Below are 72,089 nucleotides of genomic sequence, written 5' to 3'. Positions count from 1 at the left end.
CATGCAAATGTGTTTGTGCGCGCGCGCGCTTTTATTATTGTCATAGCAGTGTCTTTCGGGGCGGTGCGCAGGGAAAGGGGAATTATATAATTTCCATTATTATAATACATATATATATATATATATGTACACACGTATACGAATGCTCGTGCGCGGCAAAGGGGTGCAAGGCACGTCCTCTCTGCTTCTGCAGCGGAGAAGCGACCGTGACGTGGCGGGCGGGTGATGCGCGACTGAGGTGGAGCGGGGACCCGTGAGACACGGGCCGGTGGATCTCACCCCCGCGGGTTTGAGAACCTCACCCCCGTGGGTTTGAGAACCTCACCCCCGCGGACGATGGCTCTAGCCGTGACGTGGTCTAATTAAACCCCGGAAACCGGCCGCGGCGCTCGGTGGAGGGTGCAATTAAAACGGACCCGCGCAGGGGTGAGGCGGGTTTTTTTTTTTGTTTGTTTCCGCCGGGTGGCGAGTATACGTATATATATATATTATAATGTTATAGGAATAAAAAAAAAAAAAATGAAAAATAAGAATGAATATAAACTCTGCTGTCGCAGCCGCACGGGTAGTTCTTCGCCGCTGCTGACGATGGGGTTGCGGCGGTATTGATTTTTTTCTTTTACCTCTCCCCCAAGCGCAAGAAAAGGGGTTGTGATGTGTATAAAAAAAAAATAAAATACAAAAAATCGCCCGTGCCAAAACGAGAGGGTTGAAGCACCGAACGTAGTAAAAAAAAAGGGTTCCCTTTCATATCGTAGTCGTTTTTTCCTCCCTATCGCTGTTAGTTTTTTTCATTACTCGCGCGTTTTCCTTCAAGATTGCCTCGTAATGCAGCCGAAATATCGATCCGACCGCCACCACTGCCACGCCATACACTGCCCCCCCAACCCTAAGAAAAAAATAAAACTCCCCGCACCGACATCGCGGTCTTACATCGCTCCTGTACCTCGCACTCATTATTTTTTAAGACAGTTTTCTCTTCTTTATACGTTTTCCGACATTCCATCAAGCCAAAAGACACGTAAGCATACCAAAACTAGTTCGTGATCTGCTATACCAGTGTCTCACATCATCATCATCGGCATTGTGTATTCGCGTACTTATATTATTATTAATAGGTATCTGGTATATATACCTAACCGTCTCAACCTATTACTCCTGTACATAAATATTATAAAAAAGCGGCCACCGAGTGCACATCAGTTCTAGCTTAGTGTCGCCTTATTAATATTTTAACCTGAATTAAATAATAATAAATAGATAAACGATACTATATTATTACGATAAAATATTATATGCTTTGGTCAACCATCAACCATAAATCACGGTTCTCTCGCGCGTATCATACTCACCAATGAATTAAAATAATCGTTGGTATATAGTTTTTCGTGGTTTCATAAAATATCGCGTTCCGGTCCAGTACGGTTCATAAACCGATTATAATTCTTCGTTGTATAAATCTCTTTATCCATCTTCTCGAACAGAATTTGTTATCTACAATGAAGCTAATATGATAAACTATAGCGCTCAGTTTATAAGTACATTTTTTTAAAGTAAATTCCGATAATGTTAGGGGTAGTACATTATATTTTTGCAGCGTTTATGAATTTTTAATGACCAATACAAACAAGTTTCAAAATTGATTAAGATTAATCGACGTTGATAGTCTAACGTCATAATAATTTAAGAGACGATCGTTATTATAATGGTTTGTCATCAGTGTCATATTCAACCTATGTATAGAGAGTGAATTCACTTGTTTTTTTTTTTTTTTACAATAAATTATATACCTACATACTTATGGTACGACTGAGTGAAACGAATGATTTCGCATTACTGTCGAAATATTTTAAATATTATTTATTTCATAATGTAAACGATGCTACTCGTACAATATCATAATTTCTGTATTATAAATGATAAATACAATTATTATACGCATTATACAATACAATATGACGATATCATTTAAAATGTAGACGCGTTTATTCTGAAAAATCACATTCTGATTAAAATTCGACACATATACTGAATACTAGATTTACAAAATGATGATTTCATCGGTGAATCAAACATGGATAATTATTAGAAAACAGTGAATTTTAATTACCATAATAGTATAATAGTCCTATTACCAGGCGATGAGATCCCCACTTGTACAGTTGTACATAATACAATAGTATAAATATATTCTATTGCTTAAATAAATGATATATATTTTAGTTTATGCATACTATACTATTTTTTTATAATGTGTGGCTGCGGTTATATTTAAGTTATAAAGTTCAGCGAGGGACGACAGCCCTTCAGAACGATAAACAATATGACAACGACGTAATATTTTAATCGAATAATTTGAATATGAATGAATTCACATATATACACATACTATTATTTATTTAATAATCTAAAATTCTAAAGCGTCAATACCCTTTTCGATGCGTTGTCATAGTCATGTATAAATATATAGTATTTGTTTTCGTTATTTTTTAAAAGACAAGAGTAACTACTTTACCTATAGAATCACGGCAAAATGCACGGAATCGCCATGTATAATATTATATCATAGTATTATATACAGATTTATATTAATTTGATAATAATATGTTATAAGCGATTTCAATATGTAGGCACAGAGTATAGTGCCAATCGTTTTAGAATTCATTAAAATATGAAAAATTAACTTATGTCACATCAATTGAATTCTATAATAATTAATAATAATATTTTCCTACTTCGTTCTAGTAAAACATAATATACCTATTTAATGTTTTGGTTTTCACATAGTAAATACATATAAACGAAGTCTTATTAAATCGTTTAAGTAAGTACAGATATAATATATCTAATTTTTGAGTTTTCTCGTAATTCCATTTTTAATGTGATTAAAAATATAAATATTCAACAAAAATGTTGTGGGTATGAGTAGAATGTGAAATATAAACATTTTAAATTATAAATGATTTACCGTTTAAATTTATAATTTATGGTACTCGAAAGTCGAACTACGGCTAATGCTTTGAATTTTTAACGAGTAATCCACCTGCAGAACGACCTATATCGTTTTTCTTACTACCGCAATTGGAGATTAAGTAGGTACCTCTATAATCTGCAGATGCTGAAATGAATGCTGATCTGTAAAAATTAGAATTTTCATAATAATTTTACTTATTAATAAGTGTACTGCGCAAACAATTTTCGAATAAATCGTCCGTCTCATATACTTATAAGTAATAAGAAAATATAGAATATAGAAAATAGAAAGACTGATTCCCTTATCGTAGAACACTCTCTACTAGGTTATTCTCTACTATACTAGCCTTTTTATTTAGGAGATGCAAACATTATTAAAAGATTATTTCTCCTCACATAACAGATAATAATAACAACTAATTTTTACGATAAAAATATTTTTCAGTAGAACTTATAAACTTGATAACTGTGTAGTAGTTATTAATAACAGATTCCATAGATTACGCGATAGATTATTACTGAAGCTGGCATTAACTAGATCATCAACTTATATTGACTGTTACGCGTAATCATCACTAAGCAAAAAAAAAAAAAATGATGTGATATTTATTTTTGGTAAGAAGGTAAAAATCCTACTTGTCTACGTTTAATTCGACAGTGCGTCCTGAAACTCTTCTGGTACTGTCCAAATGCTCTCTGCCATATCCTCAAGTATTCGTTAGTTAAAGTTAAGGTTAGATTATAGGCATTTCACAGTAAGCCAGGGTATCAAAGAGTATGTGTGTCCTGTGATAAAGTGATCAACCCGGTGTTCTAATAATATAGCCACTATTAACGACTCATTAATCATGTTTTGTTTTGAGAACAATAATATTATATTATTTAACGAGTACAACTTTACACGTAAGTGAAGGTGGTAAGTATTTTTGTGTTCATCAGTTTTCTATAACCATGCTTGTAGCTTTGTTGTGAAATGATACAGCAATAATGACAACGAATATCGTTTATCTAAAAGGGTTATTGGTGTAACTAGCCTGCACTAAAATACGCTCCACCGTGTCGGCATTTGGCATCATAATCCTCATACAATACGTAAAAATATGTGACTCATGAATACTGACTGCTGTACCTATATAACAGGCAACAACCATAATCATAATATGATATTAAATATTATATAATACTTGCTGGACAAATAAATATTCGAGTTCAATTTATTCAAATCCCATCGTAAAAGGGAATCACGAGATCAAACGATTATTGAAACGACCATCCGGAGTACATAGTAAAAGGAACGTTCAATAAACGGTACATTTTCTGATTGTTTTTATTTTTTTAACTTTTTGTTGTTTGAATCGTATTTTTGATGATACATTTTAAATTGATACCTAATGATATCATTATAAAATTACAACGATAATACTTTTATTCACTTGGCAGAATTGAGTTAATTATATAGTGTGTGTTACTATTTTATCCTAATTTGTTTATCACAGTAAGAATAATATCTTTGTTTTGATAGACGTCTCTAAAAAATAATTAGAATAGATAATCTTTAATCTAATAAATATAATACAAATTATATAATATTGACTAGAAATAATGAAAATAATAAAGATAATAATATTTAGTATAATGAGTGATGACCGAGTTAATTTTTTTCATAATATGTAATATAATCGTTTTATTATTTATATTTTATTTTTGGAGTTTGCTTGAAAAATGTCTAAATTTATATACATTTGTTTAGGTTTACAGTTTGCACAAATCCTTTTCAAATCATATTATTTTATGGATTGAGAGACAGCATACTATTATATATTATTTAACTAGTGGATATTTATAATTTATTTTGGCATAATATCATTAAATATGTATATAATTTATGTAATTCCATGTTAGCATCTGATTTATTACTATGAAAGTTCTACATAATATTAGGTATATTGTACCATTTCTGATTTATTAAGCGAGTGCAAAGAACGTAAGAGGATTTCTTTTAAAAAATAAGAGCTTACAGACCAGGTGCACAAATTATGAGAGTGCTAATTTCAAAACCAAAGGTGCTAAATACATTCAAGCCCCTCTCCAAAAAAAAAAAGCTGCCATCAACTGAACTCATTTACTAAAAATAAAATTCGATGTGTGATGATTTTATACTCCATCCCTATGGCCTGTACCCTGTAGTGTATAAACAAGTTGGATTTATGTAATAATATGCTGATATTGCAAGAAAAAACGTCTGCGAACAACGTCTCGTAAAATTTCGATCGAAATTTTTTCTTGGAAAATGTTTTATTTATGGACAGGATTTACTTGTACGTACATAGATTTTTCACGCGTTAGTAAGGAATAAGTAATAACACACTAGTCACAATACTCACAGAACACACGGCTAACCGGTAATACAATATCATAAATCATAATATATCAATATGAAATAAAAACACGTAGGTTAATCAATGGATATCACTGAGCCATTCATTCCTCATCGTATATTGTACATGTAATATGTACCTATACATAAAAAAAAAAAAAAACAATAACAATTATGATTGGAGTTATTATATTATGCAATTTTATTTTTAATTCAATTGTAGATTATAATACATTAGTATGTAAATGGTGCAAATAGTTATGAATAAAAAAACACACACACACATCATTGAAAAATCAATACCTACCGTAAAATCACTATAGATAAAAATATTTATTTGTTTTAATGTTTTTCTTGTATACACTTATTTCTATAGATTAGTTTTTAAATTCAACAATAATATTATATTATGATAATTCTCTTTTAACTGCATTCCTCCCCAAATTCTAAGCAATAATGCGAGATCATATAATTTTTGAATCTTAACTTATATTTTAAAGAATATGAAATTATGCGGGGTCGCGGGATCTTTCAAAATAGTATGGTCACTGACTTGGTGAGTCACGAATAGATGACTATAGTTACATTGATACTTAGATTTATTCAAAATATTGTTCAAAACTTGCTTTGAACGTATTTATTAATAACAAATTCAAAAACATTTTTGATATTTGACAAACTGATGTATTATCAATACAACCAAATATAAATACATAAATAATAATTTATTAAATATTCTATTTTATACATATATAGCTACAAATTAATGTCATTTTTGTGCAAGTTATTATATTTTATTTTCAGTTTTTAATGTCCAATGATTCTTAAATGTTGAACAAATAATAGTTACTAGTATAAGTAATAATTTAAAATCCATATAATTATAATATTTTATATTCTGTTTAAATAATATCCTATATAGCTAAAAAAAAATATAAAAAAAATTAAGGTACAACTCTACAACTGCAGTATATAATGCAGTTGCGTAGCGGCTACTCGCCCAACTATGTGCAATCCAGCGTTACACATTATTATTATTATTTTAAATCAGCTGATCAATCATCGCTTTCGTAAAAAAAATAACAATTCCGACATTCAAGCGGATAAAACTGGGTTTATTGTCATAAATTTCACTGTTTCGTAATCTTATAAAGCTTATATAGAATATGTTATTGTTGCGTATAAAATAAATAGGTACCTAATATTATGATTGATATTTACCATTAACATCATATATAGTTGTATCATCACTTTATAATACGCTCTACCTAGCACCGAGGTGAGCTAGTCGAGACGAATACCTAATAAAGGAATCGTTGACCGGACAGCTTTTAATTTTATCGCACTAACTAGGCGAATTTCAAACGATTTTGTTCATAAACACGTATAATACTATGTTATACAATTAAACGTTATTGTTATGTCATGATTTACGAATAAAAGTCATTCCAGTTAAGTTTTATAAATAGTTTATTGTATACACGTGCCAGCTTATTAAACTGAAAAGTCATAAGACGTACAAACGTCAAACCTATATGGTATCAGTAATGTGATGATAAAGTTTACTACTCTTTATACACTATAATATTACGTAAGCACTAATCAATGATTCCTAATGATGACGAGAGGATGGTGCAAACTCTACACCACTAAAAAAAAAAACAACAACAATAACAATTAAATAATTTTAGTTTCTCCTCTGTTAAGCTTTTTACGGTAATGATTAAAATACTGAGGATTAATATTAACCTACACAGTTCATTCGTGCAAAGACTACTAGGAACACAATTCGTTTATTTATAGCTAGAAACGAATTAACAATTTAATACTATAAAATAATTTAATAGAAACACTTATCTGGAAATGCAAAACACAAATATATATATAAAATAAACACTTCAAAATTTCAAATGTATATAGTCTTCAAAATGTTCAAAAAATATTTACTTATTCCAGTCAAAATTGTGGCAGTTAAACTTTTAACATCATTTAAGTAGAAAGTTACAAGAAACTGAATTATTTATTTAATCCAGACAAAATATGCACAAGAACCTGGACAATTTGATTTGTAACATATTTTATTGTACAAATATAATATACTAGTTATTTAAGTGTTTTAATTTTCAAAGTGGTTTAATAAGTAGGTACTTCCAAATGGTAAAATATTCACAGATTGCAAAAAAATTTAATCATATCATTCTATAATGATCATGTTCAGAATGTTTTTGGATAACCATTAATATGGATAAATTTGTTTTTACCTTTAATATAATAAACTGTACCTATTATAATTATTATTTTTATATATCATGTGGAATATTACGATTTACAATCAACATTTATAAAAAATAAAGTTCAATTAATAAAAGGTTTTTAGTTAATAGTTATTACTTATTCTTATTACTATTTACTGTAAGTATAATGTGAGTTTATATTCCTACCACATATTTCATTATTTAATTTAACATTTTAGTAACTAACAATTGTTTTTTTTTTTTTTTAATTTGGTAAAGCATTTTGTCGACTAAGTAGTGGTGTAACTAGGTACCCGTAATCCCTTCAGAGGAAGGACGTACATTCTAAGATTTAAAGGGGTACTAAAATCCGAAAATGTAATATCGTGATGGAATGAATAGTAATAATAATAATAATAATAATAATAACACCACTCGTTTGACATGTCGAACGAATACATCGTAATGTAATGCGTCGCAGCCAGTTTCTAAGTTCATTGATTAAGTACCGAAAAATAATAGATAAGGTATTTCCCCTTTATTTTAGCTTTGAGGTAAAGTTAAAAATAAAAAAAGTGACGATTCAAAGAATTTTTTACGGATCTTTGACGAATTAATTATCGTGGTTACTTATTGTTTATTCATATAATTAAATGACGATAAAAAGTTACAATAATAAGTAAGGAAATAAAAAAAAATTACTACAATAAAAGAATTAATAAATATATTGATTTGTGAGTTTGTGACAATTATACCAAACCATCCAGTTTTTGTGATCTTACAACTCTTTATAACTCGTCCCGTCAGCAGCGACAGAACGATCGCTTTCAAAATTAAAAATTATAAAATCGTGTATCAGAAGACTAAAAATGGTTTATCGGTTTTAAAATTTAAATATTTAATAGAAAACATAATTAAATATTAAAAATGGATTTTGATTTCCTTACAAATCAATTTGCTAAAACAACGGCTCGAAAATAACATTTTAATATTTATATACATTGTAGTATGTATTTTAAAAATTATAATGCTTATTTTAAATTAACCCATATATGTATTAAATAAAGAAGACATTACAAAAATATTTAAAAAAAAATACATTATTTTTAATTTAGTGATGAAATAATTATGTTTTGGGAGGGGGCATACATGCAGTTGGTAGTTACGTCAATGTGACGAGTATTGCAATAATAAAACAATGCGAAGGCAAGATTATTAAAAGGTTTTTACTGAAATGAAAATATTAGAAATTAAATGGTATACAAAATTAACCTTGAAAAAGAATATTAATACATGATAAGCATATAAATCATATAATTATACATATGTAATATTTTAATCTAAAATAACCCATAATTATGATTCATGAGTATAAAAGATGGGAATTAACCTATTGAAAGTTAATTTGTATTTTATAGCTGATATGTTCTAGCTTTTTAAATTATACACTGTGATAACCCAACTAATAATTTGAAAATAATTCTAATACCTATATATTTTCATTTATACACCTAGTATTGGCTTACATTAATTTATATCAACCAGTACTACCTACAGAAATGAAAAATTAAAATTAAAACATGAAACAGTTTTAAAGTTTTCAGGATAAACAATGTACACATAATATTATATACACTGGTACTTAAATAAAAATAAAGTAAAATAAATACAAGACCGTCCGACTCTATAGTGCACTATTATTCTATTACCATAGATTTTTAAATCCAATTTGTTGAATATTGTATTACTTTTTCGTTTCGAACTTTCGAACTCTTGAACATCAACTTCAAGAAATTCGAACAGTTTGAGTTCGCAGCGAATTAATACTTGAAATCGAATTCTTGAATTGATGGTTATTTCGAGCAGTCAGATATCGATTTTGCTTATAAATATAATTTTATCTCATAAAATAAACAAAGCCCTAGTATACCCTATCCCTCTAATTCCCTGGCATTATTTTGTATTTGAGGTATTCTCTGTGTAGACGTAAAGTGATATCAGCGGTTAGGAACACATTGTACGCTTTCGTTTAAAACCAAAACGGATCGATAAATTAATTTAAGATCAAAAGTTTAAAATGTTTGAAGAATTCGGAAAAATCATCGTCATAATACATAATATGGATTCAGGATCGATCCGAGCACAGCGATGGAATAGAGAAAAATCCAAATTCGAATCTCGACGCATCCTACAGTTTGTATTCGCGCATTCGTGTAGTAGCAAACTATTGCAAAACAACAACAAGCAACAACAAATAATAACAAATAATATGCAATAATTATAACACTGATTGTCGGCACTGTCACGGTATTACCGATAAAGACGTCCGGATCCAGTGCGCGATGGCCGGAATGGCCGAGTGCGCGCACGCAGTACGGGTTAAGCGTGTATGAATACCGGCGGCGAATGCGGTGTCAGTGCGCGTGAGCGGTGGCGCGCGCGCGATCGTGAATGGCGTGTAGCACGGTGAGCACGGCGCGCGAGCGCGTATGCGGTCGCACGTCCCGGCGGTGGACGCGTATGACGGAGCGCAGAGCGTCGTGTGTAGAGAGCACGCGGCGCGCCGCCGACTACTGACTGCCGAGACGACATCACGGAGCCTTACGTGACGTGCATATATATTGTAGATGTGATACACACACACACACATACATATTTATGTCGCATATGCATGTGCAAATGGCCGTACGTGTCGGTCGCGTGTTACTACGTCGTCGTCGGCGCGCGCGAATCCCGCGCTACGGTTTTGCGATGTCAGTGTCGTGTTTTGTGTGCGCGTGTGCCGGCCCTGGCGCGACGGCGAGCGTCAGCCGGCACGGCGTGGAGGGGCGCGCGCGCGGCCGGCTGGCCCGCTTCGTTCGTTCCTTGCGACCCACCGCGCACCCCACGGTCCGGCCAGCTAACGGGCGGCACGCGACGCGCCGCCCTTTACCGCGGATCAATGGGCACGGCTTTTTGACGTTCGTCCGCCGTACCGGCAGCAGCAACCAGCTAGGCGGCGGCATCATAGGGATCAGTCGACACTCGAGATGAGCGAATTCGATATTTTTGGCGATGATGGTGGGGGGGGGGTGCCCGTACCAATGTGTTTCGATTAACGTTTTGAATATTTGTGATGCAAAGAAAAAGGCTATTTCGCCGCATAATGTGTCTCCTGGGAGGGGGGACGTGCGTCTAGTCGACAAGTACGCGTGTTGTCCGCGAAACGAATCGCACGAGAAACGTGTCCGCGGAAAAATTATCCAGTCGGTTTAGCATTTGAACAAGAGTTTAAAGGAAGCGATGAGGAACATCGAGGAACACATTAACGTGGACGCGTGTTATTTTTCAGGTTTATAGTTATTTATTATTCCGATTTTCTAAACAGTTCTAAAGGTATCTACAAAGATAATAACTGTAAAATCTATTAAATATCAATATCTATTTTTTGATAGTCGATTTTGATTTTTTGCGCAAAATAGCGAGTATAGAAAATGAATTGGTATGATAGTGGTTGTAAATACAATCTACATGACGTGTTTTATTTTATTGTTAATACGTGTCGTTAGGAATTTTGTATTTTTCGAGTATCAAATAACTAAATCCGAAATCGCATTTTCGATTATCGACATGACGTGTTAATGGTTAATTAATTCAAATACGTATCGGCCAGGCTATTCGGTTGACAGTGTTGACACGATATACTCTTTGAATTGATTTTTAACTTTGCTTCAACGAGTATTTATTTTTTTGATATTTTACTATATCATATCACATAACTTGGTCAGTTCAATCGGCCCTTAACATATTTTGTGTACCAAAGACTCGGGTTTTTAATATAGCGTCTTAAAAACTGATTAAAATTGTGTGTCTACCAAATGATAAATAGCTCCCAACAATTCCTGTAACATTTTTAATAAATATTATGACTTACGTGTATATTTTGTATTGTACAAAGATAGATGTGATTCCACAGAGATTAATTTTCTTACGAATTCGTAACATATTCGCCTTTTCCATCCCCCCCCCATAAGTACCGCACAGTCCACACAACGTCTACGTCAAGTCAAAACGCACAAACAAATTTCAACACTGTTATATTATTTACGATATATTTTAGGTTTGGTTGTAATGCAGTCCCACTGCCGCCTCGGTGTGTTCAATATTCAATATTTGATTCGTAATAGAAGTCGATTTCAAACGTTTCTGCGACGGTGAGAGTGTACGATAGGCAACCAACCACGCATCGATTATTGCTGCAAGCCACGAACGACACGTTTCTCCCTTTGTAGTCCGTAGGTATTACTGATTTCATATTTCGGACCGCCTAATATCACACTCGCAAGTCACAGTTTATACACAATATTTATTTCGATTTCGTATACCTACTCCCGTGCAATCTACGGTCTAAAATTATTCATTATAAATTTTATTATTATAAAATACTTATTTGATAAATTAGTAGCATAATATAATATCATTTGAAATGTTGACATCGAGAACGTAAAATCGAATATATTTAATTTGAAATATTATAATTTTCGCGTATCGGTACAATTTCATTTGTTCCTCTACCATACTCATATAAACGTCAACATGACATTACCGCGAAGGAACATATTATAATAATTATTATGATCAAGGTACTTAAATATGGCGTTTTCCGTTCGTCGTTGTACGTGACTCGTATTATTGGTGCTTAATGCCTAGATTAATTTTGTCTTGCGACAGAACTACAAACAGTTATAAGTCTAAGTAAATCTGTATAGAAAATGCCACCTAGGGCGATTGCTCCATCATTAACACTCCCCTAAGTACGCGTCTCTGCAATCCCGTGTTTGAATCGCATTTTGCAAGATGGTTTTGATATTTTCTTATACAACCGACACGTTTTTTTTTTTTTTTATCGTAACCCGTCATAACCACGAATCCAAAAAAGCGAATGTCAAAATAGCGACGACAAAATAGCTAAGTATAAAATAGCTAAAAACCATAATAGCGAATGTTCAAAATAGCTAAAGTATATTATTTTAAAATTATTACTCTTATTATTTATCTGTAGTAATAGCATTACGTTATAAAGATACAGATAATGACAATCAGTTTTATAGCTAGGTTATCCAATTGTCCGACCGTACCAGATATAATAATAAAACAGGTAGATTAGATATGAGCACAATATTCGACAGCGACAATGTATATTTAACCGCTCAATATCGCAGTTGCATACTTCGTATATTATATAGTTTCACATATTATTATTATGTCGTTTAAAAATATCGAATATTTAATTTCACAAAAAAATAAACCACTCGTAAGATACGATGGGTTTTTGTATCGAAAGGATTGTGAAAACGACGAAGTTTCGTACTGGAGAATGTCGTGGTAGAATTAACATTAAAAATGATTTGGTTATTAAAGATTCTTCATTCAAACATGTACATGTCTCTAATCTAGCTAAAATCGAAGTTAAAATATTAATTGAAATAATGAAAAAAAGTTCTATTCAACACAATCCAAGCAAAATTGTTAGTGATATTGTAATAAATATTGTTAAAACGACGTCATCGAATGTAAATTATTTGATGTATGACTATGTTTGACGTATAATATTAATAACTTTGAAATAATATACTTTTTAAATACCTAATATATTTTGATTTTTCATATTAAATTATTTTAAAATAATATACTTTAGCTATTTTGACATTCGCTTTATTGGATTCGCGGTTATGACGGTGACTCTTTTTTAGTAAATATTTTTCATTTATAATGAACCTATACAGTGCGTGATAAGAAAATGTGACGACTATAAGATTGAGATTTTTATACACTTTACATTTTAATGGTACGCGATGGTCGTTCTAATACCAATCCGTTTAATGTTGAATGAATACTTTAGATTTTATTTTGCATTATTAAGACATTTGTCAGTTTTGAAAAGTAACTTTATGATATTCAGGGTATTTGTCCACGCGTTACTTACAAGTTCTATGTATAGAATTGTAGACAGCAGTTTTTCGTAGGCGCGGGAACGAACACAACCGCGGTCGACGGCCGGTTCCATTGATAACAGCGATCGCAAATACGCTCGATGGACACGTTTAATATCCACAGAATGCGTTACTTCAAATAACTAACTTGCGAACGATTAACCTAGAAGCAGATCTGAAGCTTATTTAAGGAGGGAGCGAATTAGAATCATAGGCTTTTAAGCACACGTCGCCACGTCGGGGTACATAATCATGACCGATACGTTTTAACCTTACCTAACGGAGAGCAACCTCCACTTTGCAGACAGTGAAAAAGACTTCGTGACGATCTGTACGACCACCATCGAACACTCGTGACACATCAACACCTACCCGAATCGGTAACCCCATACTTAAATATATTATTTAAATATCCATTATATATTATCTAAATATCCATTATATATTATCTATAATATCTTACTTACTTAATAATTTTACGATTATCTGTCATATTAATAATATACGTTGTATTTATGATTATGTGCTTTACTTAAATAAGGTATCACTGATTTACACACCGAGGTCGAGTCTCCGAGACCTCGTTAATATATTATAAACATAACTTGACCATTAGGGAACGCAAGTTTCCCGCACGCAACTGGTGAAGAGGGGACTTTTGAATTGTGTTGCCGTCCGCAAGTGCGTACATTATAATTTATCATTGTTTATAAACTGTATTTTAAATAGCATTGCGATTAAATATTTTATATTAACACATTTTTAAACAACACTAATATATTACAATAATATTTAAAATTAATGGTGTTGTGTAGTCACCAGTTAGCGCTGGTAAGAATTTAAGATGCAATACCTAGACACTTTCTAAAGAAAATTAATCTGTACCTAAGTTATAAAATATTGTGTATCTCATATCTCAATAGAAGTATTTAAGAGACTGTTTCAAGATAAAATTAAATACTTTATTAGTTTAGCAAACATATACTAATAATGTAAATTTCCCATTTGCCATTAAACGTATACCAATATTCATTTAGTGTGGCACATCTAGTTGAGACAGATATCGTGTAATCTATACTTACATTATTCACAGATTTTTTGTTAATACGTGACTTGTAAAATTCAATTAAAACTTTGTTAGAATCATTATGACGTTATGCGCGTACCTAATAATTTAAAATTAATATTAACTTAATTAATTTGATATAGTTGATTGATTAAATGTGAATTGGTTACGTATTTTAATGTAAAAATATTAATATTAATGTGGTATTATATAAAATATAACATTCAGTAATGCATTATATTTATGTAGGTTATCGTGGTAGGACATATTATTAAAATCTATAAGATTTTGATATTTGGCAGTTACTACTGACTACTGAGTGCTCTTCGGTTCTATTATTCTCGTCATTATATTTGCACATATAATCAATATTACTCGAGATATATATATTGTAATTATTTAATTTTTAAAAACGATGGTTTTTAAAAATATTATAATCCACGGACCTGCATTTGTGGCCTATATACTCAAACAACTATACATAATACAATACTATATACTCTACTCGATAAAACAATATTTTGTTTTCATCTTTTATACGCATTATTATAGCGAGTATACATAGTTATTTATAAATTTCGAATTCACAAATTCACAATTTTAAATAAACGATAACGATTAGTATTCACTCTTACTTCATAATATATACCGTAATAAGCGTGTATAAAAAAAAAAAAAAGTAAAATAAAATAAAATAAAACGGAAAAACGTATTCAACTCGAGACTGCTGATTACTTGCCGGGTTATTTATTTCTGTTACAATAATCAACTTCCTTTTTTCCGGAACACAGTATCAAATGTAAATTTCATACCGGCAGTGGTAATTTCAATATAAATGAATTTCAGCGCGTATACCACATGCAACGGGCGAATCGACTTTCATACTATAATTCCTTTGAGGTGTCCGACAGTCAAATTTAAATGTACATATATTATTGCATATTTACGAATATAGCAGCCACGCTCTGAGAGATTATATATCGTCCTATCCTGAGTGTGTATATTATACACGAAAATAAAATCTTGTAATCGTTTGGTTTTCCCATCCAAAAACGTAAATAAATGTTCCCTCGAAGGAATGACTATGAGTGTATAAATACTGTGTTATGTTGGAGTTATATTTTCAAACGATTTTTATGATTAAAATTATTATTAATTCCAGTGACGCCGTGACCTTACACATACGATTATGCAAGTAGTGAATACAAAAAAAATTATAAATTTTTACTTCTATAAATCAAAGAGCGAGCATGTATAATATTAAATCGCGGTGTAAACGTATAGATAATTGGGAAACGAAATCGAGTGAATGGCATGGATTGACATTTGCCCACATTCAAATACTAACTAATAGATTCAAATCATTTGACAAGGGAGTTAAGTTCATATTAGAGAAGTCGTTGCTTATTCGATAGTAGATTTTGAAGTCGCCTGGAAAAGCAAGAATATTTAACTTAAAATTATTTCTTTAATACCGTTAATAGATAGTGTAAAAATTCGAGATAAAATATGACCAACCTGGGGAACCCCAGATGAGATATGTGAAACATTAGATTTATAAACATTTATTTTCACCCATTGATGTCTTCCGAATAGATAAGATTTAAACCAAAATTTGCGGATCACTTTACAAAGAATATTGTGGTCGACATAATTGAAAATTTTACTGAAGTCCGTAAACATGACAATACCTTTGTATTTGTTTTCAAAAGCTTCAATTATGAAATTATTGAGAACCAACAAATTCATAACAGCTGATTAACCTGGTCTAGAACCATATTGCTCATCAATAAGAATCAAGTTGACTAAGGGAATAGGATAGATAATATAAAGTATCTATATGAGTTTCTCGAATAGTTTAGAAATATAAGTTGGATAAAGATAGACCTAAAGTTTTTGACAACAGTTTAGATAAATCACAGTGCTTAGTACAACATGACCTGTATTTTAGTGTACAAAGTAAATGGACATTACACACTGCGCTAAAACGTCCCGTGTCAATTTATACATTCATCAATAATTGCATATTACATACTAAATTGCCTATCTAAAACCCCTTAAAAATCGTGTGAACGACGTGAATTATCTAATTTTTTTTTTAAATAAAATGATGACCGTTTTTTAAAATTTATTTTTAGTATAGCAGTTAAATGTATATATATAAAAATTAGCCACCTTGCATATTGTTAAAATCAATAGTTATAATGATGTTTTTTTCGGCAACCCGCGGACGATGAAATCTTCCCTGACATCTTAAAAATTAGTTCGCTAACTCTTACCATTAATCTGGAAATGAATCCAAATTATTTATTACAGATCCATAGCTATATTTAACCTCAATTCTAAAATCTTAGAAGCAATAGTACTAAATATAATTTAAGTTTCTGTAAATAATTTGTTTAACCATTGATAAAACACACGGTTTTTGATAGGGACGTTAAACAAAAACATGGAATGTTTTTTTTCTGTAATTCAGCGCATTCGCTGTTGGTTTGTAAGTCAATATGATCTACAGACTTCCTCAAAACATTATCATTAATAACTACTTTGATTATTAACTACTCCTCAAAACTTCCCTCAATTGACATCATTCAGACTTAAATTGTATTTTTGTTCCTCTCATTGCGCTTCGTTCTTATATCAATCACATTATATGCAAAGCATGTATATTGAAAACCATAAATTAAAAATTACCTGTCCTCATACGAGTATAAAATATACTTAACCTAGCCCCACTATGTGACCGTGGTCGCTCCTGTAACTTAAGATTGACTTCAATGGTTCATCAAATCTTAAGTTGGTTTTCCTTCCCTTCTCATTAACTTTAAAGTACTCTCATGATCCACTTGTAAAAACACGTGATTTCTCATTTCATGTCGTTCAACTAACTATGTAGTAAACAAACCACTCAACCGTATAATAAAACTAGTAAGTGAAGCCCCTTTTGCTTTTCTCAAAAAAAACGCTTTTTTTTTAATAATATATTTAACATATCATATAATAATCTAAATTAATTAAAAATTATACGTTACATTGGGTTCAACTGCGTTATTACAAATGAAATACAAATATATATTTATTAACATTCACATTCAACTTGATAGTTAGCTATATTACCAATTATAAGTTTCAAATAATAACTACAGTTGCCACTTTTTTATGATATTTTTCTATCAAAAATGATGATTTTATTGGTTGCTATTATTTATTATCGTTTATTCGTTTCGTGTCTGTACCATATACTCGTAAGTATATAACTCACGAAATATATGAAAAGTTTTGTTTCAAATTATAGAATTTTGTTTACGTTAATTTTATTTTCGATAATCATCAAACTAATTAAAAGTTTTAAAACGAATCTGACATTTTCGGCGTTTACAAGTGAAAATTATTTTTTTTTTTAACGCATAGTTTTACATTAATTTTAGATTGAAAAATATTACATTCATAATTATTATTATAATGTGTATCACAAACATACGTCTACCTAGAAGGCTAGATAGGTAAGTTAGGAGGTCTAGGTGGGGAAAAGTTAAACCATACGTGATAGAATAAATATATTATAATGCATGATGATGTACAAGTATATTGATATGCAAATAAAAAATAACAAAACGACCATGGTGTTAAAAACTGTTTGATTCTTATCGTTTTACTAAAACGGAAACGTCGAGTAGTTTGTTTTTAATATCTTTTTAATATTATAGTTATATTTCGTGCTCACAGAAGGGGAATGAAAACACAACAATAGTTATCGCGAATAATAAACTAACGGATAATCGAAGGTTACCTAATTACATTTATATTATGCATAATATATATTATTGTTCATTTTGTCTGCGTATATATATTATATATATAAAAATACGAACGAACTAAAAACGTAAAATTATTCGATACGTTTAGATATGTTTACTTTCTGATACATAAAAAAAAAATTCAGTTTCATAAATATAAATATATTTTTTTTATTTTTTTGTTTTTACAGTAAAATTATATTAACATGTACAGTGTACGCCCCCGGGCAGCAGCAGTAACAATTTACAGCGGATTGAAAATTGCGTGTTGTCCGATGAATTTTATGCTCCATTCCATTCCGTATTCTTATTCTTACGTCAGCGATGATAGTTTTTATTTTATTTCATTTTTTTTATTTTTTATTTTTGATATTATTGCTGAATCAGCGTGTCTCATTGGTATGATTCGGGTTTCATTTTTTCACAAAATCGTTGATCGTCCTTAACGGATAAACTTGCGTGAACGGATTGTAGGGTTTGTAGAAGTTTTGCTTTATCAAGTTCTGTTGGACGTCCGCTTTCAATATGACAACACCTGTTAACAATTAAAGGAATATCAATGAAAATAAAAAAACCGAATCATTAATTCCGATCAATATATAATATATATTATAATAATTTGTCAGTGCTTTAACATTATATCGCAATATTGTATAAGAAAATATTTTAAATACTGAATTATAAAACGCAAGCACAGACTTTTGATAATTTTATTTTTTCATCTGACAACAAAACTGAGACAGCACATGTGGCTTTAATGTATTGGTATGGCTAGAGGGAAGTGAGGAGAAAGTGCGACCGCATGTGATCGTAAGGGGTGTGGACACATACGGAAAACCATCGTGTGGGAACTGTCGCATAAGTCCGTAAGTCATGGTCACACGATGTATGGAATTAAAAAAAATAAACACATTTTAGTAATTTATACGAACTCCAAATGAATTATTTGTACGTTTTATGTACGTTAAAACCCGCAGGACAAATGACCAAAATACGTACGACTAAAACTTAACTTTATTGTTATGATGAACTGCAAGATGTTTTGCTCTAAGTCGCCGTCGTTGTTACGGCCTGGTTCTATGTGTGCACCGTAACGCGTGCGTATCCTCGATATACGCATGCTTTAATCTTACTTGCGACAAACCGCGGCGATAACAATAAAGAGAGATATTTATTATTATTTTTCAAACAACGACGATGACTATCCGAATCCATTTTGGAACCGTCCCCAAAAGAGAAAACAATGTCATCAACAGAGACAGAGACAGCTTAAAGACAGATGCACGGATAGATGATGTGACGTCGTGGTGTACATACCTGCGTATACATAGATCGGCGATATGCGCCTAACGTGTTCCAGGAGGATACGCAATAATAACTGCGACGGTGCACGAGCGATTTGTATCGAAAACAATAGCAATTTCCGCGACCGCATTGGTCCGAGATGGTATACGGTTGATAACAGAAGAGATACTTCTAAATATTTATATATATATATATATTAAGTGACTAGAGAGAGAGAGAAAGAGACCGTTCCATAAGCTATCACGCGTTACAACAATTTTACGTGATTATTCGACGACGACCGCGATAATATCGTGTTTTATCATAATATATATATGTGTGTATGTATATACGGCTGGTAGTCGGTACAATAGAAGTTCGACTACAATATCCTCTGGATGATCTTTGTATGTATACGTAGGTGTTAAGTCCCGGTTTGATGGCTACAAATTGTTTGAAAATGTTGTTTATTTTCATTTTTGATTACCTTCTCCGAAATGTTAACAGTTTAAAACCGTTTAGTTTTCTATCTCTCTTTCTGTATATTCTATTCCGTGTTATATATATATAATATATATATATATAAATATACGTATAGCATGCTCTAGTACTTGCAGAATTTTATGATATTGATTTAGTTATTATGTATTATAGTATGGCAAGCGTATACGGTTTTAGTAACAGATTCATTTTGACTTGTCGAGTTTTATGGTTATATAAATCCGTGATAATTGGAATTTATAATGCGCAGTATAACGAAGTAATGCAAACAATAAATAATTTATTTTTGTGATTATTATTATTATTATTATATGTACACCATCCGTGTTAAAATTGCCAATCTATAGAGGAGGAGGCCATGAGCGAAACTCAAATCATACAATTTGGAAGCGGGTGATTAGGCGAAGATTAAAAAAATGCACGGTGAACCATATAGGATAAACTTATCTCATATTGTATAGTCGTTATTTTTATTTTTTTTTTTCTTCAAAATTTAGAACGTTTTATCGAATAGAAAATTGAATTGCATTTCGGTAACGTCATAAAATTTGATGTTATGGCACACCTACGTATTAAATATAGGTATCTAAATACATATCGTGTTTGGTTTTTCGTAACTTATTATTTTTTTTATTATGTATTCGGTATAAATATATTACACAATATGGGTTAAAAAAAATCGGCATTAAATCGGATACGATGTTTCGTGTCAAAAAGTAATAGGTACAATCATGTTTTTATGTCAATGGAAATCATAAAAAATATGGCACAGTTGTTTATTTTTAAAAGCTTACCGGTGGGATTCACTTTGACCTTGATCTTAGTCTGTGGAGACAGTACTCCGTAGTCGACATCTTCGTACAAATCCTGCGGACCACAAAAATATCGTGTAAAAATAAAAATAATAATAATAAGAGGGTTGTACAAATAATTTTGAAAGTGCGTTTTACTTGTATTCTGTATCCTGTGGGTGACAGCAGACCCATTTCATGCAACGCCACAGCCACGTCGGATGGCGTACCGTCAGTTCTGCGGTTGACGAAAGCGAGTGCATACGAGAAGTAGTTCTCGAAAATCGGAGTAACCGGCCGAGCCCATATTTCGATGCCTTTGTGCTGCAATAATAATCGCCGACATTGTTATTGATTTAAATAATTTTAACGTGTTGAAAAAAGTCGCGTTTATCCCCCCCCCCCAACCATAATACCCCCCGTCAATTTGATTTGTGTAGCATATTATGTATAAACGACAATAATTTTTAATAAGGTTTCGATGAGCTATCTATCATCCATTGTTTAATTCAATGATGTACAACAATAACTATACATCTACATATTATATTATATAATGTACTAAAAATTACGTTTTATGACGTTTAATTACGTAGGTACTCAAAACTATTCACTTCCGTCAAAATCAAAATCATATATGTGTCTCTATGCAATATTATCAAGTACTAATATTAATCAATTTTTGTAAATATGATTTTCTGACTAAATTTAAAATTACTACCTAAACTATATGTCTACAGTGTTTCGTGCAGTAAAAAAACATTCATCGGATAATCATTTGTAAAATTATAGTTTACAAAATAATTGAATTGTATGTATAGGTATGTAGTTTATATTTAATAATATGATTTTTTGAGTAGGTACCGTTATTGTAAATTATTGAACATTTGCCCAAGAATGTTTTTAAGTCGTTATTTTAATTTAATAATTAAAATTAAAACAAATACAATCGAATGCCTAATGGATATCTAGCAACAAATAGTAAACAATTTTCAATTTTTTTCCATGCTGAGAATAAGTTTATTTTTCTAATTATAACTTTTTTATACTGTTTATTTTGTTTCATAATTTATTAAAATTTTACAACCAATTAATGTTTTATTATTTATGCACACGGCCGGACTAAAGTAATTACTAATTTTACTTTATTGTATATTGTAATACATTAATAAATTATAAATCAAATTATTACTTAATCAAAAACTAAGTGAATATATATATATATATATATATATATATATATATATAATTATTTTTATTTAATAATAGATAAAAAAAAAATGCAACGTACATATTTTTAAAAATATTTAATTTAATAAAGTACCTACCTGTATAATCGCATTGGCGCATAATTTTGTTGTTTATTTAATTTTTAGGGAAGTGAAATTTAGAACATTTTATAGGCTTTCACCTTGTGGTCAAAGTATACAATTCCGTGAGAATAACTATTTTTTACTATGTATAACAAATACTCATGCATAACCATCTATCTACATATATATTATTATGCCACATATGTTTAATACGTGAACGTTATAAATGATTTTAATTATACGTGTTACGTGATCGCTGATGAGTTTATAAGTAAATAGTGTATAATAAGAACCGTACGAATAGGTAGGTATTTGTACAAAAACAAAAACAACGTTTTCCCTTTTAAACTAAATATCTGAATTGAAAGAATGTTTTAATGGATAAATAAATTGCGTAAGTATGAAAAACACCAGGTATGAACAAAATATTTGTATACTGACCTTGTAAATCCTGCGGCCCTGAATTCCCAATTTGTCTTGATCGATGGCTATAATTTTTTTGTTTTGTAAAATCGCTTTGTATTCGGGTCTAATGGTCCTTAAGTCGACTGACATGAGCAGCGGGGCGGCTAGTATGGCCCATATGGCCATCTGCACCTTGCTTTGTTCGTAGCTCAAACCAAAGTTTCCGATGATCAACTGCATAAAGACGGTGAAGATCATTTTAGTTTGTTTAATTTGTATACAATTTATTGCATAAAATATGTCTATTTGTATAATATTATGTACAAAGAGCACGAGGAAAAACACGACGATAAACTGTTTATAGGGGTGATTAATAATGATAGTCCCTCTATACCTCAATCAACTTTCAGTTCGACAAATAATAGTCAACTATGTATCAGTCTACGTATTCTATTCTTTTGCGTAAATCTACTGTTCCGAGTCTAAAAAAAAGAAGCGAATTTAAAAAATGAAATTTATTGATACGCGTTAATATATATAGCTATTTTACAATGGTAATGTTTTGTATGGGACTGTAGCCGCTCCATAAACAAATTCTATTTATGACTGCATAAGTTCGTTTTAAGCGAATAGTATCCTGTATGATATTTCAACTTCTTAATCTATGTGTATTACACATAAATCTATACAATTTAAAAGAAATATTACCATGTCTGGATCGTTCCAATGTCCAGGAGCTGCGTTGGCCGCAATGATATCTTGGTTGTCGCCGTAGTAGTCAATGATGCTCTCCACACTAGCCCACGAGTCTTGGATGTCGTCAAAGTTTCTCCACAAGTTACATCTCGATGTTATTGCCGAATAGTTGGGCTAAACACACGATAAGCAAATATTAATGACATTTATTTGAATATTTTGTTGTTGCAATGGTAATTATTATTCTAAAGACGCTGTCGAACAACACGAACGTAATCAAATATTTGCTATGGAATGAAGAACATTTACGTAATCTATTTAAATGCAAATCTGATCCACAATTATAAAGAATCACTTAGTAACCTTAAATATAATTTAATAAAATTACAAAATAAGTATATTATGATGAATGCGTTTATTATTAGACATAATAATCGTAATACGAATACAATAATACTTATAATTAATACGTTATTACTAATAACAATATAATAACTACTAATAATATTAGTTATTGATAATATTATCATTCCGATAAAATAATATTCTTATAAATGATTCATTGATCGAAAAAAAAATTAAAATAAAAGTTCTCAGAGATTTTTCTCAATCAATCCCTCTTTTAACTTCATTCTTGTATTTTCTTGTTACGGTTATCGAAAACCGAAGCGCTATCTACGAAAGACTTTCAACTTTTGGTTGATACCTTTTACATGTTTATAGAGGGCGGAAAACGCACCGAAAAATGATTCGAATTGTCACAAAATGCAACGAATTTACTATAAATAATTTATAATAAACAATATTGTATAATAATTATTATTATTATATAATATTGTTAGAAATATTAGTCATTACTTGTTCATTAGTAATAATTTAAAATTTAAATTAATAATAAATGTAGTTGCCGGAAATAGAATAATTAGGTAATGCAATAAAAATGTCTGTAAGAAGAACTTACTGCGAAAACACTATATAAATACGAATAAAATTAAGTTTATAATATATCATAAATATTTGATAATAATAATAATAATCATAATTAGATGAATACGGTTTAAAATTTCAAGATTTATCGTTAAAAAGAGTTATGTGACTGTGTGGCATCGTGAGAACATTCGATTGTATGCAAAATTCGAGTGCAACATTTAAATAACCGATTATAGGTATTATTTGAACGCACCTTTATGTAGTTGAGATTTGGAAAACGGTATGGATAATTGTTTTATTTCTCGTTATTTTTTAATGTTAAAACTTAATGCCTGTAGCTGCAGTTATCTGCTGGACATAATCAAAATATAGATTTTAAATTGAAGTGCATAATGTCTGTTTACAGTTCGTGTGGACAACTCGAACAATCGTGATATTTGAACACGATTCACGAAACGATAAAAATGTCAAAATACTATTGTAGATAAATTGATGTTTAATAACACACTTTAAATAGCATAGATACAACGTGGTGGTAAAGTCCGGAAGTAGGAATCAAATAATAATTGTAGATTGCTCGTATAAAGACCGCGGACGTGTGAAACGACTTGCATCTTTCCGATTTGAAAATCTTGCGGTATCTCACTCATGAAAAATTAATGATGTACGCCTTTATACTATTTGTGCAGAAACTAGGTTTCAAAATCGTTTCCAACCGTTTATCGGTGGCATTTATGCGGACACGGCACTGTCAGAACCTCGTATACGTGCGACTATTATTATACGTTTCAGTTGCAGATGAAGAACGAGTGCATAATGTGATACGCGATCTAGTTTGATTCCGCTTGGCTTTAGTGTCACATATAATAATTTCATGCGTTTAAATGTATATAAATAATAAAAATACATAGCTGATAATTTTAAGGTGTAGCGTAATAGGTATCTATGTACGAATGTACGTCATATATAGATATAATAACGCGGAATCGAACATGCAACTAGCAAACGAAATTACGTAAACACTCCATATTGTTATATATTTTATACACCACAACAGACTGCACGTTACATATTATTATAATTATAATGATAATAATGATTTTTGATCGTTTTGCTAAGACTGCTCTCGTTGTCCGGGGCTCTGTACCGCGATTTCAGACAATTTTCACGGTTATTCAACTACACGTATTTTTATATAATATATATAAACCTAGAAAATAAATAAATATGTAGGTATATAACACGACGACATGTTTCGAACACACTTTCTACGTAATATTTAGACAAGTATCGAGTATTAACCGCTCGGAGGCCGGGCGGTGGTCGTTATTCGTATATCGACCGTTGCCCCTTCCCCCCCCCCCCCCACCACAAACCATTTGCCGCAAGCGCGTATACCCTGAGGGATACGACAATTTAATAATAACGATAATATTGTGATCATTATAAATGCATGTGAGTTGCCGGAAAGAACAACTAAAAACTGCTAGTGTGATTACGAACTATTATGTAGTATTATATTTATATATGACACGCGGACGAGTCGCCCTATAGTATATCGTAATGAACCGCCGCCAGTCACACGAAATAGCCGTCTCCCTCTGTCAACCGACGAATAATAATAAATAATAATGATATGCGATCCATCCGTCCGTTATAATAAAATAATAAACTGTAATTTTATAACAAAATCATAGTAACTTTTCAAAAATATTATAACACTTGCAATCTCGGTATATGATCGTTGTATATTATCGTATCAACAATTATTTGTCACACACGTCCCTATACCCGAGTGAGCAGTAGGTGTGGACATATAAATACATGATATATATATAACGATATACCTATGTGCAACAACAGGTGTTGCCCATAAATATGATTAGGGTAGGCACACTAAATTTTTTCGGAAAAAAATCAATTTTTTGGCATTTTGCATAAAATCAAAATCTCAAAAAATAATGATACGCCATCGACATCTAAATTCTATAATTTATTTTTAATATTATTATTTATTATCCAATTTAATGTGACGTGCCGGTGAGGACTGATGAAACAAAACGAAAATATTTTCTTCGTATCCCTTCGAATACGGTTTGGCACTCTAATGATTATGAATGTTTAAATATTATCTATACGATATAACATGCTGTATGCCTGCTACTCACTTGTAATCCCGCGTAGGTCTGATAAACTGGCCAGCTGCACGAGTATACCATGGCTCTGCCGGTTTTGTTCAGGTGGTAACCGAATTCGCTGTAACCTGTACAGGACAAAAATATAAAAAGTGTGTAAAAAATAACATATATACCTAACCTAACTCACCACCCACGGTCGTATACCAGACGGTGGATTAACATACTTTAATATAACTCTTGATACGAAGGGTTTTCTTCTGTCTCAACACTCCACATTAATCATATTTTTATCTGATGTTAATTGGACATTTTTTTTATACAATAACAAATACATTAAAAAACAAGGCTCACTCTTTAAAATAGAATCCTTTCTCTCAAATATACCACGTCGTAAGACGAATCCTTATTCGATTAGCAATAACTATTTTTGTATAATTTTTTATCATTATGTTATATACCTTGGTCCATGTCTTTAGGTAGCGAGTAACAACCGTCCAGTTTGACGAAATCTACGTTCCACTCGGCGAACGTGAATGCGTCCACCTCGAGAGATCCCAATATTCCTGGATAGCCAGCACACGTGAAGTTACCGTAGTCTTCATAAATGCCAAACTTCAGTCCTCGTGAATGGATCTATATACAAACAAGAGCCGAAAAAATATTATTTTATTATGCATTGACGTACTGGTATTTAGAATCATGGCAGATTTGACGTCCTACCACGTTACTCCCCCCCCTCCTAACACACACACATGTTTATCGTACTGTTATACTATTGTGATTGAATTAGTATCTAATTTATCTATTATATTTTACTAAACTTAAGATAATATAGATATATACAATGTAATACTTGTAACATCGACTGAAATGCAATATATCGAAGGTATTAAAACGCTTTAATCTTTATGTTTTAAGTTTTACGGAAGTCGTTATTTTTCACTTTATTATTGTCATTTGATATAATATAGTGCAATTATGTGATACTCGAAGCGTTATTTTCAAAATAAATAAATCTATTTCGCTTGTTCGACACTACAAGGCACTGGCTTATTGTGTTAAGAATCATAATATATATTAGTATTAATTATACAATACTCTAATATCCTATTTCTGCACTAAGTATAATATCTTATTTATATTATTATGTGTAATCATAATAATGTATATATAATACAAAACAGTTTTCAAAGAAATTGAAAATATTGAGATGCGTAATATTATGACGTGTGTGAACTGTGCGGTAAACGGTGAACATTAAAATATCATTAAGTACTCGTATGACGAAACTTTCTCCGAAATCTTATTGTCATGAATATTATCTGTAATACAGACTTTTATTGATATTGCACATCTCGTATGAAATTTATAGGTGGAGGAAGGGGCTTCGTCGACCCAAAATAGAGCAATACATTATAAATAAACGAACTGTGTGTATTATATGTATAACATAGGTACATATAATGAGTCTAATGGCTACAAAAGACTTTCATTTTATTATTCACAATGGTACTGATAGAACTGTCCTGCTGTATGATATAATATACTTCATTACTGCCTATAAATATATAACTAGCACAAACACATAGCACTTAAATCCTAATATATATTATAATATGCAGGGTGTCTCAACACTCTCAACATATACGACCTCGTATGGCACCCTGCATCCACCCACTCACATACATATTTAATTTAAACTTACTCTTCTACTAGCTCCTTGTGCCATGCAGTCGAAACCTTACGATTTAGATCACTATTTGAATACTCGTTAGTTGATAGTTTAAACAATCAAACTTTTAGGACAATTGCATCAATTTTCATAAATTAGCTATCATAGATTTATCAGAAACAATTGAAAAAAAATGATCGAAATATTTTTATTTTGAGTTAAGGTAAATCATAAAATGTTACAATTATAATATCGAAACTATAATAAAATAATAATTTTCCAACATTTTATTTCAAAAGTATTAGTTATAGAAAACAGTTATTAACAGGGACAATGACGATTTGGTACATTTTTTTTTTTTATCATTTTGTCTTTTTATACTCAGTATATAATTATAATATTATATAAGTACTTTAAAATTTAGGTTGCTACTAATTTTGGACATAGGTCGTGATTATAATTATCCAAATTATAATACATTTAAAATTCACAAAATAGAATGATAGTTTGTGTGTAAGAAACAAACATATAATCGATGGAAATATTTAAATTTATATAAAACTTAGGACGAAGAACGTACTAATATTTATAATTATATTATAGAGTGCAGCGCAATAAAATATGAATCAAGTTGTGTTTTTGATATGGGTTATTTATACTTTGATGCAAATAATATGTTTACTATAGAAAATCAGTTTTAAAAATTAGAGGTTTAAAAATTATATTATGGTTCACTTCGGTGTACTATATAACTAGTTACTAGCATAGCATAATTTCTCTCTTATTTACATCTATAATTTATATGTATAACAAATAGAATATATAGATACCAGGTACCTAGTGTGCTACCGGAAAATGTAAATATTTAGGAATCAGTAATTTTTAAATCATGTTTTACATGCAAATTGTGCCATCAATTATTCATCATTTTAAATGTATACAATATTGAATTACTTTTATTTAAGTTAAAATAGTTTTAATAATAATAATATACATAATGACTGATCTCATATAAAATTGTTAACAATGCATTTAAAAACTATTTTAAACGCTTTTCGAACTAAGTTATTAAACTTGCGATAATTATTTGTTTTTTTCTTAACAGATAACCATTGTTAAGAGTTTAAAACGCATATTATGTACCTATATTTATAAACGCCTATTGACCTAGATGACCTAACAAAATAATGTAAGTGTTAAATCGTCTTCATCTATTATCTGTGTTCTGTTTAATTATCATAAGAATGCGCGTTGGTTTTAACGAATCAATAATGTTTTCATAACAGTCTGTAAATACGTATTATTAATAATAATAATTAATATTATTATCATTATTGCGCATTAATAAACAGCGCATGAGATAAGTCAATGCAGCGTCATAACGAGCGACAAAACGCTTTTAGAATATTAAAACTATAAAATAATAAATAAACATGGATTCAGTTATAATATATACTTAACAATAATAAAGTTTGATTAACTCTTGAAAATGTAATGACTTGTAAAAACAAAATTTGAAAATTAATCACTCTTACATAGATTGTAGATAAACCAAAAATGGAAGGTTAGGTTTAAATGTGAAGGCACTGCGTTAAACTTGTCAAATGTTAAAAGCTTCACGGCTAAAAGCCTTTCAAAAGTTGTACACGTAAGACACAAAGAAGAAAGGAAGTTCCTCGAGTAGGTGTTTTGAAAAGTGATTAAAATCAACGAATTTCAGTGTTGACTTTTAAATATTTTATTTGCTCAATTGTTATTCTGTGACAGTAGTGTAGTGCTGTCAACCGTGAAAACGCAACTTAAACGAACCACCTCTCTTGACTCCAGTCAAAATAAGACGTGTTATACATTATACAATTATTATTACATTATACGCGCGCAATGAAATCGAATACAGAAATATTTAAATAAATCAAGTTCGCGATCATGATTCATCGAGTATAAGTACAATAATTATTAATTAATAACATAGTTCTGTATTTGTATCGGAGAGAAAGATAATCGGCGCACGCAATCCATTTGTCTGCCATCATGAATATAATAACTCAAGCGCGTAATAATTATACAGATACGAGTATTTGTTTTTTTTCATATTTTTGTTACTGGAAAATAATGCGTGTACCGGAAACAAAAGATACTAAAAAATGATATTTTATTCTACTTATCTGTATTATAAATGGTTGTCACTTGTTCACACTATTGTCTATTAAAGTCTTAAGTGGTTTACTCATAACAAATACAGACCTGCGTGGCTGTGTTCATATTTTATATAACTTTAATTTAACCTCAAACGCGGGTACGCATCGCTGCGTCAGGAATGTCGTTCGGCGCTGTTATACCTACTGTTGCACCTGTCATCTGTTACTATTATTATCATTATTATTGTTGTTGTTGTTATTATTATTATTATTGTTGTTGTTGTTATTACGATAAATGAAGTACTATGATTAATATATAATAGTCGTTGAGCAATTCGGTGCGTAAAAAGATTAGGTACTATAACAACCGTGTTATATGAACGAAAATTTGTTATTACTTAAGTACTTTTCGTTTGCACAATTCAATAATTACTGAAAATGTAATAATTAATAAACGACATACGTGACTTGAAGTTCACCGGTTAAATGATCGATTTGCACGTGTTTAATTATCACTGTAGTGCCTATTACTATATGCATTAAACAGATAACTATATAATGTTTTTGAGATTGTGTTATTATGCATATCATAGTATATATTATAATATAGTATGAGACTGAGATAAATTGCTGTCGTTAATCGCTAAAAAATATTGCATAAAGAATGATGAAGAATATTCCGAATAAGATGTACCAACGTCCAACGCACATCACACGTCCTGTCATCGTAACAGTTTTTTTTTCAAATTATTCGCGTTATTGTCACGCCCTAGTTATAATCCTTTTATCCTCTTATTATTAATACTTTTTTCATTATTTTTTCGTTTAAAAATTGACATTACCTATTGTTTTATAACATATATTAAATATGTAGGTACACCATATGTTCGAGTAGCGTAATTTGGTTTTCCAAATTATATTAGGTATATGTGTACTTACGGTTGGTAATTACTGCACTACATATAATAACATTGTCTCGAGTAATTAATACCATATAACATATACATATATAAAGTATAAATAATAAACACCAGGGCTTGCAAACGTTATAATAACGTTATGTTTGACAAAAAACGATTGAAATTTATAAACGTAATTATAACGGAAAACGATAAACATAAATAATTAAATAATACAAAACAAAACATGAAGATTAACAAAATATATTACACCTATATCATCAAACAAAACATAACGCAAAACGTTATATATATATATATATCATTTTAAAAAAAAAATTAATTTCAATTATTTAATTAATAAATTATAAAATATAGTAAAAATTTTAATTTTGAATAATGATAAACGCAAAATTTGTAAAACGTTTTAATTATAAATAACGTATAATAAAATTTTTTTTCAAATGCAAGCCCTGATAAACACACAAAACTCAGCTGATTGGGAATAAGGGTGAACGCTAGTTAAATCGGTGCAGTTATATTATTGTTAATAATTCAACGTGGAAATTGAGAAATACAATAAAATATATGATAGAATTTTTTTTCATTCTATTCGTGCGTTAACATCTCAAATATTATGCAAGACAATATTTTATAATAATGTTAATATCTACATATAATTCATAAATAAAATAATATTAAAATCACCCGACGAAGGATTTTTTCAACTCATGAACCGTTAAACACGTTTTATTAAAGTGGTATAATTATTAAAGAAAAGTAATCGAGCCATAAATGAATCATAATTAATATACGCTTACACGTATAACAAACAAATCGTGAAATTAAAAATAATTAAAATGTATTATTACACGTCTTGTACTTATTATACGATTGGTCAAAAGTTATTCGATTTGTACAGATTGCACATTTGAAGATTACAAAAATAATAATAATAATAATAAACCACAAACATAATATTATTATCGTAACCTAAATTTTAATAATGTACAAAGACATTCGTTCATGAACGTATTTCATTCTTTAAAAAGTTCATTAAATGTATTTTATCAATAAATTAGGCGATCAGTGGCCACGAATATTGAATTTCAAATTATATGTATTATGTAATGTTCAAAAGCTTAACATAATAACTTTACATACGTATATCAATGTGTAATATTAAGTCTTATATTTTTACCCGCTCTCGCGTAAAAGTTTGAGTAATACAAACTTTATCTCCTTTCTATATATACATAATAATCAAACTTTGAGACTTTAATACTTTGTGTAATTATTTTTCATAAATGGTTTTTAATTTGAAAATTTTGTTCGAAACTGAGAACAATAAAAACACAACACTAGTATTATTGATTTTATTTTATTTTTTTTATTTTTTACTCAAAACAATATTAGATACTTTTATTATTACTAATCAAGTGCATGAGACCGATATTTGATACAAACCATGTACACAAAAACGTCGAATAGTTTAGTTTTATTGGAACCCGGAAGCAATTTTAAAATAACGTATAAAATACATATGTGACGATAAGTAATTTATAAGTTCACAAATTTTTAATATTTCAAAAACAATAGTAGAAATAGATACAATATAAGTAATTACCAATGTAATGAAATCTCGAAAAAAGACATTCGACCTACTTTTATACAACTTTTATGAATTTTTTTTTTCTGATTTTCAGTTTCTAAATTTTGTAACGCAATAGTTATATATTTATGTTCCTTTAATCTATATTAAAAGCATTTTGTTTCTATAAAACTGCTAACATTTAATAATTTTAATTTTTAATCAAATAAGGTGACACAATATATTACATCGTCATACTTATAGATTATAACGATGACGTTTTAATATTAAATTTCAAATTTTTAATTTTTAAAATCAATTAATCGATATTATATATTTTTATATAAGTACTCTCGTCATCTGAATTTGTAGGCGTATACCTAAGTATTATTATACAAAACCCTTTATAGCATTATTTTATCGTGCATAAACCGTAAATTAATACTATTTAATGTATTGTACGAGTATATATACTCACGTATTCGGATAGGTCAGCCATTCCTCTGGGGAACCGTTTGGCGTCAGGCTGTAATCTACCGTCGTACGACCTTGAAAAGTCCAACCAACAGTCGTCCACGTTTATGTACTCATAACCGACAGCTGCGTACCCTTCGGATATCACAAGGTCTGTCATGGTCCTGAAGAGTTTCTCGCTGTATACACAACACAAAACAGACAATGGCAATATAACACGTGACTCTGAATCATTATTATTATTTAATACTTATTATTTACTTTATTATTACTTAATAAACGGAAATATAATAGTATTATATTATAACGACAACACGCGTAATATAAGTTTTATAATTAACGGTAATATTTTTTAAACTATCAAGTTTTTCATATACTAACAGTATACATATTTTTCGAGAAAATCTCTTTTCGACATAATATATGGTACTCTAGGTGTATTTAAAATTTTCGAAAACTTCATACTATACGTCTCATCGTTTTTGCTATTATCAAGGTTTTCTTAACTTTTAAATACATTCTATACACAAACTTAACGAGCTCTAATCGTAATTGCCTTCAAGTAATTATTGAACGAATTAACTTTCAAACGTGTTAATATAATATTATAGATTGTCTAATAAGATTATTTTCTGGACAAGCATTAATTTTATCGGCACCAACGCATTATGTATACGTAAAATATATATCATAATATAGACAATGAAGTTTATCGTAATTTCTGATATATACCGAACTAGATATAATTATGTGGACAACCTTACTGTTATATACGTAATAACACTTTGTTCTCAGTTGTCTTGATGAAATTGACTTATAATTTTTTGTTGTGTTCACAGTCCAACAATTTGACTCTTTGGATAAAAACTGAATAACACGATATTTAAAAATGTCAACACTTAACCAACAAAATAATAAACACGTATAATATTATATACGTAGTGGATGTGCGTATATGTACTTTATATAGATCTTTGCGTTCCAACCGAGGCACTTGATTGACTTAAATGGCGTTATCTGTGCCGAATTCGTCCCATAAGATTATATACACTATAAATAAATGTAATTAATAATCTGTCGCCAATTTTGTACTGGGGTGGTAATCGTTTTCCATTAAACGGTAATAATATATCACATTTATTATATATATGTACCTATATTAAGCACGGTCGGAATTGATTATTCGTAATTTCGAATTACTTCCGTATGACCGTTTTCTGATCACCAAATCGGAAATTCCGTCGTATATTATTGGACCAATTTAAAATGTCAGAGTTGAAATTAACCATATTATTTATTAAACCTATGTTATATAATGTATCCATAAAACTAAATTTAATTTAGTTTATCGTAAAAATAATAGTTAATAGACAGTCTGGAGTATAACAAAAGAGCAAAACATTAGTGTAACTGTAAATTAATAATTATTGATTAAAAAACAATGTGCAATGTGCAATGTGCATTACTTGAACAAATTGTAAAAAAACTTTTAAATAATATTTTGATAAAAATTAAAGAACAAGAAGGTTCTTTTTTCATAATGATAATAACTTCATTCGAAAATATAAAGTAATAATTTTAAAAATATCATCATTTTTTTTATAAACGTCTTTTCGTCGTAACTGACCTAATGGAGTGTGAGAGCAAATGTTTATCACTATATTCTGCTCGATGTGTGTGGTGTTTCCGTAGTAAACGATATACAAAATTAATCTAGCGTGTATAGCGACCTAGAACTACCACAAAAACCCCAAAATAATAATAATAATAATAATAATAATAATAATAATAATAATTTGACTGTAACAATAATTTAAATAATATGTGCGCATACCATTTTCCTGTCATTGTAACAATCGATAAGGAGGACACTCGAGCGTTGTTGTGTTATTATTATTATTATAATTTTATAAAAAGAGAATTCGAACACTTTGTGTATGACGTCTATAATGTTATTATATATTTATCCAGTTCGGTTCAAGGTCTGAATTCGACCCTACAACGCGATTAAGTACGACATAATAGTCCGCCACGGTGCGTTCTTTTCATGCCCTCTTCGAATCAAAAAAAAAAAAAAAAAAACAATAAAAACTAGGTTTTCTAAGAATGTTTCTGGAATAGAGTTCAACCGGCCGCGGCGTGTGGTACCGAATCGTGACTGCAGAATATATATGCATTTTTTTTTTTGCCTAATTCCAATCGAAGAAGTCTCCGTCCAAAATGATCATTACGGCGGAACATGCGTAAAACCTGAACGTAAAATTAAAAAAAAAAAAAATACAAAAACAAAAGGAATACTATTCCATATCAAAGAGTTCTTCGACTGCATCATAATATAGGCAACTATACTATCTACTATACACGACTACGCAGGTAACAATGGGAATTTATATGTTTAAAATATTCTGATTTTTATGGTTGACTCAAAATTCAATGAAATCGGAAATAGTACGCATAATACTTAAGTATATCGAATATTAACCTTTAGATAATGAGATCAAGCTTTTATTTTGATTTTTTTTATTTACCTATAGTTAACCATAGTAAACAGTTTCAACTTGTTCACTAACTTAACACTCCATTATTACTCGTACCCTTAATAAAGGCCCTTAAAAATAGATAAAAATAAAATTACGATAACCGGTCGGGATTATCATCCACCTCGTCGGAAATGTGGCGGCTAATCCCACGAATATCGAGGACCCCTTTCTTGATTCCATCCAGTCATTATTCTTTTATTGAACGCATACATTTAAAAAAAAATATTTAAAAACTCATCAATGATATTGTTGAATTTTTTCATTTTTAAGCCGAATAATAAATATTGTGTAACGTCTCCACTCATAGTATACCTACTACTACGTCGCTTTCTGTTGACGTCAACACGACCACACGGTAACTTTTACCACATTCGCCATCAATTGTGTAAAACGGTTTATATCCTTATAAATGGAATGATTTTAAGGGGGCGAACTATAAAACACATTTACATCGTGTACAATATATATTATAAATCTATACATAGAATACATAGCAACCTACGCACGTTTTTGTCGTGATCTCTTTTTTTTTTTTTTTACTGAAAATCGTGACGTCGAGCCAATCGATGTGTTATTATTATTTGTTACGTACCTATACGAACGCAGAGATAAAAATAATTATAGATATTTTTGCTATCGGTAAGCCACAGGGAGATATATGTAGGTGCAAATATGCAATATATAGCTGCAATACCAGTTTTCTGGGCCAGATCGTACGGCAGAACAATCGATTCCATGTTTATGTCTTAAACATAATATATATATATATATATTATAACCTCCTGGTATCGGGCGTTGCGTAACCGAATAATATTTAGCAGATCGCGATTGTTTCCTTCATCAGTAATCGTTACACGACGATTTACGTACCTTGACAAATTTGGTAGATGGGAAAAAAATCTGATGACAAAATCTAGGCTAATTATTATAACAAAAAAACAAACGACACCATTTATTCTCAACTATGTATATTGTATATATATATATAATATATAGATAGGTTTATAGGTTGTAAAAAATTTCTAGATAATATACTTGAACTGCGGCATGCAGGCCGGACTATAGTTTCAAGTTTGGGCGCATCATTGTTTTTGAGTTGATTGCACTATGGCACTATACATATACTTTTTAACCTCCACGCGGTCGACGAGTATATTATGATTAAAAACGTGCTTTTGGCTCATCAATTCAAATTATCTTCAACCCATAATTATTAATTAACAGTTTTCACCGAATTTCCGAGGACGAATGTCATGAACGCATTGTTATCGTTGTTAAAATGTGTTCTTGTACTTGATACATTATTTGTACTTGGTTCATCCTCACTCGGATTTAATAACTACGGTAGGTATTATTATGCATTCATATATAACACAATATGTATCTGTCCTTGACTTTTGTTACGTCTGATTTTTAACTATTTTACAATTTTACGAGGTTGCGCATGGAGTATTTTGTTGTTCTGTAGGTGTTTTCGGCTACTGTCGTCTGCAATAGACGGGAGCCACCGTCAGCTCTATTATTGTTTTTGGAAATTGTGTATTATGTATAGTATAATGACTAATAATTTGTGGCCGGCATTTAACGAGCATATTATATTAATGCAATGGCGACTGATAGTCACTTCCCGTTGATTCCGTGGTTTGTTTCCGTCTAGTCGACGCGGATCACCACAATAAGTGCGTTATTGGTTTCTAATGAGAAATTTCTGTTTGGAAAGTATCAAAAATTATCATGTTTGCAAACCCGAAGTAGAAAAAAAAGAAATTTTAGGAAAAAAGCTAACAATAATATCATTATCAATGAAATCTGAACAAGCAGTTAAAAAAATAGATTGCCTATTAACGTCAATCAGGAAACGAAATATTAAATTACATTTTGTATAAGTTTACTATATAATAAATTATAGATACATAGTATTCAGCTAAAAAATATAATTTTAATAGCTCTTCAAATTATATTAAATTCTCTTGTCATAATTATAGTTAATATTCGGATAGAAATCTAGTATTTAAATTATTATAAAATATTGTTGATCTTATTTGGCCAGCAAAATAAACATAATTTGATTATTATAAGTAATAAGCAGATAAGTGTTTACATTACGATTTGGTCTACAAATATACCACTAACTTATTTGTGTCTTATAAATCTAAATAACATAGGTATATAGATTTTATTTATTTATATTTTGAATAACTATTAATATTACCTTATACAATTGTCAGGGTCATTTTTACAATCAGTATTGCATCTAAATCTTTCCCACGCTAACCATCCCATCGGAGGTGTCCTGGCTAAACCGTTTTCCAGACAAAAACTGCTTGTCAGCAATTGGAACACCGTTAAGGCTGTTATCCATTGAAAAGCTGCCATGTTATAATCTGCGAATATAAAAAAATTATGTTCTATTAATACAAGGTTTTTTTTTTATATATATATAGAAAATATTATATAATGTTGTCACGTCAAATGAGGATGATTTTAATATTTAAAATTTATTTTTAAATAATACTTACTCAAAAGTTTAAATTTTAGGGTGTTAAAACATTCTAAATAGTTTAATTATATAACATATTTAATAGCTGACCACATTGTGTATATTATTATAATGGCACTCCATTATGATAAACCAATTATTCATCATAGAAAATGTGTACTTAAACAACGATATCATTATGTTAAAATATGTGTATACTGTACACAATAAACTTATTTCATACCACTTGACATCTAACCATTTTTATTAGGCATTCTTAAGTTGTATCGTAGACTGCAATATATATGATGCGGGTTAAATGGTTATGAAATTTGAATAGAAAGCTTAATATGTTATATATACATAAATATAACATATATATATATATATATATATATACTTAGAAAGTTCGGAAAAAGATAAACAAAAGTATTTAAATTAATCATGTTATAATATTGTTTTCATAGATAAATACTTAATATTTTTAGTTGATTGATCTTGAATAGTAGTATTAGTATAGCTTAATTGTCTGTATATAATTAGTCACATACTGAAATAAATTAACTTATGAATTGTAACTAACTATTATATTATGTAAAAATTAACAATTAATTAATAATTACCAATGATGATGATAACTAATTCTATTAAGATATTTTTAAAAAGTCCGAGAATAATTTATGAAATTTTATTATAATTTATATTTAAATATATGTAAAAAGTTTGAAATTGAAAAAAAAAATTAATAAAAACCAATAATAATATTAATCTGATGTTAATTTTGTTATGTAATAAAATAAATACTAATGGAGTTATACATTATGTTCACTGGACCAATCGACCGCATTTAACCATTTTAACCGGTTATATTACATTTGAAGGTTACAAACTAATCATCAGTTAATCGTTCGATAACTTAAAATGATCTGAAAATATGTCATTTATAGTTTAGAAATACAAATACGATATATGATTACTTACAAATTAATAAATGTTAATTTTAAATATGTATGTGTAGAGTAAATATTTAAAAAAAATTAAATCGTACGATTATTATAATATGCTTCAGACTTAGCACTTACCTACTTAATAGATCACTAGATAAAGAAATTGACATTAATCATATACTTTGATAATTATTTGCTTCAAAGATAGATTTAATCTTTCAGAGTATGGGTAACAAATTTTGTATAGTTAATGGTATGGGAAATGTGAATTTTAGTAAAATTATAATACACGCTTTGTTATTCTACAGGTAAACAAAGCAACTGTAAACCATATTTTGGTGAAAATCGTTTTTTATTGTTCTTAAACCTAATCGACTAGCTGAGCATCTGGTGCGATGATATCCTTTGGAATAAAGACGACAATTAGACCTGGTTTACAGAAAAAGTTAAAATAACGTGAAAATCATTCTTCCCGTTGTGACAGGTGACATCGTTTATGGTCGCAGCTGACACATTTTTACTGAATATTTTTTGCATACTATTAAAATATAACTGAAGAAATAATGTAAAAATCTTTTTAAATAAACGTAGTATAAGGAATGTTTTTGTTAAATCGTAGTCATCGATCACAGGTTTTTTTTTTTTGAAAATCAATGGTTATATTAACGATACACCTGTATAAAGCGAATATAAATAAAACTGTATCCCTGGTGGTTAGAACGAATTTTGTATTTTTAATGCTTGTCAAAATTCCGAATAATGATAGTTTTTGGACCTGAAATTTTCTCTATTTATAATTTGAGTTCAGACAAATACCGAGTATCAAATTCTATTGAGAGCTATGCAATTAGTATAAAAAATATTATTTCGTTAGAATTTCGGTCATTTTCACACACATCATAGCGTATTAGTTTTACCATGTAGCGCTTGCATCGTATAAATTATAATATATAGTTACTATGTAGGTTTTTAGAATGCGAGCGTTAATATTCTAAAACTAATTCATTTACAGAGGATGGTTTTTTTTTTTAAATCTAAAATTATAATAGCAGTGTTATTCGTTGATTCGTGAAGATAAATGAAAAGACGTAAGGAATACTTTAAAGGACAATGCTCCTCCGATCACATAGTGGACATTTTAATGAAGTAGCCAATCCTAATTGGCTCAGCAAATTTCATAATTTTTATTCAATATGTAAAAATAAAAATATATCGACGGCTTTGCGCATTCCTTACTTCTGTTCGACACATAAAAAAATATGTTAATATTATATCAGTGAAGAGTAGAGGCAAAAGTTTTCTTGTCCAAAGGCGGAAAAGTCTTAACTGAGAAGGTTAAAGGAATCATATGATAATATAAAATAAAGCGTTGTAATATTTTCACTGACAATTTGACTTGTCGTCGACGACGAATTTCCGATATAGCATTATTTGGAGCAAATTAAAAAAAGGAAATAACTATACATAATATAGTGCATATTTACAATGGCATTACAAAGACGTATGGGTAATATAAGGTTTATACAGTATATAGGCTTATAGCTTATACTATTATCATCTAATATCAAATTAAATGTTACATAATATCAAAAAATATTATAAATATACCCACTTGCATTAAATGTTTACACTATTACGCGAGATTAAAATAGCGACAACGGCATTGATGGGCGTGGGGAATATATCGCTAATTAAGTAGATCCCTAATAATATTGATTGGACGTCGTTGTCGTAGCTATTAATTTATTTTAACGGGTAGATCGCGATCCGAGTTGCGCTCAGGTCGGTGGGATGGGTTGTCTGCAAGAGTAACGGTGTTAAAAGAAACGTCATGTTTCAAACGAAAGGATTGGGAATGGCCAATGGATATAAATCTACTATAACGAAAACGGTATACATAATATCTGTTCCGACGCAGTTTATGCGATACAATAATTTATCAATACAACGCCGACGTGTAAAATGTCGTCTGTAGCGCGCTCGTAAACAACGCAGACGATTTACACATGGCGTCGTACCTTTACATACAGGTACGGCTTTTACCTGACGCGCAATCGTGTGGAGATGTCGGCTGTCGCTGCTCCTCTTGCAGACGGGTGCGTGCGAATCGCGCGATCTGTTCGCGAGTGTACGGTGATGTCCGAGCTCAACTACTCATGTCCGCCAAAAGAAACGTTTTTGAATATTGTCTTCGGTGGTGGGCCAATATTCCGAGTTCCATATATCGAGCGGTAGATATTATTATGCCGTAACAATATCGATCACTGTAATCCGCCGATGATGTCCACGCACATCGTCTTCCGGCGCCGTCGAGCAGTGTCCACTCCGTATGCGCGTTTGCAGTGATTTGTGATGTGTTCCTTCTCCCCTCTCGACCGGTCAGGTAGGTAGGTATACGACGCCGTGCCGCGATATTAAAATTATATCGCCGCCGGTTTTTTACGCGATCGCGTAAAATATTCTACGATCGTGCTGTAACAATCGTTTTTATTACCTATACGCCCTATCAGGCTGCAGCAAAGACACGTCTGACGGCGTGTGTGCTTTCGCGACGACTGTCGTTTCGGTTCGCAACGAGCTATTAGTGTGATGCGTGCGTGCGGCGGCGGTGACTGTGGCGCGCGCGCGTTCGCCGGACTGGTTCGGGGACCCGCTCGGCTGCGCGCCGGTTCGTCTCCCCGCCGCCACCGCCACCGCGTCGTGGTTTAGATGAGTTTTCTGTGCGAAAACTCCAAAAAACCGAAGTCCTTGGACGATTCCATAATTCTTTTTTTTTTTCCTTTTTTTTTTTTTTTTGTCCCGCAGTCTCTAGCACGTACACATGTGGGGGTTTTTTTTTTTAACCTAGCTGTGTTTTTTTTTCCTCAAGCTTTTATTCGATATCGGTGCCGTTCACTGACGACCGGTTCTCCGCTTGTAATACCTTCGAGATGGGAAGGTATTATACTAATGTGTCGAAAATAAGAAAAAAATGGATTCCAATCCCGACGAACAATAATGAGTAATAACTTAATCGCATCTCTGGCACATATAATATACGTATACATACAACATACATGTATAATTAGACGTGTACGTAAAACGTATTACAGGTAAATACCTACCTAGGTATTTGATATTTGCGTGTACCACGCTGTGTGCATAAATATATATATATATATATATGTTTTACGCAAGGGTACCCGATCTATATGGGTAGAGTTACAAATAGTTGTCTATATTATATATTTTATACATACCTTTCTCTCAGACAAACGCATATCCTTGGATTTTAAATTTTAAATTACTACGATTGTACGTTTTTTATTTATTTTTTAATTTAATGCCCGTAAATTACTCATTGCTCTTGTATATGAACGTATAATATACATATTTACTGTGAATTTAACAGTCGTCGTCGTCGTCATTATCCGGAAAACAGCCATTTCGTTTCGCCAACCCCGAAGTAGCGAGAGAGATCGTGTGTTATACTTGTATTTATTTAATATAATACAATATCATCATGGACTCATCGTTAATGTTAGGTGTATAATATGTGTGAGTGTGTACTCTTTACTCTATACGTCTGCCTACACAGTACACATACAGCCCGAACCAATCGCGAGTACCTTGTAGGCATGATGAGTACTTTTTAAAATGTATAGTTTCGTTAAAAGTTGACTCTAATTATTATACCTACATGAATATAAGTTAATTTTACCAGTGATGTATGAATAATGCAAAAACAAAAATGACAATTTTCGCTATTTTTTTTTTTTTTTATCATTATTTGACAGTACACACACCTTAAAAATTTTAACTAAAAAATAATTAATACCGTTATGTAACGAAAAATATGCTAATTATTTCATCGCTTTGATTTGAATTTTTACTTAGTAACGATTGCCGCTAATCGTATACAAGAATTTTTTTTTCTCCGTTATAGAATTATGAACATAATTAGATATTATTTTTAATAAATTATCAAAGACACGAGGCGAGCAATGAAATACGAATTAATATGACATAACTTTTTAATGGCCCGAGTTAAAAATATGAATGCTACATAATTAAAAGTTAGAAAGTTCCGCGTTATGTATTCCGTGACGTTGTATGCATCACAATTAAAAGTAAAATGTTTCCTTATAACTGATTTAATATATAGTATAGTTACTTACAATAAAATATTGATATATTGATATTAATATATTTTCATAGATCCTTTTTGTTTGAATTTTAAAATAATATGTTCTTCGACTCTGTAATATTATATTACTACGTTTTATTCTTCAAAATTTCCTAATCACGGACCAAAAACGTTAGTCGCTTAATTTTTGTGTCTCTTTAACAATCTCGCTAAAATTCTAATTGACTTAGTCGTGAATGCTTATTGTTCAAATATAAAGAGAAGTATGTAAGTGCATCACTTTGTTTTCAAAACATAATTTACATAATATACGTGAGTGTGTACTTACGTTTGTAAACTCGAATTGTTGTAGTAGGTATGTCATTTTTATACACAATAAACTTTTAATTACTTTTAGTTTCAACAACATTTCTTTATAATTTCAATTTCCAAGTTATCGAACGTATCTATATCCCAAGTTATAAATACCAGGTAAATACATAATTTCATTGTAAACATATGATCATGAAATAGTATTTATAATGAAAATAATACATTATTAAATACAATTTAGTATAGTAAGATATTATGGAACGGCATAAACACAGTATATTAAAAGTTTATGCGGTAATACGAGCATTGTGTCGTGAAACATATTATAATACTTAAATAATGCATTATTAAAAGTTTATAAAATAACTGTTTATAATTGTTTTACGGCGTACCTACATCGTTTGACCTAACATAATTTGCTTTTCGTGCACTGCGTCTATACACAATATTATTATAATAAATAAACTATAATAGTTTAAACATATATGTATTGAGATTACAGTATATAATCCTAATGTGACGTATGGTGAATACATCTTGTAAAATAATAAATAGACATCTATAGCATTATTGGATGATAAGTTTCGTTTCTTCATATTTGTCTACTAATTAATCAGACTTTAATATACATATAATTAGAGTCATAAAAATTTAGGAAATAATAAAATACAAATCATTTTCGTGTATTTTATTTATAAATATTAAACAAAAAGGAGTTGTGCAATCACGATCTTTTTTAGTACTAGATCCGAATTGATATCGAGTGCGAAAACATTTTGCATTACTTTAGAGCAGCAGTTCCCAACCCATAGGCCGAGAGCCATAGGTATAATATTAAACATTATATATATTTAAAATAATATTATTATATTTCTGATCATAATAATATTTAATCAATTTTAACTATAGTATACAATAAGTGTACAAGTAACAAGTTTTAATCCAGATATTGACTTTCTCGTGAAGAATAAGCAATGTCAAAAATCACATTAAATTGTTTATCTTGTGATAAAGTTGAATTAAGTTTTTTTTTTTAATAAACAATTTTTTTTTTAAATTTTTTAAATTTGTTATTCCTAATAACTATATATATATAATATATAATATATGACATATGTTATGTTATATATTATAATTTTATGAAAACGTATATAGGTATGCTATGGATGAGCCTCAAATATTTTTTTTAAAAATTAATGGTCCGCGAAACTAAAAAGGTTGGGAAACGCTGCTTTAGAGTATTTAAGTAGGTATGCAACTATACTGCATGCGTTATAATTGTGTAAAAGAATCATACAAATCAAGCCTCTAGAAGAACATTTGCTATAAAGTCGAACAATAGAATATAGTGTTTTAATAACAAGGTTTATTAAAAATAAGTATATCTGCCTAATTTTTTTTAAAAAAATTAGAAAAGTGACCTCTTTATGTAATAAGTAGAATACGTCAATACGATAATGACAACTAATTAAGATCTGTTGTAATTTATATACATAAATATATATGAACCAAACGTGCAGTATCTTTTTTAAATGACCTAAATGAGATGAAAAAAAAACCGTCATTGTAAAACGAATATAACTATTTTTCAATATATTATGTATGATGTGCAAAATAATTAGAAGCGATGAATGAACGAACAGTGGGAAGAGGGTCAATCGGTAATATAGTCATCCTCATCTACCTAGATGAGAGATGATTATATTATATCTTAGCGTAGGTGATGATTTAAATTGTGTTACATTGTTACAAGCAAGTCGCTGTAAAAAAAAAACTGTCTTCCGGCGATGGTGCTACTCGAAAATTATCTCATTGGATTTCGCAAAAAAAAAAAAAAAACTCAACCAACGATTTAATGGTTATGCCGGAACAATATATTATTATTATTGCCGCGGTGTGGGACTATTTTAATGACCATATTATATTAAATACAAAAATATATACACTGTTATATGCCACCAACGACCGTAAACAAATATAGTATACAGCTGCATAATACCAGTTGTGGCGTATAGGTACGTTTACCCAACTAGGGGTCATTTGTCTCTTAAATTTACCTTGCACATATGTTACATATTACAAGTAACTAGACAGTCTCTTCGTTTTTTTTTTATTAACACGATTATTTTAAAGCTCGCGCGTAGAGTAAAATATTATATTATACGCATAATATTGATCATCGGTACATCGCCCGCGTTGTCGCGACCTTGGATCCCTCGCATTAGACTCGAAAACTCGTCGAAATTAACATAAACGCGCGGCACGAGAAGATGGGTAAAAAAAAATCTGTGTACACTATCGCTTCCACCCGTCGGTCATCGTTAAATCACATTCTCTTTTATCCGATTCATTTTTAAACTAGATTGGCATTATTCGCGTGTTTCAATAACGCTATAGCAAATAATAATGACGATAATAACAATAATAGTATTAATAACATATCGTTGTCTATCATTGTGAATCATGACGAATCGCACGTGAACGAAAAAAAAAAAAAATAATAAAATGAGCGTGTTAAACAATAATAACAATAATAAAGTATAATGGGTATATACACGAATCGGCGACTGTTTGTAAGGTACTCCGCGCGTATTGTTCGTCACCATTCGTATCAGTTATTATCATAATATTGACGATATAATATTACATATACCTAAATGTATTTATAAGGTTTCTCGACCATGGAGAGAGAACATAATAATAAGAATCAACTATTAAGAGTTATATATACGCGTACTTTCGTAGTTTCGTACATATTATTATACGTCGCGGGATGCAAGTGATGTATAAAGAATAAAAACTGTACTCAGTATACTCATGTCGTTCAAAATTAATAATAAATTATTATCATACTTTCGAGCACTGCGACCGTCAGTCCGTTAAGCATATTAACAATCCGACGGTCGCGGTTTTACAAACAAGCGAATATTTAATATCTACCATGCAGATATCCGTATGGGTGTCCACGTAATATGAGAGTTTCTTAAATGCTGCGGGTAAAGAAGACGCATGAGGCATGACGTATAATTCATTTGAAATAAAATTTACATTTTTCCATTTATTAAATTTAAAAATACCGACATTTTTTTACATGACGTTAAAGTAAGCCCATCGTTCAATTTCAGATTAATCCGCAAGTGCTTATCGTTGAACTTATTTCGTTAATATTACATCAGCTCAATCGCGTTCCAGATAAAATTCCGGCAATTTAAATACGAGTAAATTATTTATTAAACACTGTAAGAAATTCGAGGTACACAAGATTCTTCACTTACATAATATATCACACCCATTTAGGTCACTTTAATTATTATGTACAACAATAGTGTTCCAGGACACTTGTCTGCTTTAAATCTCAAATCAAAAATATCCTGCGAGAAATTATATACCTTCGCATTTGTGAAAAACCACGCTAAGACGCCGCGAAAAAGAACTTATACTACGTATTACTACAAAAACTCTAACACGACACGGACCAAATAGGTTCCTAAGCTATATTTACGTAACGTCCAACGAGATAAAAGCTTACATATCTTACTGCAGTGTTATGTAATTATATTGCTCGACTCAGTAATTCAATGTGTAAACGGGGACACGGGGACAACGATCAGATTTTTTTCTTCTACATACATTATAATAAAATTGTAGTTCAGTCAGCTAATCAATCGATATAGTATATAATATCAACTACCAAGGATATAGGTGAATTCGTCTGATTTTCATTTAATTTCACTCATCTATAAAACTCCTTTCCTTTACATTTATATGACGTTGTATGTTATAGCTATGTTACATATATTATACAACAACTTAAACGAGTTTTGTGATTTAAAATATTTTCCTCTTTAGCACGCTAACTTAAAAAACACGGATACTGTTAGGATTGTAATATTTATCCGAACGAGAGTAACTATTATTTTAATTCAGTATTCAAAACAAGACATTTTCTTAAAGTAAATAACGTAAACCGATTTTAATTAAATAAGGTGTTATATCGTAGACAGAAGTATGATGATAAATCATGAATATTATATTTTATATATTTATATATATATATATATATATATGCGTGTTTATTGATTTTAAGGTCTATACAAAATTAATATTGAACATAATTAATAGCATAAATTTTGAATAAATAAAAGACTGACCTCATGCATCATTCATTTTTATCTGATCAGTGACAGTTGATGAACAGAAGCGGCCATTAAAAAAATAATAACATAATGACTATCTATCCTATCACGTCAATAATGTTATACATTATGACAGGAACATGAAAAATGATTGAATTTATTTCAACACAGATAATTATTGCCTTACTTATAAGATTATTAATAAACCAGAAAAAAATATTCAATATGGCACTTTTCAATTCACAAAGAAGGTTCAATGACGATGTAAATTAATTGAGTACTTCTACCTGACATTTGTCCGTACAGTTATCGTATAAAATAATCCATTATTTTGTAAAATTGAAGTCACTTACAAATATTATTATAGATCACATTGCTTAATACATGTGACATTTAAAATTATCGTTTCAAGGTCTTTACTTTTATTATTGGTGTTTAAGAAAATGTATGATTTATACAAATTTAAAAAAAAAAAATCGTGATTACTAATAAAATACTTTATTGTATAATTGAATTTACATTTTAATATTGCAAACATCTCAAAATTGTCTGAAAAATATTTGTGATCATATATGTATATTTATGTATAAATTATATATATTATATTATATTAGTAATAATAATGGAGTAATATTATTAAGCATATTGTGTATATGATATTAATACATACATAATATATATAGTATATATTTATACGTATAACATGGGAAATATATAGCGTAACCAGCTGAGTTTGAAAAAGTAAAAACTGGTTTGTCTTTAATGTATATATGATATACATCGTTAAACGTGCCATCATAATATTAAACACGTTCACTACTTTAGCCTCGAATGTCAAGTGTTCGGCAACAAAAAGGCTATAATGACAAAATGTTATGGATTTTGGCGATTATCCAATATGGATTATTTTAGTCCAGCAGAAAAAAAAATAATATTTACAATGCAGTACAATTATTTGGAAATAAAATGTTTATGATTTATAAAAACATATTATGTATTAATATAATACACTGAGGGCTATTCATAATATATATCATCATTACATACCGCAGCATTCATAATGTGGAAAATAGAGACCCGGTTTTAGAGTTGAATAGAGAAATTAATCAACCAACTCCGCAAAAGTATTTATCTATGTGTGTCTTTATTTCTAAGACGATAGAAACAAATTATAATAAGTGAAAAAAAATTAATTTACATCTTTGCGTTAGTATTTGTGTTATATATTTTTACGTCATTATATTATCAAACAGACTCGTGGGACGGTTTTAAGACCACTTTCACTTTAGTCACCACGACCTGAATAAAATTGTCGTTTTTATTCTGCCTTCCTTCTGACCGGTTATGGTACGGACAAATTTGGAATTGTTATTCAGTAGAAAAAGAATCATAATTGTAGTGTGTGTTTGGGGCTGGTGTTTATTATGATACGAGTACATAGAAGAGTTGTATAAAACACAACGCATTGCCGACACTAACTCAAAATTGGCGGAAAAAATTATGCTCAATGATAAAATCACAAAAGTTTGTGAGCAGGAAAACGAGCAAAATGCAACTAACCGTGTTTACTGTTGCAGGATGGATTGTTATTTAATAGAATAATACATAGGTATAATGCCAATTATATTATAAGTAGCTAAGTGGCGACCCTGATCATAATTTTGCATAGAACACTATAATTAATAATCCTTGAATTTGTCTCCAACGCTGTCTCTTGAACTGACGTTGGTTTCCTTCCGCTAACCTGAGATTCTTCTTGGTTAAAAGTGCATGATAATAAAAATAAAATATGTCGTGAGTACTGATATTTTTATTTATTTTTTAAATTATAAAAAGTAATATTTTTTTGTCCGTACATTATTAATAATTATTATTATGTATATTGCATACAGACAATGATTGTAATAATACAAAAATTATTTTTAACTTTAAAAACAATATTATATTTAAATGTACAAACTGCTTAAATTAAAGTGATATTATAATTCACAAAAGTGAATAATATTGATATTGAGCTTTAAAATATTTAATAAAATATTACGCTTATAGTATTTTTTTTAAAGGAATTTAAATTAACATTTTATAAGTTATAAACTTATAGCTATAATATAATCTATATGTTTTAAGTGATAACAAATAGATAATGAACTAAAAAAAAATAACATACAATTTATGGAATTAGGTCACTTTCGTACTGCTGCGCAGGTAAACAAAATGTTTACATCGTGTCACAGTTCATGTAACTGAATAAACAAATAATAAATCAATAATTATTTTTTATACATTATTTAATATTGATTTTTTTTTTTTTTACTATTCCATATACATTATGCAGTATTTTCAAAATATTCTGAAGCACAAATAAATTCGAATTATATGTGAGGCAAAAATGCAAAATCATACAATGACAATAATGATCAGAATATATTTATCAGGTTTAATGAATACCATAAAATTCGTAGCTATATATGAAAACAACACAAGTGGACAGTTTCTTATTTTTATATAATTATACATATAATATTACCAACAAGTACTTTGTTTTTCGGTTATGTAAATGAATTAACATCGAAACCTGTATACTTGGTATAATAAACTGTGAAATTTTGTAATTATGTTATCACTACATGTGACTGTTATTGCCTATGATATGTATTTTCCATATATTATCTATGGATCATACCCACAATTGCTTAAAAAACAAAACAACAAATTACGCAACGATGCCAGTAAGCGATTATGTCGGAAGTAGCATAGTACATTTGTACGAGTAGGTATATAACAAATATAAATATTGAACAATAATTGTTTAATTTATTATATTATTTCGATATAGAAAAATACTATAGTTACTAATTATACGTTCTGTATAATAACAGACAACAGTATGCGATCAATGTAAACTATGTGAATATACATCATATACCCAGGTACCTACTTTATACGATGGGTAAAAACAGTCATAAAAGTTCAATTATTTCGAGTTATGTCTATTTTACATGAATACATTACAAGAATTACAAGCAATTTAGTATTGTTATAAATCTAGTTGTGTTTAATCACAAGCAGTTATTTTGAATTATTAACTAAAATTATAGAATTTATTATAAATTATAGTATATTATAATATTAAATAGTATTTAAACGAGTACTTTACTAATTTTTTTTTCATTGTTTATGAACCGAAATCAAAAATAAATAAATTGACAGCATCGCGATTGTTCTATAGAAGATTTCCCAAGGTACGTCAATCATGAACAATTCTTGATCGTTTTTACCAAACTTCGCTCTCAATACTCTCATTATAGTTTTATCATTGTTCGAATAAAATGATTTATCATTGAAAAAGAAAAAGACATAGACACAGACTATCACTCAATTCTGGCAGCTATTAGAACTTTTTTCTCCATTGTTTTTGTTGCGAATTATTATACACTGTAAAATAATATATAATAATTAAAAGAAGCATTAAAGTATAGTTATATTGGAAAACATTTAAACGCACAATATAAACAATTAATTGATAGGATTTTTATAAAACGATTTAATCACATCACATCCAATAGGCAAACTATGACATAGCTTTTTACAAGAATATATTTATCAGTGAGGTTTATGAATTTCAAGCAGCCTCTTCATACTAAACATTAGCGATGTTTGGTTTCTTTTCGTAATTCAATAAAAGGAAAAAATATCAAGTGTTATTTTAGAGGTTAACGGTCCGGTGATTTATGTTACGTATAAGCTTTCTGTGCTTGAACACAAGACGCTTGTAATATCAGTGGAGACCTCGCTCTGAATTTTTAAAATCCAACAATTACCTACTATACGATCAGTCATATTGTTAATGACCCAAGGACTTAATGTGATCTCTTAAAGCACCTTTATCATTATGTTTCCAAATTAATGATTTGTGCCGTACATAGGTGAAGTTATTCTGCAATTGGGTTCACAATATATTATTATATCAACTTAATTTAAAAAAATTATTCGTATCTTAAGTATTGGCAGGTGACTATTTAAAATTTAAGTATCATGATAAGCTATGCTTTAATGAAAAATACTTGTAAAATTTGCTACATTGAATATTTTATAGTTCTTATATATTTAAATTAGTTTCATCAATATTAGAATTGACTAATTGAAAAAAAAAATTACAAGATGAGAATTTTATGACATATATAGCACTCACGTTTTACTCAGAACTTAAAATGAATATAACCATCTTCTCCATTATTCATGGATTAAGTGATTAAATTAATTTTTTAATTTAATTTTCTATTATTTTATTCCTTGAATGAAAAAAAAAAAATACAAAAAATATTAACTTCAATTATAGTATATTTAAGACTCAGCATTGAAACGAGACTAAAATAAAAACGAAATATTTTACAACTTTTTTTCATTACAGACAATACTGTACAAGCTTAAATTTCTTATTTGTAATTGGACCATTTAGACCTTCGGATAAAATGCTCCAAATATTTTATAAATATAAAGAACATAATTGAGAAAATCATATTTTTAAATTCAAAAATCTAATATAGTTTTGGTAAATTTGATACGCAGTATTAGTTAAGGTAAATTTAATTTTAATGGTTTTAAGATTATCTTATAGTATACATAAAATAATCTTTTATTAAAAAAAATCTCGATTAATTATTTTCTCTTTTCTTTTTTGGTTAATAATTTACGATGTTGTAATTGCAAAAATAGAATTTTAAATTTCTTCTAGTAAAACTATAATTTTAATATTTTTCACGGAAAATGTATAATCAGTCAGTAGTTAGATAAACCACGTTATATAAACTCATAGTATTAGTGGATAATTAGAAAGAAAACTATTATTAAAAATGTTAATAATTTTTATACCTACCTATGTATAAAAATATAAACATCATTACAAATTCAACGAGTTGTAACAGTTATTAGTTTGATTAAAACATTAACATATAATTTAATAAAATTCGAAATGTTAATGCATAAGTATAAGTACCAGTATTATGTTTATTTCTATAAAAAATTACTTTGACCGTTTCTTAACTATGAAAATAGACTATTTAATATTTGAAAAATGTTTAAATTATTAATATTAAATATTTTAATTTTATACTATTTAAGTAATATGTTTTGTTTACTAACTTGCAATTTGATTGCATATAATTAATTTTCTTGAAGCCCTTTATTTAGTTTATATTAATACTATTGGTATTATAATTTGTGTTAAAAACTATAGTTAATTCTATATAATAATATGATTTAAATTATTTCAAACATACTTTTACGATAAATTACATAAAAATATGCTTTTATTTTAAAGATTCATTTATTATGATGACCACAAATAATTATTATAACATTAGTCACATATTTTTATTGCAATACCTTCTTATATGATACAACTATAGAAAAATTGATGAAATATCATGTCCTCGACATTTGAATTGTAATATAATTCTAGCGTAATGAGAGTCAAGATTCCGTAAATATTTTAGAATAAAAATATTAACAACACTGGACGATAATTCAGTATTAGTGAGAGGATAAAAAAGAGAATATAGGTACAAGCTAGGTATCGTATTGATATGTTTAAACTATTTAACTACGTAATAAATAATAATTAAATGTTTCTCTAACGGAAAATAGTCTTTCGTTACTAATTATCTTAATACTTCATTGTATGAGTAGTATGTATACAATACTTAAAATTATAAGCTCATGAGTCGTGAGAAATATGTTACTATTAAAATTTACAAGGGAAATAGAAATGAACAAACGTTACATTTTAAACTGTAAATATTTTTGATAATTATTTATTCTTAGTTTTAACATTGTAATACAACGATTACGTCTGATAAAATTTTCAGAAGTCATTGTCCTAGATTAATTATACCTAATAAATATTTTGTTTAATTTTACTAAAACATTTAGTATTAGAAAACCAAAATAATAAGGCCTACTTTATGAATAAAAAAAAATATAAATTAATTTAATGCACATAGCAGTACAATAAGTCAATAACCATTGTATATCTTAAAAACATTACTATAAAATGCACATAATCTATTATATCTAAACTATACACTAACAGAATTGTTAATAAGAGAATTCCAAAATTTTCGTAGTCTCTCTACACGTGTAACATATTAAAATTGCAGTTCGTAAAATAAAACCGTAGACTTTCTAACTTAATATTAGTGTTTATCAATCTTATATGGAATAATAAATGTTTTAAAACAATGTTTTTTTTTTTTGGTAAATATGGTAAATAATGAATTGGTCTTTTTATAGTGTATAATTTTTTATTTAAACTTAACGCCTCCGGTAAGATGTATACAATTTGAAATATTTAGTTATATTATTAACGAAACTCAATTACAGTGTAAGCATTATTTGAAATATCAATTTTAAAGTTGAAAAGTAAACCCACAATAGATCAATGACAATGATAAAGTGGTATAAAGGCGTGGGCGTTCTCTTAAATACTGATTAATATATGAAAACCTTATTTCAAGGTTAAAAATTATTTTTATTTTACATAGAAATAAAGTGTTATTATAGAGTCTATTAATGATTTGTTTCTTTGATTTAAATATTAAATTTATTAGATTTTGTTAAGAATTTCGAGGTCAAATATTTAAATTAATATTAAACAGAAATATAATTCGATTGCAATATATATTTTATGAAATATAATACGTCTATTCTGCGTCTAAGTATAAAACACAAATAATATTTTTTTTTAATTTTATCTAAAAAACAAAATATTAACATGTGTTTTGAAATTACATTGTAAATTTACATTAATTTTAAACCAGAAAATGAGTTTCGAACTCAATTGTTAATATCAACGGTCCCTATTTAATGAAAATGGTTATTTCGTATTCATTGAAAACATTTCCGAGAATGTTTTATAATTTGATATATGATTTACAACCAATGATCATGGGTGTATATAAATTTGTAACTACATATTTGCATTGGATAATTTTTCAGGAATGATCAAATGTCATGTTTGTGTTTTTATTTTAACTAGATACTATTTTAACATGTACAGTGTACACTTGTTTCTAATTTTTTACATATAAATGAGTGATATTTTATAGATGTATGTGTGTATAGTTTTTTTTTTTTCAAAATTATTGAATTTTTATGAATATTAGGTATTTGCATTATCTTGCCATTATTAGGTAATTACTTTTATCAGACCTAAGATGCGGTATAGTGACATGTTTCTTTCTACAAAAAAGTGTCTAGCAAATTATAATACAACTATATTAGGTAAACTTAATTTCATCGCTTAACAATTTTCGTCAATCATTTGAATCGATATACGCCCCGGTGTGAAATAGTATCAAACGCAGTAAGTTTTCGAAATAATAATAAATGGGCTCCGAAATAAGGCTTACCTAAGTTTTTAATTCGCAATGAGACGTGTTAGAAAAAAGTTTAAATATGTATGTGTATTATATTTATGTATATAATGTATCAGTGGCAACTGTGTAAAGGTGTGGACATTCGATCAATCAATCGCATCTTTATAGGTACCTACATCAACATGCAAAGCTATAATGATTGAACTTAGGTCTTATATCAATGACACTGACACTGTGGTAAAACCCAAATTGGGTAATTGTAAGTATCATTATAAGTGCAGATTATGGCAATACATCACAAAAGATGATAAGAATAATATACATATTATTTTCAATACCTACAACATTCCCGCAGGTGTTATCACATCCATAACATCATATTACCTAGATAAAATACTAAAATAATTTAGGTACGTGTGGAAATCTAAATGTATTCTTAAAAAGTGCACCCTCCTATAGGCCATCAGATTATAAGAAATTATAACACCCTACTCTAGTACACAGAAAAAAATCTTTGGAATATGTTTGTCAGATGTTATCGTATGTAGTGTTATTATAAGTAGTTATTTATTTTTTGTTTAAGATCTTTTTTGAGATTACTGGGTCTCGCTGAAACAAACTCGTGCTTATATTATTTATATTATCTTCGGGTCGTTCGTGGCCAATTCGACGTGCAGTATAAATACGCGCGAAAACGACCAAGAAAAAAAATAAATTATAATATGATTTATAGCATTATAGCCTATTGGTTATTATATAGGTAAAATGAATTTTCATTATACCTTATAATATCTGTATTCTATATACTGCATACATATAAGTACTACATAATACACGTATCGTGTTAAATGGTCGGTCAATCCGAGTACACACGTGAAATTGTGGTTTCATTTGAAACCGACGGCAACAATAAATGCAATTATCTCTCGGTGCTCGGTATACAGTCGCGAACCATGAAAATCGGTCAAGGCCGCTCTTTTTTTTGTAAATACGCCTTCCTACCTACTTACCTGCCTGTCCGCTTAACTACACCACTGACCACTGACCACACCATAGAAGAACTCACCATACTCGTTTTTTTTTTTTTTGTCATCCATCTTCTCGACAATAGTTTTTATCGTTGAAATCTTGTGTTGATTTGACTGTTATTATAAGAAATTAGATAACCATTATCGTCGTTCTCTGATATAAATTATATAATTTATATTATTTGGAACGATAACATTTTAAAGGTCCCGTACCTGTAATATATACCGTGAGTTTCTATAACGAATGAATCCATTAAGATAAAAATATTTTATAAAAGACGAAAAAACGAAATTTTAAGTATTTTTTCGTATTTAAAGACAAGAATTTTTATTTTTATATTTCGGGTATTTTTAAATTAAAATATAATTCTTCCATAGTATTCCTATTGTATGATTCATGATATTTTAAATGATATGTCACACAATTCTTGCCCCATTTTTCAACTTGATGGGTACTATTTGATACCAGTATGTGACCTATATCGTTCGATAAACACCATAACATAAATAACTGCTAGTAAGCACGTACTCAGAAAATTATTTTAGTTTCTGTGAGGGAAGGAGAGAAGAAGAAATCAAAATAAAAATTATTTATAACTAAAAATTATTCTTCATAACAAATTTGTTGACAGGGATCAGCAGATATTGAAATGTATGACAATTGAAAAAAACTATACGTGGGGGTAAATACTGCGTAAATAGAAACTAAGTAAACATTTTTGAAAATGTCGGTTTTGAAATACTTTACCAAGTGCATTTAATATAATATCGTGACATTATTTTTAAAAACGCCTTATAAAATTGTAAAATATATTGAACACATTTCTTTAGTACATAATATTTTGATGGATGCGACGTTTTTCAAAAACCACTTTGGGCTGAACCCAAGATTATGTATGTCATTCAATTAAAAAATAAATGACTATAGGTATACACGAACGGTTTATTGGACCGTTGAACTAATGCATAATGACGATAATAATATTATGAGATATTCGTATATCAGTTGACAATTCTCGTTTTGTTTTTTTTTTTTGTTTTTTACGATATACTTAATTATGTTATGTCATTTTTGAATTTAATAATCACTACAATTGAACGTTATCACAATAAATACTTATACACTTAGATCAAGCAAATTTATACTCGTTATTTAAAGCTATGTTTCTAATTATCATGTGTTTATAATTAATATGTATACTATACAAAAAGGTGTGTATAAAAAATAAAAAAAAAACAAACCAAATATGAAATAAGTGTTATACAATATACATTAAAGCAAAATATTGAATCAGTAAAATTATTTATTTCTTTTCAAAGATATACGCAGTTGATAAGTTGAAGCATTATGCGTTACTATATTATGTACGTGTTACCATTTGCAAAGGTTCTTATGTCTACATTACCTTAAAAACTTTCAATAATATTATTTATTAGTTATTAATCCCTTTTATTCATTCAATAATTCAAGAGCTTTTTTCAGGCACAACTAAAGCTGTCCAACGAAGTTTCATCGGACTCGTGGACCTAACCATCACATTGGTATGTCATATGGCATATAAATAAATGCAAACTTAAAACGAAAAAACCAATGTTCGTTTAAGCCTCTTCTCTTTACCCGAAAATCAATAAAAAAAAATTTTAAAAAATGCCTTATTTAAAAACTTTAATACAGTACTTAGTAACTTAGTAACTTCTCTCAGTGAAGTCATCAGCCATAAAATTATAATCAGGGCTCGGATTTTATAGCATTTGCTAATGATTAATTACTATAAAATACAAATAAAAATAGCTAGTGAGCTATGAATTTATTTTATATATCAGGAACTCATAAATATGAAAATTTATAAAGCTATTTTCTGCATAATTGAAGTAATTCAGGTTTTTTATTTCAGGTACGTATTTAAGGGGGATGATGGGGGCGATCACCTCCTCCTCCAAGCCCATATTATACCTAGTCATATTATAGACATCTTATTTATGTAATATTATTAAATATTGATTTATTATTTAAATGACGGTTGCTTAAATAAATAATATATTTATATTATTACTTATTACTGATTAGGCACAAAACATTGTTGTTTTTTTTTTTTTTTAATTCAATAGCACACCGGCACATTTAATAAAAAGTTATTATGAAGGATTTGGACTATTCATAAAAAAATAATAGATACAAGCCTGTGCTATTTTTCAAGTTTTAGTGCCAATTTTTGCTAATTTTCATAATATAACATTTGAGATTGTATTTTCATAAATTTAATTAATATTATGTGTTATAAAAAATAGAAAAAGTTTGTCATTTATTTTAATTATATTTTATTTATAAAAAATACCCACGTTTTTGTTCATATTAAAATCTATTTTTAATTTGTCCTGCGTATTGACTTATCAAACAGTAAACAATTTTTTATGACTTCTTATTAGTTATACGGATCATATTTATATATTTTTGTCTAGAATATGATATCGTACCTATTCTTACATAATATTTCAGCGTTAGTGAGTTTTCCTAGCTCTTCGTATTGTTTGATTTCGTTTATCACTCAATCATATTATATGATTTGTTTTTTTTTGTTTCGTTATTTAACGTAAAATACCGTACTATTCGAGACTTGGATATTTTGTGTCAGGATTTGGCGATGACGTTTTTTCAATCGATGTGAGCATTCTATTTTGTAAATTGTACTAATGTAAATTTAATAATACCAACATTTTAACGTTACACAACACATAAAAAACAAATAAAAATATCAAAACCATTAAACAGAAGCAAAATTAAATTGAAAAAAAAACAGCAGCTACTTACAATTAATGTTCAACAAAAATCAACTTTTAATATTGATCTTTGTAAGACTCTAATTTTTACAAATATACCATTAAAAAAGTAATCCAATGAAAATGTTTAACAATTTTTAGAAAAGTATACCAAAATCAAATTTCATTCGAATCAACATTGATAAAACTCTACGTTAATGATTTCTACAATGAAACTATCGAAAAAATTAGAACTCAAGTATCTAATAATCGCATTTGGGTGAGTATCGATGAAACAACGAAGGTCACTTTATTGCCAATGTTATTATCGGAACTTAGGAGATTGAATGTTCTGAACCCATTTTACATTTTTACTCCACTTGGGACAATTATAAAAACCAACTTTTTTCTACGGTCAATAAAGTTTTCAACAAATCTATGACCAAATTATGGCCACTACGGCATAGTGCTATTATTTTTATTAAATGTAGCGTCATAGGTACATGAAAAAAGCTGGAAAGCTTTCATTAAAAACCGTTTAATGAAAAATAATACATGAAACATATTACATACACGTGGCTTACATAGAATTGCGGGACTGATTCGTGAGCACTATAGCACTATTGATAAGTAGTTGCAAATTGTAAAAAAAGTATTTTAAAAAGTACCTATTAGACTAAAAATGTTTTTAAAAAAAGGCCCCAGATGTATGTTTATCATTAGATCCCAAAATTACAAGATAGGGATCGTGGATTAACATGGCCGTTCATTATTGATAAAATGTAAGCACTGTTCGCCGAATTGTGGCAGAGCTCGATGACGATGATGAGTATAAAAATACATTGTTAAGCCCGATATTAGCAATTTAGTGCATATAATATTAAACTTTATAATTCTCGTAGAAGGAATAAATAAACTACAGACAAAAGGCATTTCTTTAATATGTTAAAAAATAATTGAATATATCGAAGATTCGTTCAAATCACTACTGGGTTGACTTGTTGAACAGGTACTATTGTAAAAAATAAATTTAAAACTATATTCGGAAATAACAACGACTTGTCAACATTAAAAAATATCTCCAAAATATTGTTATAACAAATTAAATTAAGATTTTGAAGAATTGTCTTGTGACGATATAGTATTTTTTATGTATTCGCCTATCACATCGGTAGATGTTGAGCGTCCTTTTTCAACAAACAAGACATTGTTTACTAACAACCGTCAGAGTTTCAAATTTGAAAATTTGGCAAAACATATAGTGAAATCATACAATGTAACTCAGGTAAAATAATCTAGAATATTATTTAATGAATAAATAATAACTGACTTTTATTCTTGTTCCCAGATAATTTTTAATAGTTGCCATGTCTTTTTGACTTATAATTTAAGTAATTCAAAAAAAAGTCAACTAATTTTAGTTTTTTATAAATTATAATTTATAATTAATTCATAAATATAAGTTTTTTTAAATTGCAAACAGAATAAATTTTCATTATTGCTATTTTTCATGTTTTTGAAGCATATTTCAGTTATTTTTAGTGTTATAAGATCTGGTATCTGATCATAATGATACCTAATGTATAATAAATAATAATTGTTGCTGTAGATCGATAACCGGGAACAATTACTAATATTGTAGCGCAATATCGGACGTGCGTACAATAATAACAGCAACAAACTCAACGGTGGCGGCGGTCTTGTGCAATACTAATATTATACCGTACCTATATACTGCAGCACAGTTTTATGCCGTAGCTGATATACTTAGGTATATACCATAATATTTAAACACGACCATTGTTTATTTGTTGGTTGTCGTTACTTGCTGCTTTCGTTATTAATTACCTATATTACTAGTCCGTTGAGATGTATCGATTAGAATACGGTGAGTGAAAGTATATAATATTATAAATATATAACGTGTACACTGTACAAGAATAATAGGCAGGTTTATATATGTATAAAGTGTGTACCTATAAATATACGCCGCACCACAGTCTGACGCCGTGCCGTTTTCGTTTTTCTCCGGTCTCAACGTAATGCACTTTGGTCATGCTCGGAATCACTTATTATTATTATTTATGACTATTGAATTGTATTAACGTATATTGATATACAGGATGAATGATTTACCGAGTATACTCACCCCCATTTTTTCTCTTATTAATATTGAATTTATTCGATTTCTTATTTTTGAAATTTTTAAATATACATAAGGAATATATTTTTTAATACACCATTTAACGAGAATATCCTTTACTCATTCTAATTTATTCTTTTTCAAAGTGAATAATGAAACAAATGATTTATTTAAAATAAGTACAAAAGTTAAATAACTCAAAAACCTAAATATTTGAAAATATGGTTCTTATTGTTCTTAAGCATGCTTAAAAGTTCCAAGAATCTAAATTTTAATAAACTCATTATTAAATGAATAAATGGGGGTAAAAACGCTCGATAAATTACTTTGTTTATTTATACTATATACATTATATAGATAGGTATTTTGAGTATGTAGGCCATAACTAGGGTAAGGAAGTTAAGGGACCCCCCAGAAAATTGTATCGGAGTACTTCATTGAATTACACCTACCAATAAAGTTATTACGGTTTTATCTCATACTAAAAAAACCCTCTTCCTCACTTATAATAATCAATAATAACATAGACAACGTTTTAAGCGCAAGTGAATTTCTATTTAAGTCCAATTTTGTTGTCGATTTTGATTTTGAAAAAACGTTTTTGAATTCAAACGAGCTTAAAACGCGTGAGTCTATACATTGTTATATAATGTAATATAAACGTCACATTTTTTTTTATTGAATGACGAGCATTATCTATGAAATATAAATGCGTGGTGAAATTTCGAAATGGGTACATATTCTATCAGTTGTACAATACCTACGCATTGTCAATTGTAATCATTATAAATCTTATAACATTATAATAAGTAATAGAAAATTGTCACAAGAGCTTGAATAATCATTAAAAAGAATATTATTATTCTTCCAACTTCTAAGTACCTACTTATATTAGGATTTAATTAATCGATTTAGTAATATATTTTTTGTAAATTTATTATCATGATATTTATTTTACTTATTTATATATAACTATGTATTTCACTTAATACATAATATATTATAATAATATAGTTGAAAATTATTGACATAAATATTTAATACATTTTTCAACCACATTAAAATAAATATCAGTAAAAATTAAGCATTATACGTTATTAATTATACTTAATGTATACATTTTAAACTTTCTAGAGTTTTCTAAATTTTCCCATTACGTCCCCGTTCATTGGTAATTACTAATTATTGATTTGCTCAATAATGTATAGTATATACCTGCATATAAATAATATTAAAATTTAAAATAACCGAACACATTCATCCTCTAGACTTAATATCAATAACTATTCACAACAGTATTGACCATTTCATAACTTACAAGCTTAACAATTTAAAACTTGATAATTGTTTATTAATGTTTATTTGTTTATTGTTTTGTATAAATATATATTGCACGATATTCTCATTCCATTTTTAACGAATCCAAACAAAAATTAAAACACTTTAATCGTCATCCTGTATAGGTTAGGTACTTGGAGAAAATCAATTGACAATAAGGAAAAAGCTACACTTACCAAAAGAAACAAACATTTTAATAATAAGTTACCTAGTTTTAGATTATAATATTATTAAATGTGGGTTGTAGCGTGTAGGTAATAGCCAATAAATTTATCGTTTATGTATAAATATATTATACGAGTATTTTCAAGGTTGTATATCATGATTGGATTGAAACGTTATTTTATTTTTATTAAGTCAATACACTTTTTTTAGGTTTTTTAGTAATAAATACTCTTCGACTCTTTTTCGTAACGCAATATTCAATCATATATTGTTCGTTTTATTTATGACAAAACCGTAAAATGTGACAAAAAGAACTAAATGTTTGATAAAATATATTTATTATTTCCAAAAATATTATTCCAACTTTTAAATTATGAAGCAGCTGGTAATGTCACCAACAAGACTAAAATGTATACCAATTTATATTTTCTTAAGTATGATTACATTTTTTTTTTTTACATTTACGTTTGATTATTTGTAACATTTTAAGTGACGTTTAGGTGAATAAGTAAAAACTTTATAGTTATAATAAGAATTTCTTTAAAAAAAACTTCTATAATCAATAAATTAAAGATCTCTACGATCAGTTTATTAAATAGATTTACCAACAAATAAGATTACATTTTTAGCCTGCAGGTATTTATTTTTTATATACTAAATATTCCTATAGACGAATTTCATTTGTTTTTCCCAGGAAATTAGTCTAAATGTATAATTGTATATAAATCAGTATACATAAAGATATATTTAATGTTAAATTTAATGATAAAATTAAATTACTTACATTTTTCAAATTTTTAATAAATAAAATAGTTTCAACGACCATTTTGAGATATTAAACAAAATATGATATGGAAATCATATTAAATTTATTCTATTGTTTTTATTAATAATCTATGCAATAAAAAAGCTTAAGTTATTGTATAGAGGTAACAGATATACGTTGCATAAGGTTGGATGTATTAAAATAATGTATCAATATTTAAAAGTAATAGATAAAAAAAAAATCATAATTTTTGTTATGAAAACTCTGAGGATAGGTCAGTATAATATTGCTATTTTAATCCTTACATAACTATATAACCTATAGAGTATAGGTATATCAAACCGGATTCGTATCTACGTAATTACACACTTCGAGTAATCAAATAAGTTATTAAAATACTCATCAAAATTTTCCATATATACTTTTTTTTTATTATACAAAATCATATATCATTAAAATCCAAGTTAAATCAACCTATTAATTACAATAAGTATTATTTTTTAATCAATGTGCGTATCGATTCAACAAATTCACAGAAATTTGATTTTATCACTCGAATATTTATATTGTTTTTTGCATTGTTCATTTTAAGGTGATTTTAGTTCTGAACCGTCTGTACCCATATAATATTAAATGTATTAACTGTAGTAAATTATGAATTGTGTTTATGTATAGTTTGCCTCTGAAACGTAATTTTATGTGAAATTATTTGCTTATTTATTTCCTTACAAAAAATTACTGAACATTGCAGAAAAAAAGAATCATTTTTCAGCATGCGAACATTAGTTTTTATGTTTGTGTATTTATTTTATTTCATTGTATTATTCATTCACTGTTTATATAATATAAGAGATAACTAACTGTTAGAAATATTATCTGAAAGAAATATATTTATTATTTAGAGTTCACTTCTTTTTTTTCGCTAAAATATATTTAACAAAAACAAGCAAGTATAAATAATTTGCAAAAGTAGTCCGTTATGATAATAATAATTATTATTACAATAACAGTAATAATAACAACAAAAACGAAAACAAGTGGATAATTATGTGGTTAAAATGCTAATAGTAGTATATTTTAGTTACTGCAATGTATGTACGTATAGTAAATTTGTATTTTCTGAAGTTCCAAAATAAGCATTTAACAATGATATGTTTATTTTTGTTTATATTATGTACATATAGTATGGTCGTATGGGTTAAATTAAACTAGGTACATAGCTCCTATCCCTCTCACAACAATAGTTATCAAAATACAAATACAAATTATTATTTACATAATTTACATCCAATATATTATTATATTTTGTAACTGTTAAACAAACGAATAAGCTGATAAACACATATTTATTCATCAATGATAAATTATTACAACATATTTGGTCGATACTATGGAAAAATCTACAATTCTTATTATTTGAGTTTATATCATTTATAAGAAATAATGTAACAAAGTTTTAAATTGTATCAAATTATATTTTTTGGGGAGAGTTTATTTTCCATTAGTATTTACTTGATAATATTTGGCATGATTATAGAAAGTCAAAGTCCTCAGAGTTTCCTCTCCATATATTTGTGTTATTGTGTGTATGATTATTGACTTAGGTTTTTTCATTTTCAATATAACTATTACAGAACAATAATTCTTAATATTCGATAATGAATCGTATATTTATATTAATAAGGTTTTTAAATTTCTGTGAGAACAACGTATGAGGATCTTATTGAAAATGTTGAAGTTTTAGCTATTAAAACTAAAAATCTTATAAATTTTAATTATTATGGTAATTCAAAAACTATTATTCTTAAAAACTTGATATTTATCAATATTACATATGTCTATTAATATTTATTATACTTAATGGAGTTTTCAATAATTATTTAAAATTATTTTTAAGCACTATCTTATTATTTACATTAATTATAAATAATTAAAAATTAAATCCAAGGTTTCTCGTATCAGTAATATCATGGTAATACCTAATAATGAATCACTTTATTAAATAAATGTCGAAATAATCAAATCATATTTTTTTGAATAATATATCAGTCTAAATAATTAAAACTATTTGTAAATACAATACGGTATACAATAAATAGTTTAATTACCAAACACTACAAATAGAATCGTTTTTTTGCAATTCAATCATTATTTGTCATTACAAAATATTTTAAAAATTGTATATTTAATTGAAAAGAATTTATTTCTGAAATTTATAATATCTACGTGGTTTCTTATCTTGTTTTTTTAGCAATTAGAATTTTAAACCGTCGTGAATTTTATGAAATAGTTAACAACAAATTAAATGTATCTATATTTTCTCTTGAAAATACTGCAGTGTAAAAAGAAATCTTTGAATATTTAAAATTATATAACACAAAATATTGCTTCGAATAACTAGATATTGTTATCCAAATTTATAAAATTGTAAGTCGAACCGGTTAGCATGAACTGAACTAAAATAACATATTTTTGTGGAAGACCTTGGCCCATGTAAGATTTGGATGATCTGATGACCAAGTTAAATTTTACATTTTTTTGTAATAAAACTTGAAATAGAAGTATGCAATGCATTATAAATTATAACTTTAAATATATAGCTCAAACTGCATCTTAATAAAAAATGTAACTTCTTTAATAATTTCATAATAAATTGAATAAATAACTCAAAAAGTTTAACTCAAATTTTAACTTCTGTTTTTATATTTTTCGTTGATATACTTATCACTCACCTTCACTAAAAATGTATTTTCTATATTCATACTTTTAAGTATTTTATTCTATAGGTTTAATATTGTTCCATAAATTTATATATATATATGTATTTTGTTTTAGTAATCAGTTTCATAAAATCATGTATTATACAATATATGATATTTATCATAGATAAAAGTTGTTTATAATTATGAATTATTTCCTATTATTTTCTTCTGCAATAATTATATTGTTTATACATTATTATAACGTATTATAATGTATAACTATTAATTGCAATTGCACTAAAGGTAATTCACTTTAAATTTCAATGTCGAATAAATATTTAATTAAAAATACTAATATTCAAGTATATATATTATATACATATATTACTTAAATATTTAATTTATATAATCATATAAATATTTTTTTTAGCTTTATATTTTCAGATATACAAAATAATAAATTTAACGAAATTGACTATAAATTATATGTGCATCTGCCAACTTGCATTAATAGAAACTGTTAGGAACTGTAGTTTTAATTGTTTTTTCTTTGAAAAAGGTTAATAATATTAAATATCTTGGATTATATTATGATGATAAATTAAAATGAAATATCTATATAAATTATTTGATAAAAATAATTAGAAAATTACTTTATATTTTCATGGATGTTAGATTTATTTATAATATTCAATTGAAACATATAAATTATATTTCTCTTATATAGTCTAAATAATTAATGTCCGGAATTGAATTTTGGCGTTGTACCTATAGTACGAGTAGTCACTTAAATATTTTAAAAAACCTATTAAAATATTAATAACCCATATTCTTTATAAATCTGCAATCTAAAAATAATAACATTTATAGTACTCTTAATGTTCAAAAACTAAATCAAATTTTTAAAAAACGCTTACTACTTCTTCTCTATCAGTTTAAACTTATGTTTACAGTTGCGTAGCCAGTGGGGAGGGGTTGGGTGTTGTAACCCCCCCCCACCATTGATTTTTATTTGATTATTTTAATATTTTTAATTATTCAGTAAATTAGCGATCAAAACAAGAAGACTGCGGTTAATGTAATAAAGTTCAAAAACTTTTACATTTTAAACAAAATAATTCTAATTAAAATGTATATTTTGAATGACCTTTTTATTTATTTTTTGCTATCTATGCTCTGATTTGTTAGATTTTAATTTTCTAAAAAGTGATCCTCTAGTAATTTTGAGTAGCCCATCTCACCTATACCTAAACCTTAACCCCCCTCCCCCATTCAAAAATTCTGGCTACGCCACTGTATGTTTAACCCATATCCTCATAGCTATACTAAAAGAAATAAATCATAATAACAATTAACAATATCAATCTAATAAATTATAAATGTAATACTACCTTCGAAAAATTAAATCTTTTGCTTTTAGGAATTGATATTTGTATTCAACTAAATATTTATATCCTGAATTTTAAAAATACAAGTATTTTTAGAAAATATTTAAATAGTCTACCATTATAATGAAATATATGTATAAATTATGAACTACTTATATAACTAATCTCATCAACATACGCATATGTATATATTATTATTTTTCTGTAAACAATTAACTATAACTATTTTTGTTTGTATGCTATACTAACTAATTACTATAAATTTATTTTTTTATTTTTGAGAACTCAACATCACCATTACAAACTAATGCGTATATGTAGATTATGTGTAACCATGATATACGTTTTATATGTTTGATAAGTTTGATATAATCTTGTTATATTTGGTTATAAAATAAAGTAAATATTAATGTTATTATTATACTTGTATAAATATTCCAACTTTAAATAGTTCTTCATTAAAAAAAATATATTTATAATTTGATAAAAAAAAATATTATAAATCTTAAATAACTCTCAATATTTGTGTTAAAAGTATTTTTTAAGTATAATATATAAATAAACATTTTATTAATATTTATTATTTATTACTGAAGTGCATTTAAGTTATATAATGTATAACATGTTCATTTATATAAATGTATAATATTATGTAACACAGGAACACAGCGGTGAATTATACATTTATACATGTTATAAGCTCATACTTGAAATAGTCGCGTAGGATATAGCTATTAAAAAATAAAATTTATTACAGAATAGAGTAGTATAATTCTATTCTGTTTAAAATAAATACCTTATAAAAATGACTTATTGCAGTGTGTCGACACCATGTCGACAGCCACTACCTATAATATGTGTACAGTAATAGGTAATAAATATTGACCATACTAAAATTTGTTATTTTTAAGCTAAGCCTTTATCTAAAATAAACATATTATATAATTAATGGCGATTAAGTATTCATGTATTAACGAAAAATTAACCATGACCAAACAATAAGAAAAGAATTCAAAAATAATTTTTAACTAATATTGCAGAATGTATCTATATAAACGTCCTAAACGTATTTAAGCTCTCGCTTTTTAAGGGACTTTCAAATTGTTCAGATAACTTTGCCCCTGTAACCCTCATATACTACATTTTTTTCATTCGCAAAATTCGTTACCACTCGTTTACATCTTCTCTCAAATTAAGTAATATTTTTTTCATGACCTTCGCTTTTTCTTAGTATTAATTTTAGCGTGTGGTGCATGTAATATATTACCAGATTTAATAGTGTACTTATTTTAATGTGCACATATGTACTTAACTATATTATTACTGTTGAATTTTTCAAATTTAATTATCTAGCTTGTGTTTGTTTTATATATACTGCAGCAGTGCAGTAAATAAGAGCAAAGCGGGAGCAGCGGGTTACCTAAAATTCTCCCTTAGCCTTGAATAGTACAATAAAGTAAAATAACATGATAATTATATACCTAAATATCTAATTATGAGTTAATTGTCTAAACGGTGATAGCTATTATCAAAAACGACGGAATATCATCCGATATAATTTCACGATTCTGATTTTCTGAATAATTTCAAGTGAATTGCTACCATATTATTAATTATTACCAATATAACGATTTATGTCAAATCAGTCGACTTTTGACTCCAATCGTCCCACTCACTTTCAGATACCTATCAGTAAAAAAATTTTTAATTTATAAATCTCATATTAAACTAGTGTGATATTATGGCATCAAGGTATGGAGTTCTGCCAACATTCTTAACTTACGATCAACCCAGACTTTTCAATCTGCCTTTGACAAATATAGTCACTACCTAGTGGTTCATCGAAAATAATAATCTCCACAATTACGTGAAAATCCCAACCCTCTTCAAATTAACCAAATTTATAACGCTCTTCATCAAAGTTATCCGTTAATAAACCGACTTTCCTCTCGCACACACTCTCCTCAAAAACCCACTGCTGAGTGTGACATCTAAAAATAACTAGTTTAAAGATTTCCTAATGTAACCTGTTGGATGGCACTACTGAATATTCCTTCCAAATCTTATGTTTTCGTCACTTAATACAAAAAATGTCTAATTGTACTAATTTATGTAAATATTCTAATTATATTTTAATAAATTAAAAAATAAAAGTTGAATTGTAACAATTCTCAACACCGGCACGTGAACATATACAAAAAAAAGAATCAGTAAATCACTCTGTTGTTGCTATATACATGAGGTGTTAAGTTTACCTCGTCATTGAGTATAGATAAATATAATGGATGTGTTAAATTTGAATTCTAGAATAATTCATTACATACATTTATAGCCTATACAATAAATACAATTCTAAATATAGATTGCTAGTCACTGCTATAATTATATCGTTTTTCATTGCATATAATAACTAGCATAACATACCTAACTAGTCGTTATTAAAAACTTAATATTGTTTGCAATGCACAAAGCAAAAACTATGTAATATATATATATATATTAAATATTGTATATGGTACAAATAGCTTAAAATCATATTGATTATTTTGAAAATGTTTGTGTATATTTTAATCTAATTGTATAGTGAATAATATTATAAAAAAATTGACAAATAGCGTCAAGTTCTCACAGATAAAATTTTTTAAATCACAACAAAATAACTAAAATATTTAATTATTTGTAGATTAAATAATATCCAATTTTATATAATATTGAATTTTGAGCTAGAAATGCTTATAAAAGAAAAGTTATACATATTGGGATAAACTCGTATTTATGATTTACATACTTGTATGATTGTGTATATATACTGTACATAATGTATATAGTAAATATATATAATATATATTTCCAATATTGTTAAGTTGCTGTAAAAATAACTTTTGAGAAACTTTGCACTAATTACATTTTCAAATCTTATAAATTATAACTATAAAATATATAATGTTATATACACTTACATTACATAACAGTTTGCAAAATGTTGTGATAAAACGTATTTTTGTCTTTATTTAAATATTAAAACGATTATAAAAAAAATTATGCCCATGTACTTTAATACTTTTAATTTTATGTATTGGCAACGTATGAGAGATCGAGTATTAAATTATTAATATTTTTTACCTAGCATAAAAATATTAATCAACATTATTTATGTAAAAAAAATTTAAATTTTTATGACTTTTAAATCCAAATATAGTGCATAAGTGTTATTTGACAAAAAAAAAAAAATCATGTCATTGTAGACTCATTAAATTATAATCGCTTTACTCATAATCTGAAATGGTCATTAATTTATTGTTAAAAATAATGTCATCATTTTGAGGCCTGTGGCATACCTAGTAACTACTTAATTTTTCAACTATACACTTATTTGGTCTTGAAGAAAATAAAAAAATATATTTTTAATGCTTTTACTAAGTGCTACTGCTATTATAACTGACATATTATTTCACGAAAAGTTGTGAAGAGAGATATTGTTGATTCTTTCATGGCGAATTATCGTCAATAATAAATTTAGTAGCACACGCCTATGTCAACATTCAAATAATATGATATTAGGCATTAGCGTAAGTCAGGCATGTCAAACTCAAAGTATCAAGTGGGCCAAATATAATGAATAGTTTACTATGCGGATCGCTCATAAAAATTTAACAAAAAAAAATGTTTAATCTTATTCTTTACGTTTACGAACACAGCAGATACAACTAAATTAAAAATGGTTAACATATCAGAAGATTAGACAGTATAATAATGTATATTTTACACCAAATAAACCATTCTATAAGAATCCAAGATACTTGTGACACGGTATTAATATTTTATTATCATTTATTTTTGTCCGTTAATATTGGTACCCACCGGTCACAAAAAAATGAGCTGAGGGCCGCATGTTTGACATGCTTGACATAAGTAGTCATCATGTTATTCATATCTTAATATATTACAAAATTTATTAAAACTATACATAACCAATACAATCATAAATCGCATTTATTTATAGTAATAGACTAAAAATGTTTTTGTCTTCATTAAATATTTAATGATATTTTAAAGTTATTATATTGATTTTAAAACATAATATACAATTCATACTTCTTCATAGCTCAATAAATTTCAGTTTTTGTTTTTTATTCAAACATTGATCATACATGCAGCTGTAGTCAATGGCTGAAATAAAAGACAACAATGCGGAATCTTATTACCCTACAATCTGGCAACGTTGATGCAGATAATAAGCGGAAAAGCGTTATGTTTTAGACAAAATTGTAAATTGAATAATATTTGTTCGTAATAATACAGCTTCAGTGTACTCGAAATAATATTCAACTCATTGAAAGTAAAAACATAATCTATACAAAAAACATATTTCTTATTTTATAAATATAATGATAATAATAGTATGGGTGATTTTTTTTTTCGTGGTGGAATGAAAGAAAAAATCTTATTTTTATTTAAAATATAAAAAAAGCTAATTTTTTTTTCAAAAATATAATTTTATAATAACCTTATTTATAATCTTTAATGAAGTAAAAAAAAAAATTATAAAAATTATAATTCTTTTCTAGTAAATAATATTTAATTATTTTAAAAAATCCCTTAAAGTATAAAATATATTTTATGCTGTAATTTTTC

The 72,089-nt window shown here is 28.4% G+C and overlaps 1 protein-coding gene across 1 annotated transcript; it reads right to left on the bottom strand.

Moving 5' to 3' along the window:
* Positions 1–18,560: 18,560 nt before the first annotated feature.
* Positions 18,561–41,812, bottom strand: LOC112602942 (alpha-N-acetylgalactosaminidase). Its single transcript, XM_025351313.1, has 10 exons — positions 41,261–41,812; positions 38,004–38,175; positions 33,256–33,430; positions 26,936–27,110; positions 26,508–26,602; positions 23,422–23,583; positions 22,750–22,947; positions 21,155–21,319; positions 20,999–21,071; positions 18,561–18,954 (listed from the first exon to the last, which is right to left on the bottom strand). The coding sequence occupies exons 2-10, from the start codon at positions 38,165–38,167 to the stop codon at positions 18,833–18,835; spliced, it is 1,329 nt and encodes a 442-aa protein (XP_025207098.1). The 5' UTR covers positions 38,168–38,175; positions 41,261–41,812; the 3' UTR covers positions 18,561–18,832.
* Between the last annotated feature and the right edge of the window lie 30,277 nt (positions 41,813–72,089).

This window comes from Melanaphis sacchari, unplaced genomic scaffold (genome assembly GCF_002803265.2).
Source record: "Melanaphis sacchari strain LSU unplaced genomic scaffold, SCAv2.0 Contig92_pilon_pilon, whole genome shotgun sequence".
Taxonomy (NCBI): Eukaryota; Metazoa; Arthropoda; class Insecta; order Hemiptera; family Aphididae; genus Melanaphis; species Melanaphis sacchari.
Note: the sequence above shows the minus strand (reverse complement) of the source record. Positions and strands in the feature narration are given on the sequence as shown.

Excerpts from the sequence above, each read along its gene's own strand:
- LOC112602942 (XM_025351313.1), bottom strand. The coding sequence starts at position 38,167 with ATGGCAGCTTTTCAATGGATAACAGCCTTAACGGTGTTCCAATTGCTG. Across the intron at positions 33,431-38,003 it reads GACCCTGACAATTGTATAAG|CGAGAAACTCTTCAGGACCA; the intron begins GTAATATTAATA and ends TTGTGTATACAG. Across the intron at positions 23,584-26,507 it reads AGACCTACGCGGGATTACAA|CCCAACTATTCGGCAATAAC; the intron begins GTGAGTAGCAGG and ends TCGTGTGTTTAG.